The sequence below is a fragment of the Scyliorhinus canicula genome, chromosome 20 (genome assembly GCF_902713615.1).
Source record: "Scyliorhinus canicula chromosome 20, sScyCan1.1, whole genome shotgun sequence".
NCBI lineage: Eukaryota > Metazoa > Chordata > Chondrichthyes > Carcharhiniformes > Scyliorhinidae > Scyliorhinus > Scyliorhinus canicula.
The window spans coordinates 90,124,433-90,196,078 of record NC_052165.1 but is presented as its reverse complement, the minus strand read 5'-3'; the positions used below and the strand labels follow the sequence as shown (position 1 = coordinate 90,196,078).

Genomic DNA, 71,646 nt, shown 5'->3' with positions numbered 1-71,646 from the left:
CTCTGCCCCTTGTCCAAAATAATTACCCCACCGGGGCCAATCTTCCACAACGCCATCATGGGGCTGGAGTTTGCCAAATACCCCAATCCACGTGTGGCAAAGCTCTGATTGATTGATTGATATTTAGTGTCACATGTACCGAAGTAGAGTGAAAAGTATTTTTCTGCGGCCGAGGGAACCGATAAAAACACAGTACGTACATAGTAGACAAAGAGAGTAATCAACAGAGAACATTAACAAATGGTACATCGGCAAACAGTGATTGGTTACAGTGCGGAACAAGGGGCCAAACAAAGCAAATACATGAGCAAGAGCAGCATAGAGCGTTGTGAATAGTGTTCTTACAGGGAACAGATCAGTCCGAGGGGGAGTCGTTGAGGAATCTAGTAGCTGTGGGGAAGAAGCTGTTCCTACGTCTGGATGTGTGAGTCTTCAGACGTCTGTACCTTCTGCCTGATGGAAGGGTCTGGAAGAAGGCAATGCCTGGGTGGGAGAGGTCTCTGATAATGCTGTCTGCCTTCCTGAGGCAGCGGGAGGTGTAGGCAGAATCAATGTGGGGGTGGCAAGCTTGTGTGATGCATTGGGCTGAGTTCACCACACTCTGCAGTTTCTTGCGATATTGGGCCGAGTAGTAGCCATAACGAGCTGTGATGCAGCCGGATAGGATGCTCTCTGTCGCACATCAGTAGAGGTTTGTGAGAGTCTTTAGCTTCCGTAGGAAGTAGCGACGTTGTTCGGCTTTCCTGACTGTTGCATCAATGTGAGTGGACCAGGACAGACTGTGCAGAATCCCGTTCTTGCTCCTCGTCGCCAGTGTCGTGATCCAGGTGGCTCAGTGAAACCACTGCCGCAGTGTCCAACAATCGTGCCTCAGCCTGGGGCCACCAGATTAACCAGCCCAGGGCTGAGTAAACAAGTCCCAGCCGGGTGGGCCTCCACCGTTACCAGGGAAACCCGTACCCCACGAGCCCCATGGGAAGATCAATTATCGATCCCCACTGGTCCTCCCCGGGGGCTACTCCATTAATTAAACACACTAACAAATAATATTGAAAATTTATAACCTCATCGAGAATAAGCTAATTAAATTTTAAAATGTGGACATCGGCCGTCCTTTACATTGAGAAATGGGAGAATTTGTCAGATAGAATATGGAAATGGCAAAGCCATAACGCAACTATTTTGGCGGAGATCACACGATGTGAACAGGGCAGTGGAGGCAAACACAAATAATTTCCCAGAAATGCTGAGGAACCAAAGGTCAAGTGAGAAAGAGGAATTGAAGGAAGGAAGTATTACCGTCAAAATAGTGCTGGAGAAATGAATGGGACTGAAAACTCTTCAATTCCCAGGGCCTGGTTGTCCACTTCTGTGCACTAAAGGAGGTTGCCGTCGTTGCCTTTATCCTTTATGTCAACCACAAGCTGCTTCTTATATTGACCAAATGACTACACAACCAGTATATTAGCTCAAACATAGTTTATTAATAACAGAAGACTTGTATCTCTGTGCAATAATACACACGGTTCGTACTAAACTACACCTAACGACTAAGATGACCTTTACTTAACTTCGGGGTGACCGGCACTGTGCAAGATAAGGCCTTTATCCGGGTGCACGAGGTCGGTCAAAAGTTGGGTTCGTCTCAGATGGGGTCGCCCTTCAGGAATGGTCCCGTGTCCTTGAACTTGGTTGTTCTGCTGCAGTTGGTCGCGCACAGGCCAGTCCTAAAAGAGATCGATCCCTCATGCGCAGGGCTTTTTATCCTTCACCTCTTTCGCGCCCTTTTGGGAGGTCCTTACTCCAGGTCCAATGGATCGATAGGGTTTCGATCACTGATGCGACCATCAATTCACTCAAGGACATGAGTAGAACTGTGGCTTTAATCGACTTACAACTGAGCCTGCCTGCGACTAGCTGAACTGAAAGCAGGCTCGCAAGACCGCAGCACTTTATACTTCCGGTTGTGGGAGGAGCAATGGGCAGAGCTATGGGCGGAGCCAAGGGTGGAGCCCTGTACATGCTCCTCATCTCCCCCTGTGGGCAGAGCCGCGCAACGCCTCACAGATGGAGCCCACAGGGACACAGTGATACACAGTGTGAATTTATATTATACATTCACCACAATCACCCTCATCAATCTTAGCCAATTCGAGGGCGGATACCTCGATGGCTGGGCAGGTCCTAGCTATCATTGTACCAGGCACCTAGGCCTTTCCAAATAAGAGGGGGTGGCACCGGTTAGTCTGCTGTCGTTGATGGCCCTTAATGCGAATGCTATTGTCCTGGGGAAAATGGTAATTAATTCTTAATGGATGCAAGTTTCAGCCAAGTCTGGTTTCTTTGCGCAATACACAGAGCCTGTGTACCTGTCTGTGTCCCAAATTGACCATAATTCCCATGGTCCTTTGCAGGTGGCCATTTTACATAGCTACACCGTGGAAATAGTCAATGTGTAGATTCTCATCTTCCAAAGATCAGCAGATTCTGGAACAGTCCCGACAGATCAGAGTGGGGCAAATGGAACCCCAATCTTCAAAACAAGAGAGGGAGGGGTAAACCAGGGAGTTATTTGTTTTTTAGAAAATATTTTATTGAAGCATTTGTAATTTTCACAATTTAACATATTGACATTTCTACAACAACCGCACAGGTCGACGCACAAAATACCCCTAAAATAACATCAAACAATAGACCACGTTCCCCACGTCTCCCACCCTATCCCCAATTACCCGTATACTAAATTCCCTGTCCTTATTTAACATTACCATGCCTCTTATTTTCCTCCCCCCTTTTTCCCTTTCCCCCCTTACTGCTGACATTCAGTTTTTGTTAAAGAAATCGATGAACGACTGCCAACCAGGGCAAATCCCTGTTATTGATCCTCTTAGAGCGAACTTGATTTTCTCCAGACTGAGAATCTCTACCATATCGCTGACCCACACTCCTGACTTTGGGGACTCCGAGTCCCTCCATCTCAGCAAGATCCGTCTCCGGGCCACCAGGGAGAAGGCCAGAATATCGGCCTCCCTCCCCTCCTTTTCCCCCAGATCTTCCGACACCCCAAATATTGCCAATTCTGGACTCGGAGTTACTCTACCTTCCAGGACTTCCGACATAACATCCGCAAATCCCAGCCAGAATTCCCTCAGTTTTGGACATGCCCAAAACATATGAACATGGTTGGCCGGGCTACCCCCACACCGCCCACATAGAAATAGAAAAATCCAGCTGAGGGCAGTAGAGCGGAGCTGCTGATTGGCTGTTGCCAGGAAAATTTGCATCAGTGCACTGCGGTCACTGCATCCAGAACGTCTACCTGAGCAAGACATCCTCCGTGTTCAAGTGGAGGAAAGCATCCAGCAGAGGGCAGTAGAGCGGAGCTGCTGATTGGCTGTTGCCAGGAAAATTTGCATTAGTGCATTGCGGTCACCATATCTTGGTGGTTTGTGGAGGAGCTGTTGTCAAGTGACAGTTATGATTTTGTTTAACTTCTTAGAAATGTATTAAGAAATTGATAGGAGATACTTTAGGATCTTTCATGCTTCAGATGTCTCATTCTATTGAGAGAAGTTAGTGTGTTAGCAGATAACATAGGACTGTTAATGATTTTATATTATTAACAGATAACTATAGACTGTTAATCAATTTATATTTTTAAATCTGCAATTCTGTATGTATCTACTGGGAGTATTTTTACAATAAAAATATTTTGATTAAAATTATACTGTGTAAGAATTACTCTCAAAGTCTAAACTCCTAGACACTCATTTAGGAAGCCTTAAATGACTAGAACCCACGATCATAGATTAACATGGAATTTACAGTGCAGAAGGAGGCCATTCGGCCCATCGAGTCTGCACTGGCTCTTGGAAAGAGCACCCTACCCAAGCTCACACCTCCACTCTATCCCCAGTAACCCCATCCAATTTTGGACACTAAGGGCAATTTATCATGGCCAGTCCACCTAACCTGCACATCTTTGGACTGTGGGAGGAAACCGGAGTACCCGGAGGAAACTCACGCACACACGGGGAGAACGTGCAGACTCCGCACAGACAGTGACCCAGTGGGGAATCGAACCTGGGACCCTGGCGCTGTGAAGCAAATGTGCTAACCACTGTGCCACCGTGCTGCCCTTTTTCTAAAAATACAGCACAGAACAGGCCCTTTGGCCCACGATGTTGTGCCGAACCTTTGTCCTAGATTAATCATAGATGATAGAGGTAACGATTTAGATATGAGTGACGCATCTGAACTCTCCCCATAAAAAGTAACTGAGATCCTGTTTAACTGTCTGAGACCCGGAAAAGCCTTTTCCCTTCGTTTCTATTCTGAGTCTTGGCAGGAGAACCGGTTTCCCTCTTTTGATGGGTTAACCTGGGGCATAGATTATTAATAAAGTATTATCAGGTCTGGAATACCCTAAATCCGTTGCACTCTCATGAAATATACAAGGCTTTTCTCCAGAAAGATTTTGTAGTGGTTCCCTTCATTACAATGAATACCAGCTGGCGTGTAGCATGGTAAAACGTTGCAAGGTGCTTCCAGGGCATAATCAAACATAATTTGCCACCATGACACAGGTGACCAAAAGTGGTCAAAGAGGAAGGATTTAAGGGACGTGTCAAAGGTGAAGAGAGAGAGAGAGAGAGAGAGAGGGACGACGAGGCAGGAGGTTTAGAGATGGAATTCCAGAACTTCGGGCCTGGACAGTAGAAGGCATGGTCAATAGGGGGAGTTGACCAAATCAGACATAGCCTCAAGAGGCCAGACTTGGACAATTAAAAACTAAGGGATAGATACTGATTTTGTTTGAAAGTGTACAACACTTTGGGGCAGCACGGTAGCATTGTGGATAGCACAATCGCTTCACAGCTCCAGGGTCCCAGGTTCAATTCCGGCTCGGGTCACTGTCTGTGCGGAGTCTGCACATCCTCCCCGTGTGTGCGTGGGTTTCCTCCGGGTGCTCCGGTTTCTTCCCACAGTCCAAAGATGTGCAGGTTAGATGGATTGGCCATGATAAATTGCCCTTAGCGTCCAAAATTGCCCTTAGTGTTGGGTGGGGTAATATGGGGATAGGGTGGAGGTGTTGACCTTGGGTAGGGTGCTCTTTCCAAGAGCCGGTGCAGACTTGATGGGCCGAATGGCCTCCTTCTGCACTGTAAATTCTATGGAAAAAAACAGGCAAAAGCAAATAGATGGCTTATTTTCCATCTCTCACGTTGACTTCAATGGAAAGATATTGTGGGCAGAGATGGAACATGGACTGGCTTTGGCATCACCCACTTTACTATAATGACACAGGCTTCAAATCTGCCCCAATCAGTTACACAATGGTGTCATACTATAAATCCAGCACCAAATTGGTCTGGGAGAAACGTGGCAGCACAATGTCTAGTCTAGAAATTATTCACAGTGATATTAGTGTTTGAATATTTGTTACCGTGTGTCTGCTGTGTTCACCCACTGGAAATTAATAAATGATTGCCTCAGACTGAAGTGCAGATGTCATGAGGCTCGAAAGGGTTGTGCATTAAAATTGCCAACGTCGTTTTGAGACGAAGGGTGATGAACAAATTATCAGCACAAACAATCCAGCTGCGGCGAGATCGTTCCCCGCAACAGATACTGCGCCAGGACCCAGAATAACAGCTCAGCCTGTCACAGTGACCAGGAACTGAAGCGCCGACCAAGATCATAGTGCGCATTGAAATTAATTGCTGTTGCTCATGCTTTTTTGATTTCCCTGAGGATCTAATGCTGCAGCACGGTAGCATTATGGATAGCACAATTGCTTCACAGCTCCAGGGTCCCAGGTTCGATTCCGGTTTGGGTCACTGTCTGTGCGGAGTCTGTCCATCCTCCCCGTGTGTGCGTGGGTTTCCTCCGGGTGCTCCGGTTTCTTCCCACAGTCCAAAGACGTGCAGGTTAGGTGGATTGGCCATGATAAATTGCCCTTAGTGTCCAAAATTGCCCTTAGTGTTGGGTGGGGTTACTGGGTTATGGGGATAGGGTGGAGATGTAAACCTTGGGTAGCGTGCTCTTTACAAGAGCCGGTGCAGACTCGATGGGCCGAATGGCCTCCTTCTGCACTGCAAATTCTATGATAATCTCGAAGACCAGATGAGAAGAATTGTAGTTGAGCGGCAGTACATTACGAAACCGGCTCATGGTTATGGGAGTGGTATCAGCTGCCAACCTTTTTTTGGGTCAGCTTGGCTTGCTTGTGAATCAGGAAAAGCTGTGGGTTACATCCCAACATCTCCTGCCCCCACCCAACTCAACTGCAATACTCCAGGAGCATCACAGCTAGGCATCCATACGACTGTTGTAATGAGCCTTTGAGAGATATCAGCATGACATCACTAGAAGAGAAATTTGCCATGTGATCCTGATGTGTTGGGTAAGCTGGGTCTATGTGGACTGCGTTTGATGCAGTGTGGAGAGAGACAGGCTTCCATTACTTGAAGAGATGCAACACGATTTTATTGAACAACTAACTATAATACATGCTTAACTGTGGGTTGACACTATGCTGACTTGACTGGAGACCTGAGGCTAGCCTGACCAGACTATCTCACTACCACATGGTGTTTGCACTGACTACTGCTCACGAGCTCTGACTGTCTCAGAGGCTGGATCCCGAGAGAGCGGGAAAACTGGTGCCCTCTGGCTTTATAGTGGTCGTGTCCTGTCTGGTGATTGGCTGCTGTGTTCTGTGTGCTCTCTGGTCATCCTGTGTGTCAATCACTGCCTGTCTGCACTCTATCATATACATGGATGTATATTATGACATCCCCATTTTAAAAAAAAAATGTGTTCAGGTCAATAAATAATGAATATGTGTACAGGAACTTGACTATATACAGAACGTGCTAACTTAGATACATGGGAAGGTGTCTAGTGCAGATAGAGGGCAAATAACACATGTGAAAAAAACGATATGTACAGATGTATAAACGATGAGATTAGAAGGTAATGCAACATTCAGCCTATAAATTCAGTCTCTGTGGCGGGCGACAAATTCTGGTTGACCGCCTCAAGGGTGGGTCAGGGGCCGCCTGCACCTGAATGGGCGGAACTGCCTCCAATGTGGTGGTCGTAGAGGTCGGTAGAATAACGGGCAGATCGGTGGCCTTGTGGAAGGGCGCATCCTGAGGAAGCAGTGTGCGAGGAGGACATCACGGTCGAGTAGCGGTGTGGAAGTCTACGCAGTGCCCGCCTGTTACACCGGAGAAAGGAGCCATCAGGCATGCGAACGAGGAACAATCTCGGGGCCACTTACTTGACCACCACAGCCGTGGCGGACCAGCCACCGTCAGGCAGCTGAACACGAATTCGGTCAGCAGGGACCAGCTCGGGGAGATCTGTGGCGTGGGCGTCGTACACCGACTTGCATTGGGCCCGAGACTGCTGCATCCTCTGTATGACCGGGAAGTTGTCAAGGTCCGGAATGTGGATGGCCGGAACCGTCGTTCGCAGTGTGCGGTTCATGAGGAGCTGCGCTGGGGACAACCCAGTGGACAGAGGGGTCACTCTATAGGCCAACAGCGCCAGGTTGAAATCGGAGCCCGAGTCAGCAGCCTTACACAATAGTCTTTTAATGATATGGACCCCTTTTTCGGCCTTCCCATTCGACTGGGGGTAGTGGGGGCTGGATGTGACGTGCCGAAAGTTGTACAGCCGGGCAAAATCTGACCACTCCTGGCTGAAAAAACAGGGGCCATTGACACTCATCACCGTGAGTGGGATCCCATGTTGGGCAAAAGTTTCCTTGCGTGCCTTGATCACCGCCACCAACGTGAGGTCAGACAGTCTGACCACTTCGGGGTAGTTGGAAAAGTAGTCCGCTAGGAGGACTGAGTCACGCCCCTAGGCAAAGAACAGGTCAACACCAACTTTAGGCCATGGGGAGGTCACCATCTCATGCTCAATGGGCGTCATGGCTCTAGAGGCATATGCAACTGGGGCCCAGGAGGAGGAGTCATCCCGTTGGAGGAGCACTGCCCCAATGCCATCCTGGCTCGTGTCGGTGGATATTTTTGTTTCCTTGGCGGGGTCGAAAAACGGCAACACCGAGGCCTTGGTGAGTTTCGCCCTGAGATCACGCCACTCTTGCTCATGAGTGGGTAGCCACTGGAAGTCCGTCAGTTTTTTAACGAGATGGCGAAGGGCTGTGGTGTGTGTGACGCCAAGTTGGGGATGAACTTCTCAAGCAAGTTGACCACCCCTAGAAAGCGGAGGACCACCTTCTTGTCCTCTGGGTCTTCATGGCGTTGATCGCCGAAACCTTGTACGCATCTGGCTGCACACCGTGCTGCCAAATGTGGTCACCAAGGAATGAGTATTTGGCTCTGTTGAGTCGGAGGCCATGCTCGTGGATCCTGTGGAACACCTGCTTGAGGCTGATCGATGTGTTCTTGAATGTGGACGATTATGACATTGTCAACGTACACTCGCACCCCCTCGATGCCCTCCATCATCTGTTCCATTATGCGGTGGAACACCTCTGAGGCAGAGATGATGCCAAAGGGCATTCGGTTGTAACAGTAGCGACTGAACGGGGTATTGAATGTGCACAGCTTGCGACTGGAGGCGTCCAGCTACATGAAGAATTTGGCATGTGCCATCTCGCTGGTTAACTCTTCTCGTTTAAGGATTGGGTAGTGTCCCCTCATGCGGTTCAAATCTTTGGGGTTGATACAGAGTCGAAGTTCCCCTGATGGCTTTTTGACGCAAACCATGGAGCTAACCCAGTCCGTGGGTTCCATGACCTTTGAAATGACGCCCTGGTCCTGGAGGTCTTCCAGCTGCTGCTTGAGGCGGTCCTTGAGGGGCGCCGGTACCCGGCGCAGTGCGTGAACCACAGGGGTGGCATTTGGCTTCAATAGGATTTTGTATCGGTATGGGAGTGTGCCCATACCTTCGAACACGCTATGGTATTGCGCTATGATGTCATCGGGTTGAGTCTGGGTTATCATCTGGTGAGGTATTGACTGTACGGACGACATGGTGTGAACCCGCTGCACCAGGTTCAGGAGTTTGCAGGCCCGAGCACCGAGCAGGGAAGCTCTGTCAGGCCCGAGCACCCAGCAGGGAAGCTCTGTCAGGCCCGAGCACCGAGCAGGGAAGCTCTGTCAGGCCCGAGCACCCAGCAGGGAAGCTCTGTCAGGCCCGAGCACCGAGCAGGGAAGCTCTGTCAGGCCCGAGCACCCAGCAGGGAAGCTCTGTCAGGCCCGAGCACCGAGCAGGGAAGCTCTGTCAGGCCCGAGCACCGAGCAGGGAAGCTCTGTCGGTTCCTACAATTTCAAATCACAGCGTTGCTTTTAATGACCTATTGGACACCGCAAGCTGGCATGAGCCACTGGCAGCAATGGCATTGCCATTGTAGTCGAGGAGCTGGCAGGCCGATGGAAGAATGCTTGGTCTGACGCGGATGGTGTCAAGGTCAGACTTTGAAATGAGGTTTGCTGAAGCGCCGGTGTCCAGCTTGAAACGTATGCGAGCCTTGTTAACCGTAAGGGTGGCACACCACTCATCGTCCGGATCAATGCTCAGGATTGGGAGTTGTTTCACCATCGTTGAGAAAGGCAGCGTATGCTTGGTGATGATGCCCACCCGGAATGGGGATTTGAGGCCCTCAGCGTCAGGAACTGGTAGACTGTCGGGGTCGGAGTCTGTAATGGGTTTCTGTACTGACCGGATGCTCCTGCGCTGTGGCTGGGATCGCTGTGTGCTGGGCAGTGGAGCAGATCTGCAAAGGGCTGTGTAGTGGCCAGGCTTGCCACACTGGAGACAGCGTCGAGATTTCGCGGGACATTGCTGCTTTAAATGGGCGGAGCCACAATTGGAACATGTCATGATGCCGACATCAGGACGTTCCGTGCGCCACAGAGCATGCGCAGTGCGGTTGAATAACGTGCGCAATTGCGCGGGCTTGTCGTCGGTCTCGCCGTCCCCTCAGTCGTGGCGCGCATGCGCTGGAGCCCGGGAAAAGCGCGTAAAATGGCCGCCCTCATCCAGACTCAGGCCCTGTATTTGTTTGATGGCTTGCACCCGTTCTGCCTCGTGGGGGTTTAGCTTTGCAGTTTCTGCTGTCCTGATATGGGAGTACCGTTTGTTAACGTGCTCGTGGAGGATGCAGGTTTCGATGGCGATGGTGAGGGTGAGCTGCTTGACTTTCAGGAGCTGCTGGCGAAGGGAATCGGAGTGGACCCCGAAAACGATCTGATCCCAGATCATGGAATCAGTTGTCGAGTCATAGTTACATGACTGCGCGAGGATGCGGAGATGGGTTAAAAAGGACTGAAAAGGTTCATCCTTACCCTGAAGCCTCTGCTGGAAAACGTACCGTTCAAAGCTCTCATTCACCTCAATGTCGCAGTGGCTGTCGAACTTCAGCAGGACTGTTTTAAATTTCGTCTTGCCCACTGTTACCAGACTCCTAAATGACCCTCTTATGGACTGACCTCATTAACACTAACCCTGTATGCTTCATCCAAAGCCGGTGCTTATGTAGTTACATTGTGTACCTTGTGTTGCCCTATTCTGTATTTTCTTTTATTCCCTTTTCTTCCCATGTACTTAATGATCTGTTGAGCTGCTCGCAGAAAATTACTTTTCACTGTACCTCGGTACACGTGACAATAAACAAATCCACCCACCCATCCACACACAACTCTGATTTATTCAATTCCTATACCTATGTATAACTGTGCCCAGTCATAATAAATAAAACCATGAGGTGTTTATCCAATCCCTGATGAGCGATTGGTGTCTTTTGCCTTGTGCACTAAATAAGCCTTTGTCTCAAAGCGATGTTGGCAATTTTAATGCGCAACCCTTTTGAACATTCATGACATCAGCACTGGGGCTGGTTTAGCTCACTGGGCTAAATCGCTGGCTTTTAAAGCAGGCCAGCAGCACGGTTCGATTCCCGTACCAGCCTCCCCGGACAGGCGGCGGAATGTGGCGACTAGGGGCTTTTCACAGTAACTTCATTGAAGCCTACTCATGACAATAAGCGATTTTCATTTCATTTTTTATTTTCACTTCAGTCTGAGGCAATAATCTATTCTTTCATCTGCTGGGTGGGCACAGCAGATGGACCGTTACTAATATTCAAACACTAATATCACTGAGAGTAATTCCTGGACTTGAAATTGTGCTGTCAAGCTACCCCTATACTAATTTGGAACTGGATTTATTATAATAACATGACAACAACAATGTATTGTAATGCAGCACCTCTAACATAATGGAACATCTCACAGTACCTTGCAGTAGGTTATGAAGCACAGTTGGACACTTCGCTACATAGGGCAGGTGGCCGAATAAAAGAATGGTGGGATTTAGCAGCCACTTTTGCTCACCCCATCATGGCTGCTAAGTCATGCGAGAGGCCAAAAGTAGGATTCGCGTTGGCAAGATTTTCAATCGTGGTTTTTACCGATGATGCAATCAGGTGACGCCCAAGAAGGGTACAAATCTGAGTTGCATGAATGTGATCCATTAGCAGTTAGTGTGATTAACGTCACAACTTCAGCTCTCATGGAATCTTCCCTCTCATCAGGCATGACGTCACGCTGGCACGAAATACTACTGCTTTGTTAAACATGGGAACGAGGCACCATGTCCTCCAAGAGGGGGGAAAGGTGAGAACCACTGTCTCCACTGTGTACCAGGGGGACAGTGTCCACTGGCTAGCTCTGGAGAGTGGGTGGGGAGGGGGGGGGGGGGGGGGCGGGAATGTTAAGGTTGGTGGGGATTTTTTTTTAGAACATATAAGAACATAAGAACTAGGAGCAGGAGTAGGCCATCTGGCCCCTCGAGCCTGCTCCGCCATTCAATTAGATCATGGCTGATCTTTTGTGGCTCAGCTCCACTTTCCGGCCCGAACACCATAACCCTTAATCTCTTTATTCTTCAAAAAACTATCTATCTTTACCTTAAAAACATGTAATGAAGGAGCCTCAACTGCTTCACGGCAAGGAATTCCATAGATTCACAACCCTTTGGGTGAAGAAGTTCCTCCTAAACTCAGTCCTAAATCTACTTCCCCTTATTTTGAGGCTATGCCCCCTAGTTCTGCTGTCACCCGCCAGTGGAAACAACCTGCCCGCATCTATCCTATCTATTCCCTTCATAATTTTAAATGTTTCTATAAGATCCCCCCTCATCCTTCTATATTCCAACGAGTACAGTCCCAGTCTACTCAACCTCTCCTCATAATCCAACCCCTTCAGCTCTGGGATTAACCTAGTGAATCTCCTCTGCACACCCTCCAGCGCCAGTACGTCCTTTCTCAAGTAAGGAGACCAAAACTGAACACAATACTCCAGGTGTGGCCGCACCAACACCTTATACAATTGCAACATAACCTCCCTAGTCTTAAACTCCATCCCTCTAGCAATGAAGGACAAAATTCCATTTGCCTTCAAAATCACCTGTTGCACTTGTAAACCAACCTTCTGTGACTCATGCACTAGCACACCCAAGTCTCTCTGAACAGCGGCATGCTTTAATATTTTATCGTTTAAATAATAATCCCGTTTGCTGTTATTCCTACCAAAATGGATAACCTCACATTTGTCAACATTGTATTCCATCTGCCAGACCCGAGCCCATTCACTTAACCTATCCAAATCCCTCTGCAGACTTCCAGTATCCTCTGCACTTTTCGCTTTACCACTCATCTTAGTGCCATCTGCAAACTTGGACACATTGCCCTTGGTCCCCAACTCCAAATCATCAATGTAAATTGTGAACAATTGTGGGCCCAACACGGATCCCTGAGGGACACCACTAGCTACTGATTGCCAACCAGAGAAACACCCATTTATCCCAACTCTTTGCTTTCTATTAATTAACCAATCCTCTATCCATGCTACTACTTTACCCTTAATGCCATGCATCTTTATCTTATGCAGCAACCTTTTGTGTGGCACCTTGTCAAAGGCTTTCTGGAAATCCAGATATACCACATCCATCGGCTCCCCGTTATCTACTGCACTGGTAATGTCCTCAAAGAATTCCACTAAATTAGTTAGGCATGACCTGCCTTTAACGAACCCATGCTGCGTCTGCCCAATGGGACAATTTCTATCCAGATGCCTCGCAATTTCTTCCTTGATGATAGATTCCAGCATCTTCCCTATTACCGAAGTTAAACTCACTGGCCTATAATTTCCTGCTTTCTGCCTACCTCCTTTTTTAAATAGTGGCGTCACGTTTGCTAATTTCCAATCCACCCCAGAGTCTAGTGAATTTCGGTAAATTATCACTAGTGCATCTGCAATTTCCCTAGCCATCTCTTTTAGCACTCTGGGATGCATTCCATCAGGGCCAGGAGACTTGTCTATCTTTAGCCCCATTAGCTTTCCCATCACTCCCTCCTTAGTGATAACAATCCTCTCAAGGTCCTCACCTGTCATAGCCTCATTTCTATCAGTCGCTGGCATGTTATTTGTGTCTTCCACTGTGAAGACCGACCCAAAAAACCTGTTCAGTTCCTCAGCCATTTCCTCATTTCCCATTATTAAAACTCCCTTCTCATCCTCTAAAGGACCAATATTTACCTTAGCCACTCTTTTTTGTCTTATATATTTGTAAAAACTTTTACTGTCTGTTTTTATATTCTGAGCAAGTTTACTCTCATACTCTATCTTACTCTTCTTTATAGCTTTTTTAGTAGCTTTCTGTTGCCCCCTAAAGATTTCCCAGTCCTCTAATCTCCCAGCAATCTTTGCCGCTTTATATGCTTTTTCCTTCAATTTGATACTCTCCCTTATTTCCTTAGATATCCACGGTCGATTTTCCCTCTTTCTTCCGTCCTTCCTTTTTGTTGGTCTAAACCTTTGCTGAGCACTGTGAAAAATCGCTTGGAAGGTTCTCCACTGTTCCTCAACTGTTCCACCATAAAGTCTTAGCTCCCAGTCTACCTTAGCTAGTTCTTCTCTCATCCCCTTGTAATCTCCTTTGTTTAAACACAAAACACTAGTATTTGATTTTACTTTCTCACCCTCCATCTGTATTTTAAATTCCACCATATTGTGATCGCTCCTTCCGAGAGGATCCCTAACTATGAGATCATGAATCAATCCTGTCTCATTACACAGGACAAGATCTAGGACCGCTTGTTCCCTCGTAGGTTCCATTACATACTGTTCTAGGAAACTATCGCGGATACATTCTATAAAGTCCTCCTCACGGTTGCCTTGACCGACCTGGTTAAACCAATCGACATGTAGATTAAAATCCCCCATGATAACTGCTTTACCATTTCTACATGCATCAATTATTTCTTTGTTTATTGCCTGCCCCACCATCTCATTACTATTTGGTGGTCGATAGACTACTCCTATCAGTGACTTTTTCGCCTTACTATTCCTGATTTCCACCCAAATGGATTCAACCTTATCCTCCATAGCACCGATGTCATCCCTTACTATTGCCCGGATGTCATCCTTAAATAACAGAGCAACACCACCTCCCATCCACTCTGTCCTTCCGAATAGTTTGATACCCTCGGATATTTAACTCCCAGTCGTGACCATCCTTTAACCATGTTTCAGTAATGGCCACTAAATCATAGTCATTTACGATGATTTGTGCCACCAACTCATTTACTTTATTCCGAATACTACGAGCATTCAGGTAAAGTACACTTATGTTGGTTTTTTTACCTCTGTTTTGAATCTTAACATCTCCAGTTTTATTCCTTTTAGTATTACTGGGCCTATTCACTGTGCTCCCCTCAGTCACTGTACCTTGTACTGTCGCCCTTATGGATTTCTGACTATGTCTTCTCTGCCTTGCACTTTTCCCCTTACTTCCTTTTGTTTCTGTCCCTGTTTTACTACCTTCCAACTTCCAGCATTGGTTCCCATCCCCCTGCCACATTAGTTTAAACCCTCCCCAACAGCTCTAGAAAACACCCCCCCTAGGACATCGGTTCCAGTCCTGCCCAAGTGCAGACCGTCCGGTTTGTACTGGTCCCACGTCCCCCAGAACCGGTCCCAATGCCCCAGGAATTTGAATCCCTCCCTCTTGCACCATCTCTCAAGCCACGCATTCATCCTATCTATCCTGACATTCCTACTCTGACTAGCTCGTGGCACTGGTAGCAATCCTGAGATTACTACCTTTGAGGTCCTACTTTTTAGTTTAACTCCTAACTCCCTGAATTCCGCTTGTAGGACCTCATCCCGTTTTTTACCTATATCGTTGGTGCCTATGTGCACCACGACAGCTGGCTGTTCACCCTCCCCCCCCAGAATGTCCTGCAGCCGCTCCGAGACATCCTTGACCCTTGCACCAGGGAGGCAACGTACCATCCTGGAGTCTCGATTGCGTCCACAGAACCGCCTGTCTATTCCCCTTACGATCGAGTCCCCTATCACTATAGCCCTGCCATTTTTCTTCCTGCCCTGCTGTGCAGCAGAGCCAGCCACGTGCAGTGCAGAAGGAGGCCATTCAGCCCATCGAGTCTGCACCGACCAAATAAGCCCTCACTTCCACCCTATCCCCGTAACCCAATAACCCCTCCTAACCTTCTTTGGTCCCGAAGGGCAATTTATCGCGGCCAATCCACCTAACCTGCACGCCTTTGGACTGTGGGAAGAAACCGGAGCACCCGGAGGAAACCCACGCACACACGGGGAGAACGTGCAGGCTCCGCACAGACAGTGACCCAGCGGGGAATCGAACCTGGGACCCTGGCGCTGTGAAGCCACAGTGCTAGCCACTTGTGCTACCGTGCTGCCCGTGGGATGGTCCTGAAGTCTGATGTCTGTTGGTTAATAGTGCTTTTGCGGCTGTGGTGGGGGAGGGGGTGTGGTGCGGCTGCAGCCACATGAAGTGGGGGGGGGGGGGGGGGGGATGCGATGAGAGATCAGGAGTCGGGCCTAATTGGCTGGATATTTGAGACCCTGAAAGAGAAGGTAACATGGTTCCCAGCCTGGGCGGGGATGGGGTTGCTCTGAAGTGGCTGTCCAACAGCGGAATGAGGCAGCAGGAGTAAGGAGGGTGATTATTAGCCTTGCCTATCCCCGAAGTATCACATAATTACACATTCTTGAAACTCATGCTTGTCAAATTGATTGGCATCAAGGGTTAACCCTGAACAATGGCAGCGACCCACAGTTTAAAGTCAAGGAAACAGTACAGCCAAGACCTCCTAGGATGTCCTCTTCGGCTAACCTTGTAACTTTCTCAAAAAGTTATCATGGAAAAGATGGATTTAAACTTTTCCAGAAGCCATGTTAAATATCTCTAATAATATGTTGACTTACCAGTTGATTGTGGAGAGCATCCCACCTGATCACTTTAAGTGCCATACCGATAATTGGCATAAGACTCATTGCAGGAAAGTGGAGTTGAGGCCACAATCAGATCAGCCATGATCTTATTGAATGAAGGAGCAGACTCGATGGGCGAATGGCCTACACCCGCTCCTATTTCTAATTGATGCACTATCAATTACGATGAGATGAGAGTAGAATGTAATGGAGGCTTTATTACAGTCCAAAGATGTGCGGGTTAGGTGGATTGGCCATGCTAAATTGCCCGTAGTGTAAGGTTAATGGGGGGGGATTGTTGGGTTACGGGTATACGGGTTACGTGGGTTTAAGTAGGGTGATCATTGCTCGGCACAACATCGAGGGCCGAAGGGCCTGTTCTGTGCTGTACTGTTCTAAGTTCTAAGTTCTAAGTACACAGAGATGTGTGGCCTCCTGCAGCAGCTGACAAAATGGCTGCTGTATGGGGAACACACATATTTATACTCCGCCTAATGGGCGGAGCCAGCAGGCAGGCATCTATCCCCGATCATATAGTACAGGGGCCTTTCCGTAAAACCCATATATACAGTATATACATCAGTGGTAACTACCACATTCACTCCCTGTTAAAAATGAATCCAGTGGGGGTCGTGGAGAACTATATACGTACAAGTTGCTTTTACACAGAGAATATTACAAATTTAGGCAGTCCGGTGCCCTGATCTGTCGTCGAGAACGCCATAGTGCTGGTGGTGACTCAGGCGTCGGCTTGGTCTTCGGTAACTCCAGGAGCGTGTCGAAATCCTCTTCACCCGCGGGTGGAAGCAATGGGAAGACGGATTGTCCATGAGCGGGGGGGCTGCAGTGGGGTGCGCCAGGGGAAGGGAGGGTGGCGCCGGGGCAGGGGGGGGGGTGTGTGGAACCAGCTGGTGCTAGGTCCCTAAGGGAGACTGTGTCTTGGTGGTCGTCAAGGTACGCTACGTAAGCGTACTGCGGGTTGGCGTGGAGTAGCTGTACCCTCTCAGCCAACGAGTCCGCCTTGTGGAGTTGCACATGTCTACGGAGGAGAACGGGTCCTGGAGCTGCCAGCCACGTTGGGAGCAAAACCCCAGAGGTGGAATTCCTGGGAAAGGCAAAGAGATGTTCATGGGGGGGGGGGGGGGGGGGGGGGGTCCGTTAGTCACGATGCACAGGAGCGACCAAATGGAGTGAAGGGCGTCGGGGAGGACCTCCTGCCAGCGGGACCGTAGGGCCAGCTGGACGGCCCTCCATACCGTCCCATTCTCCCGCTCCACCTGCCCGTTTCCCCGGGGGTTGTAGCTGGTCGCCCTGCTCGAGGCGATGCCCCTGTTGAGCAGGAACTGGCGCAGCTCATCGCTCATGAATGAGGATCCCCGGTCGCTGTGGAGGTAGGCGGGGAAACCGAACAGAGCAAAGATGATGTTGAGGGCTTTGATGACGGTGGCAGGCGTAATGTCGGGACATGGGACGGCAAAGGGGAATCGGGAATATCCATCGACCACACTGAGGAAGAACGTGTTTCAGTTGGTGGAGGGAAGGGGGCCCTTTGAAGTCCACGCTGAGGCGTTCAAAGGGGCGGGAGGCGTTCACCAGGTGCGCTCGGGCTGGCCGGTAGAAGTGCAGTTTACACTCCACGCAGACCTGACAGTCTCTGGTTATAGCCCTGACTTCCTCGATGGAGTAGGGCAGATTGCGGGCCTTTATAAAGTGATAAAAGCGGGTGACCCCTGGGTGACAGATCGTCGTGCAGAGTGCGGAGGCAGTCAACTTGTGCGCTGGCACATGTACCTCGGGATAGGGCATCGGTGGGCTCGTTGAGCTTACCAGGGCGATACAAAATCTCGTAGTTGTAGGTGGAGAGCTCGATCCCCCACCTCAAGATTTTATCATTTTTGATCTTACCCCGCTGTGTGTTGTTGAACATGAAGGCTACCGACCGTTGGTCAGTGAGGAAAGTGAATCTCCTGCCGGCCAGGTAATGCTGCACAGCTTCAACGATGGCTTGGGCCTCCTTTTCGACGGAGGAGTGCCGAATTTCGGAGGCACGGAGGGTGCGGGAAAAGAATGCCACGGGTCTGCTTGCCTGGTTTAGGGTGGCGGCCAGAGCAACGTCTGATGCATCGCTCTCAACCTGGAAGGGGAGCGCTCGTCGACCGCGTGCATCGCGGCCTTGGCGACGTCGGCCTTTATACGGTTGAAGGCCTGGTGAGCCTCGACCGTCAGGGGGAAAACGGTGGATTGAATGAGTGGGCGGGCCTTGTCCGCATAGTTTGGGACCCACTGGGCGTAATACGAAAAGAACCCCAGGCAGCGTTTGAGGGCCTTGGGCCAGTGGGGGAGGGGGATTTCCATGAGGGAGCGCATGTGGTCAGGGTCGGGTCCCAGTTCTGGACCACATACCCAAGGATGGCTAAGCGGGTCATGCTGAATATGCTCTTCTCCTTGTTATACGTGAAGTTGAGGAGAATGGCGGTGTGGAGAAATTTGGAAAGGTTGGCGTCGTGGTCCTGCTGGTCGTGGCCACAGATGGTGACACTGTCCAGGTACGGGAAAGTGGCCAGCAGTCCATACCGGTCAACCATTCGGTCCATCTCCCGTTGGAAGACCGAGACCCCGTTGGTGACACCGAAGGGAACCCTAAGGAAATGGTAAAGGCAGCCGTCTGCCTCGAAGGCAGTGTATGGGCGGTCTGCCTTGCGGATGGGGAGCTGGTGGTAGGCAGATTTCAGATCCACTGTCGAGAAGACCTGGTATTGTGAAATCTGATTGACCATATCAGATATGCGTGGGAGGGGGTACGCGTCGAGCTGCCTGTACCGATTGATGGTCTGACTGTAGTGAACGACCATCCTGTTTTTCGCCCCAGTTTTGACCACTACCACTTGGGCTCTCCAGGGGCTGTTGCTGGCTCCGATGATGTCTTCCCGAAGCAGCCGCTGGACTTCAGACCTGATGAAGGTCTGTCCTGGGCGCTATACTGTCTGCTCCTGGTGACGACGGGTTTGCAATCCGGGGTTAGGTTTGCAAAAAGGGAAGGCGGGTCGACTGAAGGGTCGTGAGGCCGCACACGGTAAGGGGTAGTAGGGGCCCACCAGATTTCAGAGTTCAGGGAATGATGACAGCCCGCTCTGCGATGAGCCGTGAGCTCAGAATCGTTAGAGAGAGTCTGACCCATGGCAATAGCTGAACCATCCACCTTGGTGGCCGCTGAGTTCGTCACGGACACTCCATCACGTGCCCGCGTGGGCTAGCTGTGGGAGGGGGTGGGGGGAGGGGCAGGGACTGCACACCCGGCACCGAAGTTTCACCGCTCGTCAACTCCAGCGACACTCGGTCACCATCACGATTCCTGTGGCTGTGGAACAATCACACGGTATTAGAAGTAAGGTGGAACAGTGCGTTTAATGTGAACAAACATTTACAGGTGCCCTAGCCCCTACAACTAAACTGTGCCCTTCACCCGTGCCAACTTACTCTGTGTCTCACTTTGTTGCCTTACGGGCCCTACCACTACGTCTAAGTGATTCCCCAGATGATACAGCAGGAGTGGAGGAGGACTGCTGCGAATCGCCCCCTTCGACTCGTTTCTCCTTGGCCAAGTGTTTCCTGGGGCGACTCGGCCTTGATGGGCCACGCTTCTCTGCGGGCGTCTCGGGTGACGTTGTGCCACCCTGCTCTGCCTGCTGCCCACCCGATGCACCAGGGATGGGACGGGGGGAGGCCGAGATTTCCGGGACGTCCCGTGATGGAGTTAATGGGACGGGCCCCGAAACCTCCTCCTCCCTCGGGGAGCCCGGTTGCCCCCGGGCCTCACTTTGGGACAGAGGTGCGAGCGGGGAGGTGCCCCGTCGCGCCACCGACACCTGGCGCTGCCAGTCCTGGAGGCCTGCAACGGTATCCACCAGGATCCGAACGTTTGCAGACACGGAGTCCAAAGAGTTAGACATTCCCGCCAGGGACTGTGCGATCTCAACCTGTGAGTGCACGACACCATCCAGCACATGTGTCAGGCGGTTGATGCTCTCGGCGACTGACTGCTGCGACTGGGCCATGACCTGGTGAGACTGGGCCAAGGCCCGCAGGGCGCCGGCAATGGCGTTTTGGCTCTGGCACATTGCTGCCTGTGAGAGGGCAACCCTGTCCAGGGCCGAGGATGACGCGTGCACATTAACCCCAACGCCTTGCATAACCTGACCCATTGCCTCAACCGCGGATGCCACCCGTGCGGTGTCGGCCTGGGTCGCTGCCATGAGCGGCACCACTCCCTGCTCCTGGACGTGGTTTGACACCTCTAACAGCGTCTGCAGAGTCTGGAATGCAGCCCTCATCCCGTCATTGTTTCCCTGGGTTTCTTGAGGTATTGGCTGTGCGGGTGGGTTGAGAAACCCCAGGAACTCAGAAAACGTCTGGGAGCCAGCTGCATGCTGGGCCTGGCCTGCCCTCCGCCAGTCCGGGCCCTCGGCTGCTCCGACCTCCACCTGCTGTACCTGCTCAGCTGTGATGTGCGAACCAGACTGTGACCCAGGAGCCTCATCACTAAATAGGCCAGCCGGGGTGAGTGTCTCTGGGATGGTGGATGGTGTGGGGGATAGCAGTGCCGCAAGCACGAGGTCGTCATCGGTGCAAGCCTCCTCTATGTCATCGGCCCGCTGAGAGACCGCAGGGCGTTCGCGGGCCATTTCTCTCTCTTGTGGTGTCGCCGCCCTCTGTGCGTCCTGGTCCGCAGATTGGGTTGGGGAGGATGGAACTCCCCGCTGATCAGGCACCCTCTGTCGTGTGGCCCCGGGTGAGGTGGGGGAAGGTGCCTGTGTCCGCCTGGAGGCAGACGGCCCTGGTCGTTCGGCATCACGTCCTAGGGAAGAGAATGAAACGGCTTATTTAGATTCGCTCGGCCGGCTGCTGGACGGTCCCAGTGGGCAGAGTGTGAAGGGACAGAGGATGGGGGAGGTGTCCAAGTGGGCAGGGTGTGAAGGGACAGAGGATGGGGGAGGTGTCCAAGTGGGCAGGGTGTGTGAAGGGACAGAGGATGGGGGAGGGGGGGTGTTTGTCATGGAGGGTTGTCTCACTTGTTGCAGTTCCGCCAACCTCGCATAGCAACCTCCCGGGTGGCAGACCCCCCAACAAGGTCCAGTGCCCTCTGCTCAAATGTGGTGAGGGGGTGCAGGTTGGGCGAACCCCCTCCAGTCTGGTGCCGCTCACGGGTGTTGTGAGCGGTCTTGGCCTGTTGGGGGAGGGGATATAGGTAGATCATTACAAAACGGAAGGTATCAGCAGGCCGTTCAGATACTGGCACAGTTTGGGGGTCAAGTTGTCATAAGACCATTGCATCTCTCCACGGGGGCCAGAGCGCTGGGTCTGTGACAACTTTGTGAACCACCCTCAAATAACTCTGCCCCAATCCCCCTCCACCCCCCGTGCCAGGGGGGGAGGTGGGTGATTAAGTTAAAGGGGGAGGGATGGTTGTGACCAGGGGGCACCCTCTTGGCACTTACCCTGGCAGCCCTGGTGAGGTTGTGCAGCTTTTTTCTGCATTGCTCTGCTGAGCGAGGAGTCTGCCCCACAGCACTAATGGCAGCGGCCACCTCACGTCAGGCCTGGCGCACTGCGCTGGCAGGTTGGCGATGCCCTCTCCGCAGGCAGATGATGCCCCTCCTCTGCTTGACGGCATCGAGCAGCGTCTCCACATCGGCCTCAACAAACCGAGCTGCAGCTCTCCTGGGCTCCGACATCGTGGCCGACAGATTCTGTGCTCGCCCGCGCCTTTTTACGGCGTCGGGCGGCGTCACGTGGGCGTGGTCGTGTCTTCGTCATCGCGCACGTAATTGACGCGGCCGCGTTCCTAGCCCATTTCCCGGACGTGAATACGTCGGGAAATGGACCCTTCCCGACCGTCGTAAAACGCGCCCGTTTTTACCGCCGACTTCTCGATTTTTCGCGGGTGCGGAGAATCGCGCCCACAGTATATACATCAGTGGTGACAACCGCACTAATGATCTTATGGTCTGACTTGTCAAGCTTTTTAAAAAGCAGCAACATATGGAACAAGGCCAGACTCCATCAAACTATTAGCCATAAGAGGAGAGGTTTATAAATCGCAGGTTTTGGCTTATACACACGATCTGACAATGTCATGTGAAGTTTCAAACTCTTGACTTAAGCTGCCCTTGGACATCTTGGTCTGAAACTATGGTGAAAATCAAAACAGATTTGTCTGTCCTCAGGAAGAAAGTGGCCAAAATTAGTCATTCGCTCCAAATGGTCATTGTGTCTGAACCAGCTGTTTGGTTACCCCGAGTTATTGAGTAAGTGTCAGAGTAACCGTGCTACGGCAGTAGCTGATCGCTGCAGCTGCTCAACCTATCTTGGAGGCTCTTGTGGCTAAAAGGGGGAACATGCGGCCTCATTGTGAGGCCGTGGATCCAAACTCTGAACCAACAGTCAGGGCAAGGGGAACACGAGCTGTGCCTGCTGCCAGGGTCGGAGCCTTCAACTGCCTCGCCGCTAAACTCTGGAATTTGCTTCCTAAACCTTGTTCACTCTCCCCCTCTCTCTGCTCTTTTCAAAGACAATTTTTGTTTGTGGTGAGTTGCCTTCTTCTATCGCTGCCGTCCATTTAGTGTAGGTTCACCTGCAGAGCTGTGAGGGAGGGAGTTCCAGGATTTGACCCAGGGAAGGATATCTTTCCAGGTCAGCCTGGTGCGTGGCTTTGAGAGGAACTTGAATTTGACAATTCTTCCATGCGTCTGCTTCTTGGCATTCCAGGTGGCAAATACAGAGTATGGAGAATTTCTTTAATAGTGCCCGTGCCAAGAATACAACCGGTCCCTGGCACTGAGGCAACAGTGCTAACCACTATGCCACCGTCCCTCCCCCCCCCCCCCCCCCCACCTCCCCCCCCCCCCCCCCCCCCCATCCCTTCCTCACTCCTCTATGTATTTTTGTGCTTCCCCTTCGCGGGTGGGTGTTGCTGACATCGAACACTCTCTGTGGTGTCGACTTCCACATTCTCACACTCTCCGCAATATTTTTAACTCTTCCTTTTTAAAAATGTATTCTCGAGACGTGGGAGTCGCTGGTTCGCCCAGCTTGTATTGCCTTTCAGAAGATGCGGGTCAGCTGCCTTCTTGTTTTTCAAACCATGTTTTTATTGAGGCATTTATACGTCAAACACAACACAACCAAAGGGCAAACAAACAGGAAATCTCATCACAAATAAATAACCCAGCACCCCACCCTCCCTGTGTTACCTAACCCCCCCCCACCCACTCTGCTTCCTTATTTAACACCAACCCGCCCCCACCCCCCCCCCTCTCCCTACCCCTCCCTCTGCTGACTTCTCTATCCTGGAAGTGGTTAGCACTGCCGCTTCACAGCGCAATTTCGATTTGCGGCTTGGGTGACTGTCTGTGCGGAATCTGCACGTTCTCCCCGTGTCTGCGTGGGTTTCCTCCGGGTGCTCCGGTTTCCTCCCACAAGTCCCGAAAGACGTGCTGTTAGGGTGAATTAGACATTCTGAATTCTCCCTCTGTGTACCCAAACAGGCGATGGAATGTGGTGACGAGGGTTTTTTTTACAGTAACCTCATTGCAGTGTTAATGTAAGCCTACTTGTGACAATAAAAAGTATTAAATTAAATGGTTTCCATCTCTGGGCAAACCCCTCCACAGACCCTCTCGAGGTGAACTTGATATTTTTTCCAGCCTGCGGAATTCCGCGAGGTCCACACCCATACTCCCGGGTTCGGTGGCTCCGAGTCCCTCCATCCCAATAGGATCTGACTCCGGGCTACCAGGGAGGTAAAGGCCTAAAACGTCGGCCTCTCACCCCCTGGACTACGGGTTCTTTGACACTTCAAAAATCGCAACTTCTGGACTGGGGACCACCCTCACCCTCAGCACCCCCGGACATCGCGTCAGCAAACCCCCAGCAGAATCCCTCCAGCTTCGTACAGGAGCACAAGTCTTCAGTACTATTGCTGGGATATTTTCAGGGCCCAAGGCCTTTGCAGTATCCAGTGCCTTCAGCCGTTTCTTGATATCACCTGGAGTGAATGGTATTGGCTGAAGACTGACATCTGTGACACTGGGGACCTCTGGAGGAGACCGAGATGGATCATCCACTCGGCACTTCTGGCTGGAGATTGTTGCGAATGCCTCAATCTTGTCTTTTGCACAGATGTGCTGGGCTCCTCCATCATTGAGGATGGGGAGATTTGTGGAGCCTCCTCCTCCAGTGAGTTGTTTAATTGTCCACCACCATTCACAGCTGGATGTGGCAGGACTGTGGTAAACCACTGTTACACCCGTATTAGGTGAAGGTAGGCCCTGTACTACAGGTTCGCCGGTAGCCCCTGCCTGCTGGCTCCGCCCAGTAGTGGGAGTATAAATATGCGTGTCCTCTATTCAGCAGCCATTTCACCAGCTGCTGTGGGAGGCCACACATCTTAGAGCAATAAAGCCACAGTTGTATCCAACCTTAGTCTTTGTACAATTGATCGTGCATCAAGGACTGCAGAGCTTAGATCTGATGCGTTTGTTGTGGAATCGCTTGGCTCTGTTTATTACTCGCTGTTTATGCTGTTTGGAACAAGTAGTCCTGTGTTGTAGCTTTGCCAGGTTGACACCTCATTTTTTGGTGTGCCTGATGTTGCTCCTGGCATGTTCTCCTGCACTCTTCATTGAACCAGGGTTGACCCTCTGGCTGGGTGGGAATGGTAGAGTGGGGGATATGCTGGTGACAGATTGTGGTTGAATACAATTCTGCTGCTGCTGATGGCCCACAATGCCTCATGGATGCCCAGTCTGGAGTTGCTGGATCTGTTCGAAGTCCATCCCATTGAGCACGGTGGTAGTGCCACACAACACGATGGAGGGTATCCTCAATGTGAAGACTGGACTTTGTCTCCACAAGGACTGTGAGGTGGTCACTTTTACTGATACTGTCATGGACAGATACATCTGCGGCAGGCAGGTTGGTGAGGATGAGGTCAAGTATGTTTTCCCCTCTTGTTGGTTCCCTCACCACCTGCTGCAGTCCCAGTCTAGCAGCTATTGTCCTTTAGGACCCGGCCAGCTCGGTCTGTGGTGGTATTACTGAGCCTCTCTTGGTGATGGACATTGAAGCCCCACCCAGAGTATATTCTGAGCCCTTGCCACCCTCAATGCTTCCTCCAAGTGGTGTTCAACATGGAGGGGGACTGATTCATCAGCTGATGGTGGCCGGTACGTGGTAATCAGCGGGAGGTTTCCTTGCCCATGTTTAAACTGAAGCCAGGAGACGTCATGGGGTCCAGAGTCGATGTTGGGGACTCCCAGGGCAACCCCCAACCCACCCCCTCCCCCGACTGTGTACCACTGTGCCGCCACCTCTGCTGGTTCTGTCCTGCCGGTGAGACAGGACATAGCCAGGAATGGTGATGGTGGGATCTGGGATATTGTCTGTAAGGTGTGATTCTGTGAGTATGACTACGTCAGGCTGTTGTTGACTTGTCTGTGAGGCAGCTCGCCCAACTTTGGCACAAGCCCCCAGATGTTAGTAAGGAGGACTTTGCAGGGTCGGCAGGGCTGGGTTTCCGGTGCTTGGCTCGATTTGTGTTTCCGTAGCGGTTCAATACAACTGAGTGACTCACTCGGTCACTTCCGACTCAACCCCATCGCTGTGGGTCTGGAGTGACATGTAGGCCAGACCGGGTAAGGACGGCAGATTTCCTTCCCTAAAGGACATTAGTGAATAAGATGGGTTTTTACAACAATTGAGAAAGGTTTCATGGTCATCATTAAACTTTAAAATCCAGATTTGTATTGAGTTTAAATTCCATCACCTGCCAGGCTGGGATTTGAACCCGGGGCCGCAGAGCGTTGTCGTGGATTTCTGGGTCTCGCGACTTTACCGCCAGGCCATGGCCTCCCTGAGGAGCTTTACCTTCCTCCACTATCTATAAGAAATAGGAAGGGTGCAGTAACATTGTTGGGACTTTACTACAGGCCTCCCAAAAGCGAGCGTGAAGTAGAGGTACAAATATGCAGACAGATTATAGAAAAATGTAGGAGCAATAGGGTGGTTGTGATGGGAGATTTTAACTTCCCCAACATTGAATGGGACTCGTGTAGTGTTGGAGACGTAGATGGAGCAGAGTTTGTAAGGAGCATCCAGGAGAGTTTTTTAGAGCAGTATGTAAAAAGTCCAACTCGGGAAGGGGCCATACTGGACCTGGAATTGGGGGATGATCCCGGCCAGGTGGTTGAAGTTTCAGTCGGTGATTACTTTGGAAATAGCGATCACAATTCCGTAAGGTTTAGAATACTCATGGACAAGGACAAGAGTGGTCCTAAAGGAAGAGTACTAAATTGGGGACAGGCAGAGTATAACAAAATTCGGCAGGAGCTCGGGAATGTGGATTGGGAGCAGCTGTTTAAGGGTAAATCCACATTTGAAATGTGGGAGTCTTTTAAGGAAAGGTTGATTAGAGTGCAGGACAGACATGTTCCTGTGAAAGTGAGGGAGAGAAATGGCAAGATTAGGGAACCATGGATGATGGGTGGAATTGTGAGACTAACTAAAATGAAAAAGGAACCATACCGAAGATCGAGGCGACTCAAAACTGATGAAGCTTTGGAGGAATATCGGGAAAGTAGGACGAATCTGAAACGCGTAATAAAGAGGGCTAAAAGAAAGACAAAGACCCAACGGAATGTGGGTCATACAGACCCATATCTCTGCTGAACGCAGACGCCAAAATACTGGCCAAAATCCTAGCCAAAAGGCTAGAAGACTGTGTACCTGAGGTGGTCACAGAGGACCAGACGGGGTAGACAGCCCACCTCGAACATCAGGCGCCTGCTGAACGTGATAATGACCCCCTCCGGGGAGAGAACACAAGAGGTGATCGTCTCCCTGGACGCAGAAAAGGCCTTCGACAGTCGAATGGAAATACCTCATAGAGGTACTGGAGCGGTTCGGGCTTGGAACAGGATTCACCGCTTGGGTAAAGCTCCTCTACAACGCTCCCATGGCGAGTGTACGGACCAACAATACCAACTCCCAATACTTCCAGCTGCACAGGGGCAGCAGACAAGGATGCCCACTGTCCCCGCTGCTGTTCGCACTAGCAATCGAACCGCTAGCAATCGCGCTCAGGGCAGCAAAAAATTGGAGGGGGATCCGAAGGGGATGCAGAGAGCACAGAGTCTCACTCTATGCAGATGATCTGCTCCTCTACATCTCGGACCCACAAAGCAGCATGGACGGAATCATCGCGCTCCTGAAAGAGTTTGGAGCCTTCTCGGGCTACAAACTCAACATGAGCAAAAGTGAGATCTTCCCAGTACACCCGCAAGGGGGGGGGGGGGGGGGGGGGGGGGGGGGGGGGGGGCAGCACTAAAGGGGCTGCCGTTCAAACAAGCCCGACATAAATTCCGCTACCAGGGGATCCAAATAGCCCATGACTGGGAAGGGATCCACAAATGGAACCTCACCAGCCTGACGGAGGAAGTTAAAAAGGACCTGCAAAGATGGAACACACTCCCACTCTCCCTCGCGGGGAGAGTCCAGACGATCAAAATGAACGTATTGCCCAGGTTCCTCTTCCTGTTTAGATCCATTCCAATCTACATCCCCAAGGCCTTCTTCAAAGTGCTGGACAAACTTATCATGGCGTTCGTATGGGGGGGGGGGGTAAAAATGCTAGGATCCCAAAGAAGGTTCTACAAAAAACAAAATCCAGGGGGGGGCTAGCCCTCCCGAATCTACAATTCTACCACTGGGCGGCAACAGCCGAGCGAGTAAGGGGATGGATCCAGGAGCCAGAAGCCGAGTGGGTCCGTGCGGAGGAGGCCTCCTGCATGGGAACCTCCCTCCGGGCCCTCGCCACGGCAGCCCCACCCAAAAAACACTCCAGCAGCCCAGTGGTGACAGCCACCCTCCAATCCTTGAACCAACTGCGGCAGCAATTTGGCCTGAATAAAATGTCGGACAAGGCTCCCATCTGCAACAACCATAGGTTCAAACCAGCACTAACTGACGCCACCTTCAAAAGGTGGAGGCAGGACGGGGGGACACTGACAGTCAGGGACCTATACACGGACGACAGGATCGCAACACTGGACGAACTGACAGAGAAATTTCGGCTAGCTGGGGGAACGAGCTACGGTACCTGCAGCTCAAAAACTTCTTACGAAAGGAGACAAGGACGTACCCACAACCGCCACGACAGACACTACTGGAAGACCTACTGGACGCAAGTATCCTAGAGAAAGGGAACTGTAGCGACATGTATGACCGACTGGTAGAAAGGGACGACACCGTACTGGACGCAACAAGAAGGAAATGGGAGGACAACCTGGGGATTGAGATAGGGTGGGGACTCTAGAGCGAAGCACTGCATAGGGTCAACTCCACCTCCACGTGCGCAAGGCTCAGCCTGACGCAACTAAAAGTGGTACATAGAGCCCACTTAACGAGGAACCGTATGAGTAGGTTCTTCCCGGAGGTGGAGGACAGATGTGAACGGTGCCAAAGAGGCCCGGCCAACCACGCCCACATGTTCTGGTCTTGCCCCAGACTTGTGGAGTACTGGACAGCCTTCTTCGAGGCTATGTCCAAAGTGGTGGGGGTGAGGGTGGAGCCATGCCCGATAGTGGCGGTCTTCGGGGTTTCAGACCAGCCAGATCTATTCCTGGGGAGGAGGGCGGACGCCCTTGCCTTTGCCTCCCTGATCGCCCGCCGTAGAATCCTGTTTGGCTGGCGGTCAGCAGCACCGCCCAGAGCTGCAGACTGGCTGTCCGACCTCTCGGAATCTCTCCAAATGGAGAAAATCAAATTCGCCATCCGAGGGTCAGACGACGGCTTCCACAGAACGTGGGAGCCATTCATGCAACTGTTCCGGGACCTGTTTGTGGCCAACGTACAAGAGGAAGAATAGTCGGGTGGCCAAGAATCAGGGGAAAATGGACGGGAATCGGGGGAAGGTAGCCGGTGGGGGGGGGGGGGGGGGGGGGGGGGCTACGGGTTCGTTATGGGGGTTTGATGGCTAGCTAAGGCCCAAAACCAAACTAAATAAATGCCAATAAACATGTGCCTCGGCCATATTGGGGAATGTAAAATATGTATGCCGGTTAAAGGGGGGAGGCCACAGTTATTATTACGAAGATGCTTACCTGTAAATATATATGTTAATTATTGCGTGGTTTTTTTTCTCTCTCTCTAACAATTTGTAATTTGTTCAATATAAAACATGAAAACTGAATAAAAAACATTTATAAAAAAAAGGGCTAAAAGGGGTCATGAAATATCTTTTGCTAACAGGGTTAAGGAAAATCCCGATGCCCTCTTTTCGTATATAAGGAGCAAGAGGGTAACTGGAGAAAGGATTGGCCCACTCAAAGACAAAAAAGGGAATTTATGCGTGGAGTCAGAGGAAATGGGTGAGATTCTTAATGAGTACTTTGCATCGGTATTCACCAAGGAGAGGGACAGGACGGAGGGATGGATGTTTAAATACTCTAGGTCTAAAAGACATTAAGATGGACCCATGACCGGATGGGATCTACCCCAGGTTACTGAGGGAAGCGAGGGTCGAAATAGCTGGGGCCTTAACAGCTATCTTTGCAGCATCCTTGAGCACGGGTGAGGTCCCGGAGGACTGGTGAATTGCTAATGTCGTCCCTGTGTTTAAGAAGGGTAGCAGGGATAATCCAGGGAATTATAGACCTGTGAGCTTGACGTCAGTGGTAGGCAAACTGTTGGAGAAGATACTGAGGGATAGGATCTATTCACATTTGGAAGAAAATAGACTTATCAGTGATAGGCAGCATGGTTTTGTGCAGGGAAGGTCACGTCTTACAAACCTAATAGAATTCTTTGAGGAAGTGACAAAGTTAATTGATGAGGGAAGGGCTGTGGATGTCATATACATGGGGCGCGATTCTCCGCAAATGCGGAGAGTCGTAAAGGCTGCCGTGAAACTGGCCGTGTTTCATGGCAGCCTCCGCGCCCCCTCCCGAGATCCGATTCTCCTCCCCGGTCGGGGCTAGCAGCGGGGCCCTGTGAACCACGGCATTGCAGGCTTAGCGACCGTCGCTAAGCCCGCGCGCCAACGGTGACGGCGGCTGACGCGCACGATGACGTCAGCTGCGCATGAACGGATTGGACGGCTCCAACCCGCGCATGCGCGGATGACGTCATCACGCATATGCGTCAAACCCGCGCATGCGCGGGTCGTCATGCCCCTCAGCCGCCCCGCGGACTGATCCTGCGGCGCGGCGGAGGAACAAAGAGTGCGCGGGTTTCGGACCCGCTGCCCGCGATCGGTGCCCACTGATCGCGGGCCCATGCCACCCTTGGCACGGCTGTGGTGCGGCCGTGCCAATCGGTGCCATGGTTGTCGGGAACGGAACTTTGCGGCCGTTTTCACGAACGGTGAGAGCATGTGTGTTTGCGTTCGTGAAAACAGCCGTAAAGACCTGGGAACTCGGCCCATCGGATAGGGGAGAATCGCTGTTCGCCGTAAGAAAACGGCGAGCGGCGATTCGTGTCGTGGGGCGGCCGTGGAGGGGGAGGGGGGGGGAGAATAGCGGGAGGTCGGGAAAAATGTCGGGAAGGCCCTCCCGCTATTCTCCGACCCATCGTGGGGGGCGGAGAATCGCGCCCATGGACTTTAGTAAGGCGTTTGATAAAGTTTCCCATGGCAGGTTGATAGAAAAAGTGAAGTCGTATGGGGTTCCGGGTGTACTAGCTAGATGGATAAAGAACTGGCTGGGCAACAGGAGACAGAGAGTAGTGGTGGAAGGAAGTGTCTCAAAATGGAGAAGGGTGACTAGTGGTGAACCACAGGGATCCGTGCTCGGACCACTGTTGTTTGTGATATACTGATTAGCAAGTTTGCAGATGATACTAAGATTGGTGGAGTTGCAGATAGCGAGGAGGGCTGTCAGAGAATACAACAAAATATAGATAGATTGGAGAGTTGGGCAGAGAAATGGCGGATGGAGTTCAATCCAGGCAAATGCGAGGTGATGCATTTTGGAAGATCAAATTCAAGAGCTGACTATATGGTCAATGGAAGAGTCCTGGGGAAAATTGATGTACAGAGAGATCTGGGAGTTCAGGTCCATTGTACCCTGAAGGTGGCAACGCAGGTTGATAGAGTGGTCCAGAAGGCATACAGCATGCTTGCCTTCATCGGACGGGGTATTGAGTACAAGAGTTGGCAGGTCATGTTACAGTTGTATAGGACTTTGGTTAGGCCACATTTGGAATACTGCGTGCAGTTCTGGTCGCCACATTACCAGAAGGATGTGGATGCCTTGGAGAGGGTGCAGAGGAGGTTCACCAGGATGTTGCCTGGTATGGAGGGTGCTAGCTATGAAGAAAGGTTGAGTAGATTAGGATTGTTTTCGTTGGAAAGACGGAGGTTGAGGGGGGACCTGATTGAGGTTTACAAAATTATGAGAGGTATGGACAGGGTGGATAGCAACAAGCTGTTTCCAAGATTGGGGGTGTCAATTACAAGGGGTCACGATTTCAAGGTGAGAGGGGGAAGGTTTAAGGGAGATGTGCGTGGAAAGTTTTTTACGCAGAGGGTGGTGGGTGCCTGGAACGCTTTACCACGGAGGTGGTAGAGGCGGGCACGATAGCATCATTTAAGAAGCATCTAGACAGATATATGAACGGGCGGGGAACAGAGGGAAGTAGACCTTGGAAAATAGGAGACAGGTTTAGATAAATGATCTGGATCGGTGCAGGCTGGGAGGGCCGAAGGGCCTGTTCCTGTGCTGTAATTTTTTTTGTTCTTTGTTCTATCTAACCCTCAGAAAGGTCTTCATTTTCTGCAAATCACTGTGAGATGTCCTGGGGTTTTGACTAGCTCTGTATAAACTACGCTCTTTCTCTGCTCTGCCTTGCTGTTCTGTGGTTATTACACTCACTTCTTCCTCTACCCAACCTAACCTTCCGAGTACTCAATGGCCTCCCTATTCCCCCTGCTTTCCCTCTGTTGACCTTCCTTTGACAGTTATTTAGTCAATTCTGCAAGTTTACTGAGCCCTCCTAAAGTCTTTGTGGTCCTCTTCAGTAGCAACCCCTACCCCACACTAGTCTGGTAAATTTAGAAATTGCGTTTTCCAACACCCACATCATGTACGTGAATAATCACGTGACCTCTGATCATGTGCCACTCCACTCATGTGACGCCCAGACCACACACCACCTGATAATGTCAACTTAACCTTTATAGAGCTGCCCTTGAACAAAACCATACACCCCAGAGAGCTTCACGGGTCAACGACATGGCAGGGGTTCTCAAGCTAGAGAAGGCGAAATTTGCCCTAAGGGGATCAGTGCAGGGGTTTTTCAGGAGGTGGCAGCCATTCCTGGACTTCCTGGCAGAACGATAGAAACAGGCCAGCAGCAGCAGCAACCCGGGGGGGCGGGAGGGGGGGGGGGGGGGGGGGGGGAGAGGGAGGGAGCGGGGGGGAGAGAGGGAGGGGGGATGTCTTGTTGTTTTGTACTAAAGGGACGGGCATAGTTGTTCTGTGCCAATGTCGGGCATTAATTCATTTCCTCATCTGTGTATACGCGGGGGGGGGGGGGTGGGTTTCTGTCCTGTCGAAGGGACGGGCAGATGTTTTGGGGGAATGATGGGTGTTAGTTTATCTCTTCAGCTGTGTATGCGCGGGGGGGGGGGGGGGGGGCAGGGGGGGGGGACTGCTCTTTCTGTTCTTTGTAAAAAAAAAACATTTCTGTCTTTTTGTTGTTGATATTATGCAAAAATTTGAATAAAAATTATTATTTTTTAAAAATGAAGGACGAAGCCCTATCGCTGTGGACCAAGTTAGGGAAACTGAACAGGGTGAAGACGCTGTGCAGGGCTCTGATGACTGTGTGGGAGGTCATATCGGGGCATGGGATGGCAAACGGAAAATGGGAGAAATCATCTATAACTATGAGGAAATAAACATCTCGATAAGTTGAAGGGAGGGGCCCTTTGAAATCGATGCTCAGGTGTTCAAACGGCCGGGATGCCTTTACCAGGTGGGCCCTGTCTGGTCTATAGAAGTGCGGTTTACACTCCGCGCAGATCAAGCAATTCCTGGTGATGGCTTTAACCTCTTCCGTGGAGAAGGGCAGATTGCGGGCCTTGATGTAATGGGCGAGCCGGGTGACCCCCGGATGGCAGAGGTAATTGTGGATAGCCTGTAGTCGGTCGTCTTGCGTGCTGGCGCATGTGCCGCGGGGCAGGGCATCTGAGGGCTCGTTGAGCTTCCCAGGACGGTATACGATATCATAATTATAGGTGGAGAGTTCAATCCTCCACCGCAACATTTTGTCATTCTTGATTTTGCCCCACTGCGAGTTATCAAACATAAAGGCAACCGATCTCTGGTCGGTGATGAGGGTAAATCTCCTACCTGCGAGGTAGTACCTCCAGTGCCGTTCGGCTTCCACAATGGCTTGAGCTTCCTTTTCGACTGAGGAGTGTCGAAGTTCCGAAGCGGAGAGGGTTTGGGAAAAGAACGCTACTGGCCTGCCTGCCTGGCTCAGAGTGGCAGCGAGAGCGACCTCTGAGGCATCGCTCTCCACCTGGAATGGGACGGACTCATCTACAGCCCGCATGGCGGCTTTGGCGATGTCCTCCTTAATGCAGTTGAAGGACTGGCGGGCCTCGGCTGACAGTGGGAAGAGTGTGGCCTTAAATAGTGGGCGGGCTTTGTCCGCATACTGGGGGACCCACTGGGCGTAGTATGAAAAAGATCAAAGGCACCTCTTGAGGGCCTTGGGCCAGTGAGGGAGAGGGAGTTGTAAGAGGGGGCGTATATGGTCAGGGTCGGGTCCTAGGACCCCGTTTTCCATGACGTAGCCGAGGATGGCTAGTCTGGTTGTGCAGAAAATGCATTTCTCCTTATTATGTGTGAGATTGAGTTTTTGGGCGATTTGGAGAAATCGGTGGAGGTTGGCGTCGTGGTCCTGCTGGTCATGGCCGCAGATGGTGACGTTATCCAAATACGGGAACGTGGCCCGCAGCCCGTACTGGTCCACCATTCGGTCCATTGCTCGTTGGAACACCGAAACCCCGTTCGTGACACCAAAGGGAACCCGGAGGAAATGGAAAAGGCGGCTGTCTGCCTCGAATGCCGTGTAGTGGTGGTTCTCCGGGCGGATTGGGAGCTGGTGGTATGCAGACTTCAGATCCACCGTGGAGAATATGCGGTACTGGGCGATCTGATTTACTATGTCTGCAATCCTGGGGAGGGGGTACGCATCGAGGTGCGTGAACCGGTTAATGGTCTGGCTGTAATCAACCACCATCCGGAACTTTTCCCCGGTTTTGACGACCACCACCTGAGCTCTCCAGGAGCTGTTACTGGCCTCTATGACTCACACAAAAGACGCCAGACTTCAGATCTGATAAACACCCTGTCCTGCAGGCTATACTTCCTGCTGCGAGTTGCCACTGGTTTACAGTTGGCGGTGAGATTAGGGAAGAGTGGAGGGGGGTCGATTTTCAGAGTTGCTAGACTACATATAGTGAGTGGGGGAAGAGGTCCGCCGAAGCTGAGTGTTAAGCTCTTGAGGTTGCACTGGAAATCCAGTCCTAGGAGGAGGGGGGCGCAGAGGTCAGGGAGTAAATACAGTTGGAAGTTGGTGTAGTTGGCGCCCTGTATTGTTAACGTCGCAGTAGTGCGCCCTTGTATCTGAACAGAGTGCGACCCCGAGGCGAGGGAGATAGTTTGCTGTTTTGGAAATATCGGGAGCGAGCAGCGCCTTACCAGATCTGGGTGAACGAAGCTCTCGGTTCTCCCGGAGTCGAAGAGGCACGGTGTCTCGTATCCGTTGATCTGGACGGACATCATGGAGCTCTTGAGGTGCTTTGGCCGTGACTGGTCCAAAGTGACTGCACTGAGCTGCGGGTAATCGGTGGCGTGGTTGGCGGTGCTGGAGCGGCCCCGTGATGACTGTACGCGGAGGTCGTAATCGTCGAGTGGCGTAGCGGGTGATGGCCAAGATGGCCGCCCCCATGGATCACACGTGGCGAGCGGCGAGGAAGATGGCGCCCATGATGGCGGCCCCCATGAATCGCACATGGCCGGCCGTGTGGGGGAGGATTGCCAAGATGGCGGCCCCCGTGAGTCGCGCATGTTGCGCGGAGGCGGAGTCGGCAGACACGCTGCCACATTGCGGGGTCTGCGGGCCTGGGAGTCGGAGGAGCGAGTGTTCGGGTTAGGGTTCGGGTTAGAGTTTTTAGCTTTGGCCAGACAGACCTTTGCAAAGTGCCCTTTCTGCCCGCAGCTGCTGCAGCCCGCAGTGCGGGCCAGGCATTGCTGTCGGGGGTGTTGGGGCTGGCCGCAAAAGTGGCACGCTAGCCCTCCGTGGTGGGCGGGTGACCGCACAGCGCAGGCCTGGGTCAATCTCTGGTCGGGGGTCCATGATGGGGCCACGTGATCGGCTGGGAACGCAGTTAAGCTTTGGAAAGCGACCTCTAATAGGGTCGCTAGTTTTACCGTGTCCTCCAGGTCCTGGGCCCCTTTCTCGAGAAGACACTGCTGCACATAACTGGATCGGACCCCTGCAACATGCACGTCTCGGACGGCGAGTTCCATGTGCTGGGAGGCTGTCACGGCCTGGAAGTTACATTCGCGTGCTAGGGCTTTAAGGTCGCGCAGATAGTCTTCTAGCGACTCCCCAGGGTGCTGGCGACGAGTTGTGAAGATGTGTTGCCCGTAGGCTTCATTCACGGGCCACACGTACAGGCAGTCGAGTATCGCGAGGGCCTCAGTATAAGAGTCAGTTACATCAAGTTGAGTTGAAATACGATGGCTCACCCGTGCATGGAGAAGACTGCGTTTCTGTTCTTCTGTAACAGAGGAGGTAGTCGACGCAGCCAGGTAGGCCTTGAAGCACCGAAGCCAATGCAAAAAAATTTCCTTTGCTTCTGCGGCCTGTGGATTGGGTTCCAGTCTGTCAGGTTTGAGGGCTGATTCCATAGTAGTTCTTTAAGTCGATTAAATTGATGCGACCATCAATTCACTCTGAGACATGAGTTGGAGTTAACTGTGGCTTTAATCGGCTTACAACTGATCCTGCCTGCGACTATGCTGAACTGAGGGTGGACTCGCAGGACCGCAGCACTTATACTTCCTGCTGGGGGCGGAGCCAAGTGCGGAGCCCTGTACATGCTCCCCATCTCCCCCCGTGGGCAGAGCCGCGCAACGGCTCACAGATGGAGCCCACAGGGACACAGTAATGTACAGTGTGAATTTATAGTGGTTACACATTCACCACATTCACCCCCTGTTAAAAAAATCAAGTCCGGCAGGGGTGACGGGTCTACAAGTTCAATCGGTCTGGCGCCCGAATCGTGCGTTGAGACCAACGAAGCACTGGTGTTGTAGCCATTTCAGATGGCTGTGGAAGGATGTTCGGTGCGAGTCTGAGGGTGGACTCCGGGGGTGGTTCTTCCAGAGCTTCGTTCCTGCAGACCGGTGTGACGGGTGGAAGGGGGTGCGGGAAGAAAATAGGTGCAGGGGCGCAGGGCATGGGAGGTCAGGTGGGGTGTAGTGTGGGAGGTACGTTGGCGGTAATGGTAGTGGTAGTGGGGTGCCAGGTCCCGGAGGGAAACGGTGTCCTGTCGGCCATTGGGTTGTTCGGCAAACGCGTAGTGGGGGTTTGAGTGCAGGAGTTGGACCCTCTCTACCAGGGGATCGGTCTTATGTGTCTGAATGTGTTTTCGGAGGAGGACAGGGCCCGGTGTCATCAACCAGGGCGGCACACAACCACACAACTGTCCTGGCTTGAGACAATTCACATCTCTTTACTCTGGGGTTACCCCTATCTCTGGATCGGTAAAGACTTAATTACCTGCAAAGTATCGCCTTGCATCTTTGACTTTATCTATAGTTATGTTTCTGGAACATACCTCTTCATTCACCTGAGGAAGGAGCAGTGCTCCGAAGGCTAGTGATTCAAAACAAACCTGTTGGACTTTAACCAACCTGTGGGGCAGCACGGTAGCATTGTGGATAGCACAATCGCTTCGCAGCTCCAGGGTCCCAGGTTCGATTCCGGCTTGGGTCACTGTCTGTACGGAGTCTGCACATCCTCCCCGTGTGTGCGTGGGTTTCCTCCGGGTGCTCCGGTTTCCTCCCACAGTCCAAAGATGTGCAGGTTAGGTGGATTGGCCATGCTAAATTGCCCTTAGTGTCCAATATTGCCCTTGGTGTTGGGTGGGGTTACTGAGTTATGGGGATAGGGTGGAGGTGTTGACCTTGGGTGGGGTGCTCTTTCCAAGAGCCGGTGCAGACTCGATGGGCCGAATGGCCTCCTTCTGCACTGTAAATTCCATGTAAAAAAAAACCTGGTGTTGCAAGACTTCTTACTATATTAGGGACAGGCCGGTTGATGAGGCTGAAAGGGAATATTGAAGGCTACCACAGCCGAAAGTACATCCAACAGCACCTTAACATTCTAACGTGGGATGTTGGCATCACTGGCTAGGCCTGCATTTATTGCCCATCTCCAATGGCGTCTTGCTGGACCATTTCAGAGGTCTCGGGGTCTGGGTGCCTCAGCTGAGAACATAACGACCAGGAGCAGGAGTAGGTAATTCAGCCCCTCGAATCTGCTCCAACATTCACTCCCATCCTGGCCTCAACGCCTCTGTCCTGCCCGTCATCCATAACCCTTCAACCCATTACCAATTAAAAACCTGTCTAACTCCTCCTTAAATTTACTCACTGTCCCAGCATGCACGGCACTCTGGGGGAGCGAATTCCACAGATTCCCAACCCTTCGGGAGAAGTAGTTTCTCCTCAAATCTGTCTTAAATTTGCTGCCTTTTATTCGAAGATTATGACCTCTCGTTTTGGAATGCCCCACAAGAGGCAGCGTCCGCTCCACGTCTACTTTATCCAGACCTTTCAGCATCTTGTACACCTCAATTCGATCTCCCCTCATTCTTCTGAACTCGAGAGAGTATCGGTCTAAACTGTTCAATCTCTCCCCATACGACAAACCCCTTATCTCTGGAATCTAGTGAACCTCCTCTGAACTGCCTCAATCCCACAACATCCTTCCTCAAATCTAAAACTGTGCACAATACTCCAGGTGCAGTCTCACCAATGCCTTGTACAGTTGCAGCAACACTTCCTTACCTTTATACTCTATTCCGTTAGCGAGAAAGGCCGAAATTCCCATTGCCTTCCTGATTACCCGTTATACCTGCAGGCTGGTTTTCTGTGATTCATGCACAAGGATACCTCCGTATTGAACGGGCAGCACGGTGGCGCAGTGGTTAGCGCTGCCGCCTCATGGCGCCGAGGTCCAAAGTTCGATCTCGGCTCTGGGTCACTGTCCGTGCGGAGTTTGCACATTCTCCCCGTGTTTGCGTGGGTTTCGCCCCCCTGCAACCCAAAGATGTGCAGGGTAGGTGGATTGGCCACACGCTAAATTGCCCCTTTAAGTGGAAAAAATGAATTGGGTACTCTAAATTTAAAAAAAACCTCTGTACTGAAGTACAAAGAACAAAGAAAAGTACAGCACAGGAACAGGCCCTTCGGCTCTCCAAGCCTGTGCCGACCATGCTGCCCGTCTAAACTAAAATCTTCTCCACTTCCGGGGACCGTGTCCCTCTATTCCCATCCTATTCACTACTCTGAAGATTCACACAAATTGGGGACATCCAGTCCAACTCAGTTGTTGAACAAGTTAACTGAGCCACACAGAAGCCGATGTGTTAATCACAGCCAGACTGTTTAGCTTCCTCGTGACAGGACCGTCAAATTCATGCTTCTTAAAACCAGCTTCAAAACCCCTGAAAACCAGGGGCTGGTTTAGCTCACTGGGCTAAATCGCTGGCTTTTAAAGCAGACCAGCAGCACGGTTCGATTCCCGTACCAGCCTCCCCGGACAGGCGCCGGAATGTGGCGACTAGGGGCTTTTCACAGTAACTTCATTGAAGCCTACTCGTGACAATAAGCAATTTTCATTTCATTTCATTTCAAATCAGTTTTGATGGGCTAGACTCTGTCTGGATGGCTGATGACCATCTTCCCTCAATTCTCAAATGGCCGGCATTCCCGGGAAGGACAGAGAAAACCCTTGGAAGACTCTGAAGTGTTTGACCAAATGCTGCAGCGTTGACCTTATTGACTGGGAGGAGCTTGTTGTCAATCAGTCAGAATAACGACCCCTTATCCTCCTCACACTTTGCAGCTTGACCTTACTGATGAGGCAGAGCGGGGAGGGAGAACGGAAGGAAAGGAAGCCAACCCCGCTCTCCGGATCCCCCTGTGTTGTGGGGACGTGCCACCCCCACCTGCGGATTGAGAATCGGTCTGTTTAGTCACGCGATGACCTCATACAGGAACCCATCATCCTGTTTAGGCGTCAGCCTCGAATCAACGGGCAGCCAATGACAACAATGGTTCCCTGCGTTTAGCCAATGATTTTGACTCAATGTAAAAGAGCCGAGGCAATCAGAGCCTGGTGGTGGAAATGTGTGGTTTTGGAGGCTGCAGACTGAAGTTCAAAGGAAATTATTTTCAATTACTTCATGAGTAATAAAGTATTGTTTCTGGAAATGCGGGAGGATCGATTCCTCTCGATTGTAATTTCCATATTAGATTTGTTTCTCTGCTTCCCTCAACAGCTTCAGCTACTTGGGTCACGACTTTCTTTTTTAAAAATATATATTTAGAGTACCCAATTCATTTTCCAATTAAGGGGCAGTTTAGCATGGCCAATCCACCTACCCTGCACATCTTTTTGGGTTGTGGGGGCGAAACGCACGCAAACACGGGGAGAGTGTGCAAACTCCACACGGGCAGTGACCCAGAGCCGGGATCGAACCTGGGACCTCGGCGCCGTGAGGCAGCAGTGCTAACCCACTGCGCCACCGTGCTGCTCCTGGGTCATGCTTTCTAAAGGAACTAAGTGACAGCAGTAAACGCCTTTTGTGACGCAGTGAGTATAGATGTAGATACACAGTCTGAAGGATTGCAAGATAGTAGTGCGACAACTTAGAAAAGAAACTACAAATCCTGAACATAAAGTGTTAGAATATAAAGCCAGAAGATAAACCTTTCAAAAATACTGATCTACAAGGACAAGAGTTGGGTGTCACAGTGGTTAGCACTGCTGCCTCACAGCGCCCGGGACCTGGGTTCAATTCCCGGCTTGGGTGACTCTGTCCAGAGTCTGCACATTCCTGTCTTTCAGGGCTTGTAGGAGGAAACCGGAGCACCCGGAGGAAACCCACGCACATACGGGGAGATCGTGCAGACTCTGCACAGGCAGTGATCCAAGCCGGGAATCGAACCTGGGACCCCGGCGTTGTGAAGCAACTGGGCTAACTACTGTGCCACCATGCCAACCCGGGTCCCTGGCGCTGTGAGGCAGCAGTGCCACCTCGGCGCATCATGGGCAGGTTTCCGGTGGTTCCTGGATGCAGCCTGGTGCTCAGCGGGCACCCGTTATCCCCAAGAGCCAGACGGACATCCTGGGGCGGGGGTCCGCGAAGAGGTCGGGGAAGTCTGACTGCCCCAGGATGTATCTGTCGTGCACACTCCCCGGGAAACGTGCATGATCTCCATGTGGTGGTAGCACATGAGCTGGATGTTCAGGGAGTAGAAGGGCGTTCCCGGACTGCCCCCTGGTACACGCAAGATGACCCTATTACCCCCAGTGATGGTGGGACCCCTGACCCCTGAACCCAGGCACAGTAGGGTCCCTGGAACCTGACCCCAGACCCGCTGGGAAGGTTACCTGGACTGGGCGCTGGATCCCTCCCCGGCCCATACACCCACCCTCTGGTCGTGGGGATGTTCCCAGTGCTGTGGCCTAGGCCCTGGGTGTGGGAACGTGGCCAAGGCTAACGACCCCGGTGAATCAGTCTGGAGAGAGATAAAGAGAAATTTCCAAGAAGTTTGGAGCGAGCGGGAGAGAGGGAACTGGAAACCAGAACAGATTCTTATTTGGGAAAGTCACAGAGAGTTGAAGAGGCTTTGGATCGGGAATGGTCAGAAAGATATCCGCAGTGGTGTTTGTTACATTCTGCTGCTTGGCCGCCTGGAATAAATGCACGAATGAACATCTTGTTCTAGACAAGTTAAAGTTTTATTGTTGAACATTTGAGAGTGGGTAAGATAATCATCAGATTATCAAAAATGACTAACTAGAATAAATCAATCACGAGCTATTACAAATTGTGACTATCCACTATGAAGACTCTCTCCCAACTACCTGAGGTAACAGTGTCACGTGGTTGTTCTCTACTGCCACCTGCTGGTTGGAGGTCTATCACTATAAACATGACTGCTTCGCCATGAGGAGAGTTAATGCATCCTCGTCATGTGCAAGTCTCAGCCTGATACAATTTAAGGTGGTCCACAGGGTGCACAGTGTGGCCCGGATGAGCAGGTTTTTTTGAGGAGGCGGAGGAGAGATGTGGGTGGTGTGCGGGAGGGCCCGCCAATCATGTCCACATGTTTTGGGCATGTCCGAGGCTTAGGCATTTCTGGCAGGGATTTGCCGAAGTCATGTTGGAGGTGCTGAAGGTGAAGGTGCGGATGGTTCCGAGTCCAGAGATGGCGATTTTTGGTAGATCGGAAAACTCGGGGGTCCAGGGGGGCGAGAGAGGCCAATGTCTTGGCCTTTGCCTCCCTGGTTGCCCGGATTATTGGCGTGGAGGGACTCGGAGCCGCCGAAATCGGGGGTGTGGGTTAGCGACATGGCCGGGTTTCTCAGGCTTGAGAAGATCAAGTTCGCCCTGAGAGGATCGACGTTAGGGTTCGTCCGGAGATGGCAACCGGGGGGGCGAAGGTTGGCAGCCGGGGGGGGGGGGGGGGGGAAGGTTGGTGGGGGGTTGTGGTTGGGGTATTGTTTATCTGAACCACGTTGGCTGGTTCTGTTTTTCGTTTTGTGCGGGGTTGTTTATTCTGTTAATATAAATACCTCAATAAAATATTTCTCACCGAAAAACTATATACATGACCAACTATGCATATCCTCATGGTGTTAAGGGAGAAATGACTACAGTTTGAGAGCCATTATTTGAAATAATTGTGGAAATTGGTGGTTCGACCTCGGAGTTGTGTAAAAGTTTAAAGACAAAGGGACTCTGAAGAGGGAGAGCGGTGTAAAAACCTGAAGGTGAAACCTGGAGGGAGATGCGGAGGGAAAGCATCGTTTAAAAGAAGATTTGAAAGTGGAGTTTAAAATCACCCGTCGGAGTTTAGTGAGGCAAGGTGACTCACGGAATAATAATCATCTCAGGGGATCATAGAATACAGAACAATACAGCACAGGAACAGGCCCTTCGGCCCTCCAAGCCTGTACCGGTCATGATACCGACCTTTGCCAAAACCCTCAGCACTGCAAAGAACAAGGGATCGTGAGGGAAAAATGCACAGACAATGTCATGGGAATGTCACTTTAAGAAATGTTTGTCTGCTCGAGTGGCTGCAGTGATGTCAGAGTGTGGTGGAGCTGAGCTCTGGCTGTACTTTTTAGTTTCGCTTTGAGGAAAAGCTTGGGTGTGTGTGTTTTTCGGTTTCGTTTTAGTGTTGGAGATGCACTCAGCCAACTAAGGTGTAATTGCGATTTCTCTGCCATCTAAAGACTATCTACAGATCATTTGGTGAATTCAGAGTGATAACTGCTCTCAGTAGAGAATTTAAACCTGACGTGCTTCTGTAAAAAGGGTTTTTGTCTTATGGATGTTAAAAGGAAAGTTTAAGGATTACGTAGAGTGTTGTATTCTTTGGGGGTGTTATTTGAATTGATGGTCACTGTATGTTTTAAAAAAGGTTAACTGAGTTCATAGAATAAACATTGTTTTGCTTTAAAAAATAATTTACCATTTCTGCTGTACCACACCTGTAGAGTGGGCCGTGTGCTCCACATAACCACAATCTAGTAACTCCATGGTACACTTTGGGGTTCTCTAAACCCTGGCCCATAACAACTGAAACCTGGGTTCAGAGCGGGAGGGGGTGGGGGGGGGTTGTATTTGACCACAGGCAGCCTATGTGATTGAAGGGACTTTGTGTTAATGAGATCATTGTAGCTCAAAGGGTACTTTATAATTTGTGTTAAGCTAAGGAGGCAGTAAAGGGGTATTGTATCATAATCCATTTTTTTCATGTTTCATGAATATTTTTTGTTGGTAAAGCTAATTAGCCATCCTGTGACTCAGTTCCTCTGCCTTTTACACAAAAAGTGAAAGTTATGTGGCCTATTGAGTCAGGGTTCCATTCTGGGAACTTCCCGTCCAGTTCTAACACCAACTAGGATTGTGACAGATCATTGATTCCTTCACCAATCACCTTAACAATAAACAGAAAGTTCTGAAAAATGTCCTGCAGCTAACAGGGGAGAGTTGATGTGGACGGAAATAGCGGCCTGGGGGTCATTCCACAAGACCGCGACAAAGGGGATTTCGGCGGCCCGAGATCACGTTTTCTGATCCCCCCCCCCGGCCCCTTATCAGTGACATCACCAGGTTTCCGTGGGAACCTCACTTAAATTAATTTAAATAAAGTAATGTATGCCTGAGGGGCTTCCCCACCAGTTGTTTTCCACCCCTCGATAAAGAGCCCCCCATCTTTCGCAGACGTGACGTCGCGCCAACGAGATTTACAAAAACTTCCACAAAATATGAAGCGATTGAGGGGGACCCGCTGGCTGGGGGGGGGGGGGGGGCGCTCTGGAGGGGGGTGCTTTTGGGGGATCCGGGGTTGTGAGGGGAGGAGGGACATTCTCAGGAAATTCCCTGGCGTTTCTAACACAAATGGGGCAGCCCCTGAAATCTCGAAGCTGGATCTCTGTGGAGCCGGCGTTACTGGCCCAATCAGACCCCGTCCTGCCAGACAGCACAGACCAGGTTCCCCATTCTCTGTCAACACCCTCTCCCTGCCGCCCCAGCCAGCACTGCGCAAAACGCCCTCCGAGGATGGGATCCTCGTCACAATCTGTATGCTGAGGTTCTTCTTGTTAATTTTAAATCTGAGATCGAGGTTTTGTTAAGCAAAGGGATCTGGGCCAAAGGCAGGTTTATGGAGTTAGGCAACAGGTCGGCAATGTTCTCACTGACTGGTGGGACAGGCTCGAGGGGATGAATGGCCTCATCCTGCTCCAATGTACATCTTTTGGCTGCTTGTTGAGCCAATTGGAAGGGTTTTGCTCCACCAATTCTAGGGTGTTTTGAGCGGGTGAATTAAATGGGTGAGTTGAGAGAGTGAATTGAACGGGTGAACTGAGCGGGTTTTTGGGCGGGTGAATTGAGCGGGTGAATTTAATGGGTTTTTGGGCAGGTGAATTGAACAGGTGAATTGAATGGGTGAAATGAGTGGGTGAATTGAATGAGTTTTTGGGCAGGTGAATTAAACAGGTGAATTGAATGGGTGAAATGAGCGGGTGAATTGAATGGGTGAAAGAAACGGGAGAATTGAACGGGTTTTTGGGTGGGTGAATTGAGCAGGTGAAATGAGCGGGTGAATTGAACGGGTGAAATGAGTGGGTGAATTGGGCGGGTGAATTGAATGGGGTTTTGGGCGGGTGAATTGAGCGGGTTTTTGGGCGGGTGAATTGAGCGGGTGAATTGAGCGGGTGAATTTGGCGGGTGAATTGAATGGGTTTTTGGGCGGGTGAATTGAGCGGGTGAATTGAATGGGTTTTTGGGCAGGTGAATTGAACAGGTGAATTGAATGGGTGAAATGAGTGGGTGAATTGAATGAGTTTTTGGGCAGGTGAATTGAACGGGTGAAATGAGCGGGTGAATTGAATGAGTGAAATAAACGGGAGAATTGAACGGGTTTTTGGGTGGGTGAATTGAGCAGGTGAAATGAGCGGGTGAATTGAACGGGTGAAATAAGCGGGTGAATTGGGCGGGTGAATTGAATGGGGTTTTGGGCGGGTGAATTGAGCGGGTTTTTGGGCGGGTGAATTGAGCGGGTGAATTGGGCGGGTGAATTGAATGGGTTTTTGGGCGGGTGAATTGAGCGGGTGAATTGAGTGGGCAAATTGAGCGGGTGTTTTGAATCTCCTCAGTGGCCAAGGCACCAGTGCACATCCCAAGAAATAATTGTCAAGAGGTGACAAAGAGGGAGGAGCTTGAAACATTTACAATCGCCAGGGTAAGGGTAGTGAGAAAATGATTGGAACTCAAAGCTGACATCCCGCCCCCTCTATCCCCCTCCCTCCCCCCCCCCCTGGGGCTGATGCCAGCACCCCAGGGTGACTGCGGAGATAGTCAATGCATTGGGTGTAATGGAAGGTATGAAGGTTGGGCGGATTGGCCATGCTCATTCCCGTACCAGCCTCCCCGGACAGGCGCCGGAATGTGGCGACTAGGGGCTTTTCACAGTAACTTCATTGAAGCCTACTCGTGACAATAAGCGATTTTCATTTCATTTCATTTGTCCCTTAGTATCCAAAGCTAAGGTGGGTTTACGGGGATAGGTCGGGGATTGGGCCTGGGAAGGGTGTGCTGTTTAGGAGGGTTGGTGCAGACTCGATGGGCCGAATGGCTTCCTCCTGCTCTGCACAGATTCTATGAAGGGGGTCCTCCCGATGAAGACTGAAGAGAATTTCTTCCCTCAAGGGGATGGATGACGAGAGCGGTGGAGGCTGCTGTGCACAAATAAACGCAAGGCCGAGTTCGACAGAATTGTGATCGAGGACCATGGGGAGCGCGGGGAGGGCGGGGAGGAGGAACAGAGGGGGAGGAGTGTGGGTGGCGTGGGGCTGCGCAAGGAAGGCCACAACCAGATCACCATGACCTCATCGAATAGCAGAGCGTCCTCTGGGGCCGAATGGCCCACTCCTGCTCCAGATACTTGCGTTTTTGGTCGTGACGTGATGCGTTAAGGTGGAGATAACGATCGTTAGTTCAGACTTCCTGTTGAGTGCTTCAGTGAAACAGGAAAGGGACTGATTCTCGGAACTTGATTGAAACCTGCATTACTGCAAAACCCATCCTTAAACATCAAGCATAAAGCGTAGCTCAGGCAGAACTGCGACGTGACCAAGAGCTTCGGTAAGTCCACGCTATGTCAAGCTGTGAGGAGGTCAGAGAGGGACATCTGCTCCCCACTGCATTTGGAAATATATCTGCAGCCAGGGTGGTTACAGAGAGCGAGAACTGAGAGTACGGAATACAATGGGAGATAGGTAAAGAGTGTGAGAGAGAGAATGAGAGAGGGAGAGAAAGGCAGAAAACGAGAGGGACAGAGATAGAGCGAGTGAGCGACAGAGCGAGAAATAGAGATAGTGTGAGAGGCAGAGAGAGAGATAGAGATAGTGAGTGAGAGACGGAGAGAAAGAGAGCAAGAGACACAGATAGAGAACAAGAGAGAGACAGAATGGGAGACAGAGAACGAGAGGAAAAGAGACAGAGATTGAGAGGGTGATAAAGAGCTAGAGAGAGACAGTGAGAGAAAATGAGCAAAGAGAAAGAGAACAAGAAACAGTGAGAAAACAGGGGAAAGTGAAATGGAGAGATAGAAAGAGTGCGCCAGTGCTAAACAGCAGAGATTGAGAAACAGTGAGGGGTTTGGAGGGACAAGTGGGGGGGGGGGGGGGCGTGGGAGGGCGTGGTGCGGAGGAACTTTCACAGAGATTAGGAGAAAATAGAAAGGGTGAGAAAGAGGAAGAGATGGAGGTAGGGAACCGTTTGTGAGCCAGAGGCAGGCAAAGAGGAACAAATGGAGAGGAGAGATAGAGGGAGAGAGACGGAGAGAGAGTGGCAGAGCGAGACAGAGATAGAGAGATAGTGGCAGAAAGAGACAAAGGGAGAGATAGAGACAGAGAGAGAGATAGAGAGAGAGGGGCAGAGAGAGAGAGGGAGATAGAGGCAGAGAAAGAGGGAGAGAGAGCGGGAGCGATAGAGATAGAGTCAGAGAGGGAGAGATAGAGACAGAGAGGGAGAGGGAGAGACAGAGAGAGAGAGAGAGAGGGAGAGACAGATAGAGACCGAGAGAGAGAGAGAGAGAGACAGAGAGAGATAGACAGAGAGAGAGACCGAAAGGGAGTATCAGACTGTATCTCGGGCCATTGATTTTTTTGCACTAACAGGGCCGGATGTGGTTTAGTTATAATTTGAAGAATTGTTGTTCTCTGGGGTGTCACCCTTCACAAGGTTTTGTTTTGGGGTAGAAGGGGTTGGCGGGTTGGAGATGGGGTCTGATGTAAGCTGTGGGATATTTAAAAAAATTTTTTTTTTTTAAATTCTCCTCCTTTTTCACATTTTCTTCCAAATTTCCACCCAACAATAAACAATAATCAGTAACGAATGTAATGTCAATCCCCATATCAATAACAACGATCCCATCCTCCCACCAAACCCCCAGACATTGGGCCGCATGTTCACACAAACAAAGACAAAAAAGAATCAGGAATCACCCCTAGTCACCATTAACACACACAGCCCCCCTCCCCTCAACCCTCCCAGCCCCTCCCCGCTAATGTTCGACGTGATCCAATTCTCGAAAGTGCATGATGAATAATGCCCATGAATTGTAGAACCCCTCCATCCTTCCCCTCAGTTCAAACTTAACCTTCTCAAAAATCAAGAATTCCAGCAGGTCCTCCCGCCACGCCAGGGCACAGTGTGGAGAGGCTGCCCTCCACCCTAACAGGATCCGCCTTTGGGCATTAACTGTGTGGGATTGCAGGTTTGTTTGTGAAATTATTGCACCATAAACCTCTAGCCGTCGTGTTTGCAGCTCGCCCAGCCGAGAGAGGACAGCCTGTCACTCCTGACAGAGTGCAGAGGTTTGAGGGGGGAGGAGAATGTGGATGTGGGGCATGGGGGAGATAGAGAGAGAGAGACTGGGATAGAGAGAGAGTGTTGTGTTATGCTGCTTCGTGTAGCATAAGCTGCTTCCTTGACGTCTGCTTTGACAAAGGAAGCTCCAGACTATGAAATGAGTTCAACGTGTTTATTGAGCATGTGAGCCCTGTCCTTTTATATGGGTTGTGTAGTGCCCCCTTGTGGTAATGCCACCTCTGGGTGTCCTGATTACCCATTGGTTGGGTCCTGTTGTAATGACCCATTGACTGTATGTCTGCATGTCATGACATCTCTGGTGCTCCCTCTAGTGGTTACTTAGTTGTAATGTATTTACATTAACCCCTTGTGTATATACAGTGATGCATATCACCACATCCCCCCTTTTTTCATGTTACATATTTTCTATACTTGGTTAAAGAAAATTGAACAAAATAGATAGATAAGTGATGACATGTACAAGTCATCTTGACAGTGATGATTGTACAATACCAAATATTTATGAGTCCAAAGTTCATGAATTTATATGGTCGAGTGGCATACTTGTTTTGTTATTGAAGTGTCGATGTTGATGCTGTCATTTTCTTGTGAACGCCGTCAGTGTTCCTGTGATCATGAGGTGTCCGAATGGTCGATTCACTTTGTTGTTTGGTCTGGACTCTTCCTTTTTTCTATCTTTTTCTTGTGGTAGCGATTCTGTATGTCATCTTTCCTGAAAGCTTGTTTGCCTGTTTGTGGTGGAGCAAACGTGAATCGGTGAGATTTGGCGTCACGTCATGGTATGTCTGCACACTTGCCATTGACTTGAGCTGTGCTGTCACAGTGTCCCGCATTTGCAGAGTTGTACCATGTCGTACCAGTCGTTGTTCCAGTGTTGCTGGTTTTGTCGTGCTTGTTGTTTACGTTGGTGTCTTTGGTACGATTCTTGTTGTTGTCTGTGTTGTTGTTTTTGTAGGTTTTGTTGTTGTGTTTGTTGTGTTCAATGACCATTCCGAGTGGAGAATTTGAGTCCATCACAAAGTTACTTGTGGTCAGTGTACTTTGTGGCATCTGCTGTTATATTGAGCGTTTTGTCTTTGATTCCTCGGCGCTCCCCGTCTGGAGTCACGTCCGGTTCACTTGAATCATCTTTGGCTTGTTGATGCACCTCGTCTGGAGTCTGTTCTGGTTCACCTGAATCATCTTTGGTTTCTTGATGCTCCTCGTCTGGAGTCAAAATGTTCAAGATTTCATTTTCTTGTGAAGAGGCTCGAGTGGATGAGGTTTCAATTGACGTAGTCGCACTGGAGTCACGAGTAGTTTCACTCGGATTGTCGAGTGCCTCTGTACATACGAGCTGAGATCTGTCAGTCTCGCTGTGATGTTGCACATCTTGTATGGGAATTGTGATGCTTTCGTCACTTGTCTCACATACAGTGGGTAGACCTGCAGTGTCTTCTTGTTGGTTAGATGAGCTGGGTAGACTGTCAGAGTCTTCTTCTGGTGGCTCAAGTAATCTGGGTAGACTGTCATAGTCTTTCTGTTGTTCACGTGAGCGTGGCAGACTTGCATCGTCTGTTGCTGGTTGTTCAGATAAGGTAGATAGACCTTCATGGTCTTCTTCATGCAAGGACTGCGCACTGGACTCTTGCGTTGCTTCCATTGTGGAGTCTGTCAACGAGCTTGCTGTGGAGGCTTGTATCGCTCTCTCTGTGGAGTCTGGCATCGTTCCCTGTGTGGAGTTGTGCAGTGGTCTTGCTGTGGAGTCGATCTATGCGCTCTCAACTGAGTCGTGCAGTGGCTTCACTGTGGAGTCTTTCATCGCTCTCTGTGTGGAGTCGTGCAGTGGTCTTGCTGTGGAGTCGATCTATGCGCTCTCAACGGAGTCATGCAGTGGTCTCGCTGTGGAGTCTTTCATCGCTCTCTGTGTAGAGTCGTGCAGTGGTCTCGCTGTGGAGTCGATCTGTGCGCTCTCAACGGAGTCGTGCAGTGGTCTCGCTGTGGAATCTTTCATCGCGTCCTCTGTGGAGTCGTGCAGTGGTCTCGCTGTGGAGCCGATCTGTGCGCTCTCAATGGAGCCGTGCAGTGGTCTCGCTGTGGAGACTTTCATCACTCTCCGTGTGGAGTCGTGCAGTGGTCTCGCTGTGGAGTTGATCTGTGCGCTCTCAATGGAGTCGTGCAGTGGTCTCGCTGTGGAATCTTTCATCGCGTCCTCTGTGGAGTCGTGCAGTGGTCTCGCTGTGGAGTCTTTCATCGCTTCCTGTGTGGAGTCGTGCAGTAGTCTCGCTGTGGAGTCTGGCATCACTCCCTGTGTGGAGTCGTGCAGTGGTCTCTCTGTGGAGTCGATCTGTGCGCTCTCAACGGAGTCATGCAGTGGTCTCGCTGTGGAGTCTTTCACCGCTTCCTCTGTGGAGTCGTGCAGTGGTCTCTCTGTGGAGTCGATCTGTGCGCTCTCAACGGAGTTGTGCAGTGGTCTCGCTGTGGAGTCTTTCATCGCGTCCTCTGTGGAGTCTTTCATCACTCTCTCTGTGGAGTCGTGCAGTGGTCTCGCTGTGGAGTCTTTCATCGCGTCCTCTGTGTGGAGTCGTGTGCTCTCTGTATCCAATGATGAGATCATCGTCTGAGTCATAGTCTTCAAGGACCAAATCATCTCTTTGGGTGGTGCTAACTGCTTGATGTAGGGTTCTGCGGAGGTTGATTTCAACTCCTGGTAGAAGTTCAGGCATTGTTCTGTCTTTCGAGGTGAAAGAATGGTGTTTTGCAGCTTAAAAACTCTTCTTTTTAATTTTCGGGCATTTCCCCTTTAAGTGGGAGTGGTCCGGGGCCTCTGATGTCATGACACTCGTGACGTAAAGTATAGGAATGGATTGCGCATGCGCAAATCGCTTTTCCTTTACTGTGCGCTCTTTTCGCAACTGCGCATATGCGGTCTGAGCCTGCTGGATACGCGCAAGATGGCTGCCAATCAAAATTGCCGTTTGCAGCTGTTGCAACCTTACTTCTGCCCATTGGTGAGTATTGGCACCAGTTTTACTGACTTCTGTTGTGTTTACCTCGCAGTAGCTTTCAAATTTGTCCAGGGCTGTCTGGAATCGCGTTCTGTCCTGCCCTTTGGAGTATTTAAAGGAGCGGAAGATCTCTGTTGCATGTTCACCCGCAATGGTGAGTAGAAGAGCAATCTTCCCAGCATCGGCCACGTCATGTAGGTCGGATGCTTCCATGTTAAGCTGAAATTTTTGCTTGAATGAACGCCAGTTGGCACTGAGATTGTGGTGGTACCTGAGTGGATTAGGAACCGGAATCTCGATCATTGTGCCTGGGTTCGGTTGCTGGTTATCAGGGATCATGCTGAGTTGAACTAAATAGATGTAACAGGTACTCCTGGTACCATGTTATACTGCTCCATGTAGCATAAGCTGCTTCCTTGATGTATGCTTTGACAAAGGAAGCTCCAGACTATGAAATGAGTTCAATGTGTTTATTGAGCATGTGTGCCCTTCCTTTTATATGGATTGTGTAGTGCCCCCTTGTGGTAATGCCACCTCTGGGTGTCCTGATTACCCATTTGTTGTGTCCTGTTGTAATGACCCATTGGCTGTATGTCTGTGTCATGACATCTCTGGTGCTCCCTCTAGTGGTTATTTAGTTGTAGAGTATTTACATTTATCCCTTGTGTATTTACAGTGATGCATATCACTACATTTTGTGAAATTATTGCATCGTAAACCTTGTCGTTGTGTTTTAATCTGAAAAACTGCAGCTGGCCCAGCCGAGAGAGGACAGCCTGTCACTCCTGACAGAGTGCAGAGGTTTGAGGGACGAAGGGAGGAGGAGAATGTGGAGGTGGGGCATAGGGGAGATAGAGAGAGAGAGACTGGAATAGAGAGAGAGAGACTGGGATGGAGAGAAAGAGAGAGACTGGGATAGGGAGAGAGAGGCTGGGATAGAGAGAGAGACTGGGATAGAGAGAGTGAGAGAGAGGCTGGGATAGAGAGAGAAAGACTGGGATGGAGAGAAAGAGAGACTGGGATAGAGAGAGAGAGGCTGGGTTAGAGAGAGAGAGACTGGGATACAGAGAGAGAGAGAGGCTGGGATAGAGAGAGAGACTGGGATAGAGAGAGAGGGGGAGACTGGGATAGAGAGAGAGAGAGGGAGACTGGGATAGAAAGAGAAAGACTGGGATGGATAGAGAGACTGGGATAGAGAGAGAGAGAGAGAGACTGGGATAGAGAGAGAGTGACTGGGATAGAGAGAGACTGGGATAGAGAGAGAAAGACTGGGATAGAGAGAGCGAGGGGGAGACTGGGATAGAGAGCGAGAGACTGGGATGGAGAGAGACTAGGATAGAGAGAGAGAGAGAGAGACTGGGATGGAGAGAGAGAGAGACTGAAACGGAGAGAGAAAGAGACTGGGATGTACAGAGAGAGCGAGGAAGGGGCCAGGATGGAGAGAGGGAGAGAGACTGGATCAGGGGTGGGCAAACTTTTCCGTGCAAGGGCCACATTCAGAAATTCGCAATTTTAAAGGGCCGCAAAGTATATTAAGTATAATAATTATTTCACCCGGTTATGATTCTGGGCGCCTCATATAGAACATAGAACAGTACAGCACAGAACAGGCCCTTCGGCCCTCGATGTTGTGCCGAGCAATGATCACCCTACTCAAGTCAACGTATCCACCCTATACCAGTAAGTAACCCAACAGCCCCCCCCCCCATTAACCTTAAAAGAAATAATAAAAAAATCTAAAAATTTTTTTTTTTAATGACTTGGTGGGCCGCATAAAAACCTTTGGCGGGCCGCATGCGGCCCGCGGGCCGTAGTTTGCCCACCCCTGGACTGGATGGAGAGAGAGAGGGACTGAGATGGAGAGAGAGAGAGAGAGACTGGGATGGAGAGAGAGAGAGAGAGAGACTGGGATGGAGAGAGAGAGAGAGAGAGAGAGACTGGGATGGAGAGAGAGAGAGAGACTGGGATGGAGAGAGAGAGAGAGACTGGGATGGAGAGAGAGAAGGTAGCAATGGGAATCGGGGAGAAATGAAATAAAATGAAAATCGCTCATCTGCCATGCATATGCCCAGTCACTCAGCCTGGCCAAATCCCACTGAAGCCTCTCTGCATCATCCTCACAGCTCACCCTCCCACCCAACTGTGTATCATCGGCAAATTTGGAGATAATAAATTTAGTTCCCTCGTCCAAATCATGAATATATAATGTGAACAGTTGAGGTCCCAGCACTGATCCCTGCGATACCCCACTGGCCACTGCCTGCCAATCAGAAAAAGACCCGTTTATTCCAACTTTTTGCTTCCTGTCTGCTAACCAGTTTTCTATCCATCTCAAGACAGGACCTGTAATCACATGCGCTTTAACTGTACATATTAATCTATGTGAGACCTTGTCGAAGGCCTTCTGAAAGTCTAAATGAACCACATCCACTGGTTCTCCCTGGTCAACTCTCCCAGTTACATCTTCAAAGAATTCTAGTAGATTTGACAAGCATGACTTTGTCTGATTACACCACTGCTTTCCAAATGCTGTGCTAGGAAATCCTTGATAATGAACTCGAGCAACTTCCCTACTACCGACGTTAGGCTCACTGGTCTACAGTTCCCTGTTTTCTCTCTCTCCCTACATTCGCTACCCTCCAATCTGTAGGAACCATCCCAGAGTCCAAAGAATTTTGGAAAATGATCACCAGCGGATCTACTATTTCTAGGGCCACTTTCTTAAGGACTCTGGGATGAAGATTATCAGGCCCTGGAGATTTGTCTGCCTTCAATCCCATTAATTTCCCCCAAACCATCTGGACAGCAGGTTAGCACAGTGGTTAGCACAATTGCTTCACAGCTCCAGGGTCCCAAGTTTGATTCCCGGCTTGGGTCACTGTCTGTGCGGAGTCTGCATGTTCTCCCCATGTGTGCGTGGGTTTCCTCCGGGTGCTCCGGTTTCCTCCCACAGTCCAAAGATGTGCAGGTTAGGTGGACTTCCCATGTTAAATTGCCCTTAGTGTCCAAAATTGCCCTTAGTGTTGGGTGGGGTTACTGGGTTATGGGGATAGGGTGGGGGGGGGGGGTTTGGATAGGGTGCTCTTTCCAAGAGCCGGTGCAGACTCGATGGGCCTTATGGCCTCCTTCTGCACTGTAAATTCTATAAGATTTCTTTACTAATACTAATTTCCTTCAGCTCCTCAGTGAAACTTGTGACTCTCAGAACTTCCGGTACATTATTCATGGTCTTCCTTTGTGAAGACAGAAGCAACGTCCGAATTTAGTTCCTCAGCCATTTCTTTGTTCCCTGTTATGGATTCCCTCGTTTCTGACTGTACGGGGTCTACATCAATATTTTTCCCTTTACAAACCTGTAGAAAACTTTACAGTCAGTTTTTATGTTCCCTGCTAGTTTACTTTCAAATTGTATTTTCCCCTTCTTAATCAATCACTTGGTCCACCTTTGCTGAATTTTAAACTGCTCCCAATCCTCAGGTCTATTGCTTTTTCTTGCTAATTTGTATACCTTTTCTTTGAATCTAATACTATCTCCAATTTCCCTTGTGAGCCATGGTTTGGCCACAGTTCCCTTTCTACTCTTGCACCAAATAGGAATAACCAACTTTTGGAGTTCACGTTCCTTGAATGCTGCTATTGCCTGTCCACTGTCCTGCCTTTCAGTAATGTTTCCCAGTCTGTCATAGCCAGCTCATGCCTCACACCATCATAGTTACCTTTACTGAGGTTCAGGACCCTGGTCTCAGAATCAACTACCTCACTATTCACTATGATAAAGAATTCTACCATATTATGGTCACTCTTCCCCAAGGGCTCTGTCACAACTAGATTGGCAACTAATCCTTTCTCATTGCACAACACCTTGTCCAAGATGGCCTGTTCCCTATCTGAACTTGGACTCTGAAATCTCTCTGCACCTATCTCAGCTTCCACCGTTTCATATTGAATAAATCCCCCCCCCCCCCCCCCCCCCGTTCCTCACATTCTTCCAGAATTCTGGTGTGGCGGGACGGAGAATCCCGCCCAGTGTCACTTTCTCAATTGTCAAATATTTCTTTTGTTTTCTGGAAAAATAACCAACAGGTCTTTCTATCTTTTCATCGTCTTCTTGTAACAGCAATGCCCACATCACTCGCATCAATGCCACCTTCAAGTGCTTGGGATAATTCGGTGCCGCCAAATCTAGTGTGATCTAGTGTTAGCAGTCACATAGAAAGGCAGGGACTAGTCAGGGAGAGTCGGCATGAATTTGTTTTTTTTTTAAATAATTTTTATTGAGAAATTTTGATTTTATACAACAATAACGCACCTTAGTAAAATACCGAAAATAACATCCCCATGAACAACCCAGCATTTTAACAACAACGCAAATTAACACACTATAAAGTTACAGAATAAACACTACAATAATGCACCCCCCCCCCCCCCCCCCGGGTTGCTGCTGCTATTGACTCAGTTACCTATCTCTGAGCCAGGAAGTCCAGAAAAGGCTGCCATCGTTTATAGAACCCTTGTATTGATCCTCTCAGGGCAAATTTGACCTTTTCCAATTTTATAAATCTCGCCATGTCACTGATCCAGGTCTCCACGCTTGGGGGCCTTGCATCCTTCCATTGTAACAGAATCCTTCGACGGGCTACTAGGGACGCAAAGGCCAGGACACCGGCCTCTTTCGCCTCCTGCACTCCCGGCTCCACCCCAACCCCAAAAATCGCGAGTCCCAGCATGAATTTGTTAATGAAAGGTCTTGCCTCACAAATTTGATTGAATTCTTTGAGGAAGTGACAAGAAGGGTTGATGAAGGTAGTGCGGAGGATGTGGTGTACATGGATTTTCGCAAAGCGTTTGACAAAATCACACATGGCAGATTGGTGAAGAAAGTGAAGGCCCATGGGATACAGGGCAATGTGGCAAACTGGATAAAATGTTGGCTTAGTAACAGGAAACAGTGGGTAATGGTCGATGGCTGCTGTTGCAATTGGAGAGTTGTTTGAAGTGGTGTTCCACAGGGCCCGGTGTTGGGACCTTTACTGTGTGTGTTATATATTAACAATTTGGACGTGAACGTGGGGAGCATGATTGGGAAATTTGCAGATGACACAAAGATTGGCTGAGTGGTGGACAGTGTAGAGGATAGCTACAATCTCCAGAATGATATAGGTGGGTTGGTGGAGTGGGTGATAAAGTGGCAGATGGAATTTAACACCGAGAAGTGTGAGGTCAGCATTGAGGGGGATCGAACAGTTATCGGGAGTACACAATAAATGGGAATATACTCAGAGGGGGAGATGAAGTGAGAGATCTTGGCGTACAGGTACACAGGTCCCTAAAGGCAGCAGTACAAGTAGACAATGTTGTTAAGAAAGCAAATGGAATGCGCTCCTTCATTGACAGAGGAATAGAATATAAAAGTAAGGATATAATGTTAGAATTGTATAAAACATAGGTGAGGCCACAGTGGGGTATTGTGTGCAGTTCTGGTCACCACATTACAGGAAGGAGGTTATTGTTATGGAGAGAGTGCAGAGGAGGTTTACAATAATGTTGCCAAGGCTGGAAAAGTGTAGCTACGAGGAGGGGTTGGATCGTTTGGGGTTATTTTCCTCGAGACAAAGGAGGCTGAGGGCTGATTTAATTGAGGTGAACAAAATAATGAGGGGAAGAGATAGAGTGGACAGAATAAAATTGTTTCCCTTGGTGGAGAATTCTAGAAGCAGGGGACAGAGATTCAAGCTCAGAGGCAGAAGGTGTAGAGGGGACGCGAAGAACGTTTTGACGCAGAGGGTAGTGGGTGTCTGGAATTCGCTGCCAGAGTTGGTGGTGGAGGCGGAGACCCTAAACTCTTTTAAAAAGTACCTGGATCTGCACCTCAAGCTGCAGGGCGATGGACCGGGAGCAGGAAGGTGGGGTTAGAAAGGGCACCTGGGTGTCCTCGGGCTGACATGGACAAGATGGGCCGAATGGCCTCCTTCTGTGCTGTAATTTTTCTGTGGTTTTAGGCGTGACATGTACGGCAAACTTCAACGACATCCTTATGCAGTTCAGGCCAAAAGAAATGTTTTTGTGTTTCTGCTCCTTTTCCTTACTCCGAAATGACCCCCTCCTGGAACCTCATACACCACCCGATAAACCTCCTTTCTATAACCCACCGGTAATACCACGATGAATTTCTGCCCATTTCTCATCTGCCGGTATGTCCAATGGTCTCCACTTCTGACGGGCTCCAGAGAACAGAAGATGGGACTAAGAGCAGCCTTGGCAGGGTGTTCCCGCTGAGGCCTCGGAATCCAACAAAATTCTGATCACGTGGTGTTCCTCGGGCACTGGTTTTTCAACCACAGTAGGCTTCTCTCCCACCTATGACCCAGCTATATCATCACCCAGGATAAAATGCACCCCTGAAAAAGATAATTTCTCTATTTCCCCGACCTCCATTTCATCACTTTTCACAGGATTCTCCAACCCTACTTTACATAATGGAACACTACTCATTTCACCAGAAATCCCACTTATTAACACCTTTTCTGGTAATACTCCTTCTGAACTACATATCTACTTATCTCTCACCATTAAAGATTGACTTGCTCCTGTATCCCGTAAGATTTTAATCTCCCTACCTGCTCCGCCCTGTACCCGTGAGTAAATCTTACCATCAGAAATGGGCGGGATTCTCCGGGAATTGGCGGGGCGGGCAGAAACGGCGCAGTGGAGTGGCGGGAACCATTCCGGTGTCGGGCTGCCCCAAAGGTGTGGAATCCTCCGCACCTTCAGGTGCCGGGACAACGGCGGAGTGGTTTGCGCCCCGCCGGCTGGCGTGGAAGGCCTTTGGCGCCGTGCCAGCCAGGGCCGAAGGGACTCAGCCGGCCGGTGTGGGTCCGCGCACGCGCGGGAGCGTAAGTGTCTGCTGACGTCATCCCCGCGCATGCGCGGGGAGGGGGGGAGGTTCACCTTCGCACTGGCCATTGCGGAGGCTGACACGGCCTGCGCGTAGGAATAGAGTGCCCCCCCCGGCACAGGCCCGCCCGCGGATCGGTGGGCCCCGACCGCGGGCCAGGCCACCGTGGGGGCACTTTCTTGGGCCAGATCCCCCTTGATCCCCCTCGCCGCCCGCGCCGTCAGGTTCCACCGGTAAGGGATCAACTCCAATCTACACCGACGGGACCTGCATAGAATCGCCAGGGGGGTCGCTGCCAGCGGCCGCCGACCGGCGCGGCGCGATTCCTGCCCCGCCAATTCCCCGGTGCCGGAGAATTCAGCAGCCAGCGGGGACGGGATTCACGCCGACCCTCGGCGATTCTCCCACCCGGCCGGGGAGGGGGGTCGGAGAATCCCGCCTCAAATCTTTAAAATGATCTGATACCTTTCTATCAACCAATGTTTGAACCGCTACAATCATTCGCACCTTATCAGTTACAACATGGTTTCATTTCCCATTTTAATAAAATGGCGTATCCTGTTTATGAGTCTCTCTTCCCAGTATTTTTCTCAAACCACCTACACTGCGACCTTGTGTGCGTGTGTCCACCTGCATTACAATGAAAACCTTTGAGCTTTATTATTTCTCGCACACTACCGTAAGTTTCTTTTTGCAACTCTTTATTATTTCCAACGAAACCTCCTCTGCCTTGACCACCTGTGGATTTTTCATTCCTCCAGTTTCCATCCTTCTCCGATTGAAATTGATGTCAAAGGCCTAACCGTGATTTATGAACGAATCATCTGCCATTTCTGATGCCAGTTTATCAGCTTTAACCCTTTGCTCTTCCGCATGAGTTCTCACTGCTGCGGGAAGTGAATCTTTAAATTCCCCCCAAATAACCGTTTCCCCACGAGCGTCACACGTTTGGTCTATTTTTAATGCTCCAACCCACCTCTCAAAATAATTTTGTTTAATTCTTTCAAATTCTATATATGCCTGGCCTGCTTCTTTCCTCAGATTTCTAAACTTTTGTCTGTAGGCTTCATGCACTGGGCCATATACACTTAAAATGGCGGTTCTAACCTCATCATAATACCTTCTCTGGTAACGATGCAACTACTTCACCAGCTCTACCATAAGCTTCTATTGAACCAACCACACCCACATGTTTTTTGGCCAATTCAATTGTTTTGCCATAAAAACAATGGGCGGCATGGTAGCACAGGGGTTAGCACAGTTTCTTCACAGATCCAGGGGCCCAGGTTAGATTCCCAGCTTGGGTAACTGTGTGGAGTTTACACGTTCTCCCCGTGTCTCTGTGGGTTTCCTCCGGGTGATCCAGTTTCCTCCCACAGTCCAAAGATGTGCAGGTTAGGTGGTTTGGCCATGATAAATTGCCCTTAGTGTCCAAAGCAGGTTGGGTGGGGTATCTGCGTTACGGGGATAGGATGGAGGCGTGGGCTTAAGTAGGGTGCTCTTTCCAAGGGCCGGTGCAGACCCGATGGGCCGAATGGCCTCCTTCTGCACTGTAAATACTATGAGTCCATGAAAACACTTCCACGTCTTTCTCGTCAAACTTTGGCAGTACATGAATGCGTTTAAACATATCCCCACTAGGATTTTGACTCGGGAGGATTGGATTGGATTGGATATTGTTTATTGTCACGTGTACCAAGGTACCAACAGAACATTACATGCTTGAAAAGAAAAGGAAATAAAAGAAAATATATAATAGAGCAACACAAGGTCCACAATCTAATTACATAAACACCGGCATTGGGTGAAGCATACAGGGCTGTAGTATTAATCCTTCTCCTATACTGTTCTCAACTTCTGCATTTAACTCCAACCTTTTTAATTGATCATCCCTTTGCTGTTCTATTTTCCAAAGTTCAAATTCTGTCTCTTTTTCTTTTGCTTCGACCATTGTCAATTTCTCCCTTTCCTTCTCTTCTGCCATTGTCACTCTATTTCTATCTTTTCCTTTTAATTCCAACTCAGGTGGCCTCGTTTCTTTATCACATTGCAGCTATTTCATTTGCAATTGAATTTTAGCTAATTCCAAAGATTCGGACTGTGTCTCTGGCAAAGTTAAATGCTGAGCTATTGCTTCAATTACCTTCAGAGAGAGACAGACAGAGAGAGAGACACAGAGAGAGACAGAGATACAGAGAGAGAGACAGAGAGAGAGAGACAGAGAGAGACAGAGAGACAGAGAGAGTGAGACAGAGAGAGAGCGAGAGAGACAGAGAAAGAGAGAGACAGAGAGAGAGAGAGAGAGACAGAGACAGAGACAGAGAGATAGACAGAGAGAGAGAGGGACAGAGAGAGTGAGAGAGAGTGAGACAGAGAGAGAGAGACACAGAGAGAGACAGAGAGTGAGACAGACAGAGAGAGAAAGAGAGAGAGAGACAGAGAGAGACACAGAGAGAGATACAGAGAGACAGAGAGACAGAGAGAGACAGAGAGAGACAGAGAGAGTGAGACAGAGACAGAGAGAGTGAGACAGAGAGAGAGCGAGAGAGACAGAGAAAGAGAGAGAGAGACAGAGAGAGAAAGATAGACAGAGAGAGAGAGGGACAGAGAGAATGAGAGAGAGTGAGACAGAGACAGAGAGAGAGAGTGAGACAGCGAGAGAGTGAGACAGCGAGAAAGTGAGACAGAAAGAGAGTGAGACAGAAAGAGAATGAGACAGAGAGAGACAGACAGAGAGAGAGACAGAGAGAGAAACAGAGAGAGAGAGACAGAGATAGAAACAGAGATAGAGAGAGACAGAGATAGAGAGAGACAGAGATAGAGAGAGACAGAGAGAGACAGAGTGAGAGCCAGAGAGACACAGAGAGAGAGACAGAGAGACAGAGAGAGAGACCGAGAGAGAGAGACAGAGAGAGAGAGAGAGAGACAGAGAGACAGAGATAGAGAGAGAGAGACCGAGAAAGACAGAGAGAGAGACAGAGAGAGACAGAAAGACAGAGATAGAGACCAATTCAGGGAGAACCCAAAATCCTTCTGTCTGCAAAGACCCTTCTGCCCAACCGAACAGCATTTGGCAAACCTGCCACCCCACCAGACAGAGAGACGCAAACGCAACAGGCTCAGACTCTGAGACAGACACCGAGACACCAGTGGCTCGAGTAGATTTACCACCAACATTCACTCATTCATTGGCCCCCCTCTGCGCGCCCTCCCGCCCGTGCCCCCACAACCCCGTGCCCCTCACAACCCCGTGCCCCTCCCAACCCCATGCCCCCCCCCAACCCCGCATCCCTTCTCCCCCACACAGCTCCCTGTCAGTAAATCTCGATTTATAGCGAAATGTACACCTTTAGCAAAGGCTCTTCTTTTAATATCCGGCCAATCTGAGGCCTGTTGCTTTGTCCATTCTGGTGACCTGCTGAAGGGGCTGGAGGAGGGGCTGGATAGAGAGAGACAGATGTCACTGTGGTAGTCTGTGTAGAGGTATTACGGTACCCAGTAATGCTGGAACACCATTGGTAGAGAATGTGTTTTCTATTGTTCGAGACTGTATGGTAGCTCCGCCCTGTAAGGCGGGGTATAAGAGCCCGTGCAGCCCCAGCAGCTCCCTTTCTGTACCTGAGCTGCTGGGGGAAACATCTAGCTTATGAAAACCGTCAGTTGTACCCTCGCTTTAGCAGTCATTGATTGTGCATCAGTCACGTTTTAATCTGTCTCACCCAGTGAGTGGTCCGGTGGCTGGGATTTCCGCCAGGAAGTGTGGTGGAGGGAGTTTCAATCGAGGAGGTCAGGAGGCCGTGAGGTGATTATTTGAGTGGAGACAGTGTGCAGGTGTGAGGGGAGCAGCACTGAGTCAAGATGCTCGTCTGGAGAATCAGTGCAGACTCGATGGGCTGAATGGACCCTTTGTGCACCGTAACAATTCTGTGATTCTGAGGTTGCCAAACGGAGGCAGAGATTGATCTCGAGGGAGAAGAACACTTGAATTCTTGCCTCTGCGGTTGTGACGGGTTTTCAGTCTAACCACTGCCCACATCTGCCAGTCACAGAGGAGCAACGTCCTGTTCCTGAGAGACAGAATGTGCAGTCACACAGCCCAGTTCCCACTCAACCGGCTGCACACACAGTCCTGCTGAACACATCTGCAAAACGAACAGCAAACATACAACAGGAAGAGAGAGAAACGCCCAGAGAGAGAGAGAGAGAGACCAGCAGAGAGAGAGAGAGAGAGGGACCAAGAGAGAGAGAGAGAGAGAAACACCCAGAGAGAGAGAGAGAGACCTGCAGAGAGAGAGAGAGGGACCAAGAGAGAGAGAGAGAGAAACGCCCAGAGAGAGCGAGACCTGCAGAGAGAGAGAGGGACCAAGAGAGAGAAAGAGAGTCCCAGAGAGAGAGAGAGAGACCTGCAGAGAGAGACAGAGGGACCAAGAGAGAGAGAGAGAGAAACGCCCAGAGAGAGCGAGACCTGCAGAGAGAGGGACCAAGAGAGAGAAAGAGAGTCCCAGAGAGAGAGAGAGAGAAAACGCCCAGAGGGAGAGAGAGAGAGAGACCTGCAGAGAGAGAGAGAGAGAGAGGGACCAAGAGAGAGAGAGAGAGAAACACCCAGAGAGAGAGAGAGACCTGCAGAGAGAGAGAGAGAGGGACCAAGAGAGAGAGAGAGAGAAACACCCAGAGAGAGAGAGAGACCTGCAGAGAGAGAGAGAGGGACCAAGAGAGAGAAAGAGAGTCCCAGAGAGAGAGAGAGAGAGAGAGAAACGCCCAGAGAGAGAGAGAGAGACCTGTAGAGAGAGAGGGACCAAGAGAGAGAGTCCCAGAGAGAGAGAGAGAGAGAGAAACGCCCAGAGGGAGAGAGAGAGAGAGACCTGCAGAGAGAGAGAGAGGGACCAAGAGAGAGAGAGAGAAAAACACCCAGAGAGAGAGAGAGTCTCAGAGAGAGAGAGAGAGAAACGCCCAGAGAGAGAGAGAGAGAGAGACCTGCAAAGAGAGAGAGAGAGGGACCAAGAGAGAGACAGAGAGTCCCAGAGAGAGAGAGAGAGAAATGCCCAGAGAGAGAGAGAGACCTGCAGAGAGAGGGAGATGGACCAAGAGAGAGACAGAGCGTCCCAGAGAGAGAGAGAGAGAGAAACGCCCAGAGAGAGAGAGACATGCAGAGAGAGGGAGAGGGACCAAGAGAGAGAGAGAGAGTCCCAGAGAGAGAGAGAAAAACGCCCAGAGAGAGAGAGAGAGACCTGCAGAGAGAGAGAGCGGGAGCAAGAGAGAGAGAGAAAAACACCCAGAGAGAGAGTCTCAGAGAGAGTCAGAGAGAGAGAGGGAGATCAGGAGAGAGAGAGTGACCCAGGGAGAGAGAGAAACGCCCAGAGAGAGAGAGAGAGACCTGCAGAGAAAGAGAGAGGGACTAAGAGACAGAGAGAGAGAGAGAGAGTAAAATATCCAGAGAGAGAGAGAGAGAGAAAAATATCCAGAGTGAGAGAGAGTCCCAGAGAGTCAGAGAGAGAGAGCGGGAGATCAGGAGAGAGAGAGACACAAGGAGAGAGAGAGAGAAAAAAAAACACCCAGAAAGTCCCAGAGAGAGAGAAAAACAACCCAGAGAGAGAGAGAGAGAGAGTGTGTCCCAGAGAGAGTCCGAGAGAGAGAGAGGGAGATCAGTTGAGAGAGAGAGACCGAGGGAGAGAGAGAGAGAGAGAGGATAAAACACCCAGAGAGAGAGACAGACAGAGTGACAGAGAGACAGGGAGAGATGAGACGCGCAGAGAGAGAGAGATAGAGAGAGAAACAGAGAGAGAGAGAGTGAGAGAAACACAACAGAGAGAGAGAGAGAGAGAGAGACCTAGAGCGAGAGAGGGAGAAAGAAACACCCGGAGAGAGAGAGAGAGAAAGAGAGAGAGAGAGAGAGACCCGCAGAGAGAGAGAGAGTGGTGTGGGATATGTCAGAGTGTTACAGTGAGGGGTGTGGGGTATATCAGAGTGTTACAGTGAGGGGTGTGGGATATATCAGAGTGTTACTGTGAGGGGTGTGGGATATATCAGAGTTTTATAGTGAGAGGTGTGGGGTATATCAGAGTGTTACAGTGAGGGGTGTGGGGTATATCAGAGTGTTACAGTGAGGGGTGTGGGATATATCAGAGTGTTACAGTGAGGGGTGTGGGGTATATCGGTGATACAGTGAGGGATGTGGGTTATATTAGTGATACAGTGAGGGGTGTGGGGTATATCAGAGTGTTACAGTGAGGGATGTGGGGTATATCAGAGTGTGACTGTGAGGGGTCTGGGGTATATCAGAGTGTTACAGTGAGGGGTGTGGGATATATCAGTGATACAGTGAGGGGTGTGGGGGTATATTAGTGATACAGTGAGGGGTGTGGGGTATATCTGAGTGTTACAGTGAGGGGTGTGGGGTATATCAGAGTGTTACAGTAAGGGGTGTGGGATATATCAGTGTTACAGTGAGGAGTGCGGGGTATATCAGTGATACAGTGAGGGGTGTGGGATATATCAGTGCTACAGTGAAGAGTTTGGGGTATATCAGAGTGTTACAGTGAGGGTGTGGGATATATCAGTGCTACACTGAGGAGTGTGGAGTATATCAGTGTTACAGTGAGGAGTGTGGAGTATATCAGTGATACAGTGAGGGGTGTGGGGTATATCAGTGCTACAGTGAGGAGTTTGGGGTATATCAGAGTGTTACAGTGAGGGTGTGGGATATATCAGTGCTACACTGAGGAGTGTGGAGTATATCAGTGTTACAGTGAGGGGTGTGGGGTAGATCAGTGTTACAGTGAGGGGTGTGGGGTATATCAGAGTGTTACAGTGAGGGGAGTGGGGTATATCAGAGTGTTACAGTAAGGGGTGTGGGATATATCAGTGTTACAGTGAGGAGTGCGGGGTATATCAGTGTTGCAGTGAGGGTGTGGGATATATCAGAGTGTTACCGTGAGGGGTGTGGGGTATATCGGTGATACAGTGAGGGGTGTGGGGTATATCAGTGTTACAGTGAGGGGTGTGGGGTATATCAGAGTGTTCCAGTGAGGGGTGTGGGGTATAACAGAGTCTAACAGTGAGGGTGTGGGATATATCAGTGTTACAGTGAGGGATGTGGGATATATCAGAGTGTTACAGTGAGGCGTATATCAGTATTACAGTGAGGGCTGTGGGGTATATCAGTGTTACAGTGAGGGGTACATCAGAGTGTTACAGTGAGGGGTGTGGGGTATATCAGAGTGTTACAGTGAGAGGTGTGGTGTATATCAGTGTTACAGTGAGGGCTGTGGGGTATATCAGAGTGTTACAGTGAGGGGTGTGGGGTATATCAGAGTATTACAGTGAGGGGTGTGGGATATATCAGAATGTTACAGTGAGGAGTGTGGGGTATATCAGTGTTACAGTGAGGGGTGTGGGGTATATCGGTGATACAGTGAGGGATGTGGGTTATATTAGTGATACAGTGAGGGGTGTGGGGTATATCAGAGTGTTACAGTGAGGGATGTGGGGTATATCAGAGTGTGACTGTGAGGGGTCTGGGGTATATCAGAGTGTTACAGTGAGGGGTGTGGGATATATCAGTGATACAGTGAGGGGTGTGGGGTATATTAGTGATACAGTGAGGGGTGTGGGGTATATCTGAGTGTTACAGTGAGGGGTGTGGGGTATATCAGAATGTTACAGTAAGGGGTGTGGGATATATCAGTGTTACAGTGAGGAGTGCGGGGTATATCAGTGATACAGTGAGGGGTGTGGGATATATCAGTGCTACAGTGAAGAGTTTGGGGTATATCAGAGTGTTACAGTGAGGGTGTGGGATATATCAGTGCTACACTGAGGAGTGTGGAGTATATCAGTGTTACAGTGAGGAGTGTGGAGTATATCAGTGATACAGTGAGGGGTGTGGGGTATATCAGTGCTACAGTGAGGAGTTTGGGGTATATCAGAGTGTTACAGTGAGGGTGTGGGATATATCAGTGCTACACTGAGGAGTGTGGAGTATATCAGTGTTACAGTGAGGGGTGTGGGGTAGATCAGTGTTACAGTGAGGGGTGTGGGGTATATCAGAGTGTTACAGTGAGGGGAGTGGGGTATATCAGAGTGTTACAGTAAGGGGTGTGGGATATATCAGTGTTACAGTGAGGAGTGCGGGGTATATCAGTGTTGCAGTGAGGGTGTGGGATATATCAGAGTGTTACCGTGAGGGGTGTGGGGTATATCGGTGATACAGTGAGGGGTGTGGGGTATATCAGTGTTACAGTGAGGGGTGTGGGGTATATCAGAGTGTTCCAGTGAGGGGTGTGGGGTATAACAGAGTCTAACAGTGAGGGTGTGGGATATATCAGTGTTACAGTGAGGGATGTGGGATATATCAGAGTGTTACAGTGAGGCGTATATCAGTATTACAGTGAGGGCTGTGGGGTATATCAGAGTGTTACAGTGAGGGGTACATCAGAGTGTTACAGTGAGGGGTGTGGGGTATATCAGAGTGTTACAGTGAGAGGTGTGGTGTATATCAGTGTTACAGTGAGGGCTGTGGGGTATATCAGAGTGTTACAGTGAGGGGTGTGGGGTATATCAGAGTATTACAGTGAGGGGTGTGGGATATATCAGAATGTTACAGTGAGGAGTGTGGGGTATATCAGTGTTACAGTGAGGGGTGTGGTGTATATCAGAGTGTTACAGTGAGGGGTGTGGGGTATATCGGAGTGTTACAGTGAGGGGTGTGGGGTATATCGGAGTGTTACAGTGAGGGGTGTGGGGTACATCAGAGTGTTACAGTGAGGGGTGTGGGGTATATCAGTGCTACAGTGAGGGGTGTGGGGTATATCAGTGTGTAATAGTGAGGGGTGTGGGTTATATCAGAGTGTTGCTGTGAGGGGTGTGGGGTATATCAGAGTGTTACAGTGAGAGGTGTGGTGTATATCAGTGTTACAGTGAGGGCTGTGGGGTATCTCAGAGTGTGACAGTGAGGGGTGTGGGATATATCAGAGTGTTACAGTGAGGGGTGTGGGATATATCAGAGTGTTACAGTGAGGCGTATATCAGAGTATTACAGTGAGGGCTGTGGGGTATCTCAGAGTGTGATAGTGAGGGGTGTGGGATATATCAGTGTTACAGTGAGGGGTGTGGGGTATATCAGTGTTACAGTGAGGGGTGTGGGCTATATCAGAGTGTTACAGTGATTGGTGTGATGTATATCAGAGTGTTACAGTGAGGTGTGTGGGGTATATCAGTGTGTAATAGTGAGGGGTGTGGGGTGTATCGGAGTGTTACAGTGAGGGGTGTGGGTATATCAGAGTATTACAGTGAGGGGTGTGGGGTATATCAGTGTTACAGTGAGGGGTGTGGTGAATATCAGAGTGTTACAGTGAGGGGTGTGGGGTATATCAGAGTGTTACAGTGAGTGGTGTGGGGTATATCAGAGTATTACAGTGATTGGTGTGGTGTATATCAGAGTGTTACTGTGAGGGGTGTGGGGTATATCAGTGTTACAGTGAGGGGTGTGGGGTATATCGGAGTGTTACAGTGAGGGGTGTGGGGTATATCAGAGTGTTACAGTGAGGGGTGTGGGGTATATCGGTGATACAGTGAGGGATGTGGGGTATATTAGTGATACAGTGAGGGGTGTGGGGTATATCAGAGTGTTACAATGAGGGCTGTGGGGTATATCAGAGTGGTACAGTGAGGTGTGTGGGGTATATCAGAGTGTTACAGTGAGGGGTGTGGTGTATATCAGTGTTACAGTGAGGGCTGTGGGGTATATCAGAGTATTACAGTGAGGGGTGTGGGATATATCAGAGTGTTACAGTGAGGAGTGTGGGATATATCAGTGTTACAGTGTGGGGTGTGGTGTATATCAGTGTTACAGTGAGGGCTGTGGGGTATATCAGAGTGTTACAGTGAGGGGTGTGGTGTATATCAGAGTGTTACAGTGAGGGCTGTGGGGTATATCAGAGTGGTACAGTGAGGGGTGTGGGGTATATCGGAGTGTTACAGTGAGGGCTGTGGGGTATATCAGAGTGTTACAGTGAGGTGTGTGGAGTATATGTGTGTAATAGTGAGGGGTGTGGGGTATATCGGAGTGTTACAGTGAGGGGTGTGGGGTATATCAGTGTGTAATAGTGAGGGGTGTGGGGTATATCAGAGTGTTACAATGAGGACTGTGGGGTATATCAGAGCGGTACAGTGAGGTGTGTGGAGTATATCAGTGTGTAATAGTGAGGGGTGTGGGGTATATCAGAGTGGTACAGTGAGGGGTGTGGTGTATATCAGAGTGTTACAGTGAAGGCTGTGGGGTATATCAGAGTGGTACAGTGAGGTGTGTGGAGTATATCAGTGTGTAATAGTGAGGGGTGTGGGGTATATCGGAGTGTTACAGTGAGGGGTGTGGGGTATATCAGTGTGTAATAGTGAGGGGTGTGGGGTATATCAGAGTGTTACAATGAGGGCTGTGGGGTATATCAGAGTGGTACAGTGAGGTGTGTGGAGTATATCAGTGTGTAATAGTGAGGGGTGTGGGGTATATCAGAGTGTTGCTGTGAGGGGTGTGGGGTATATCAGAGTGTTACAATGAGGGCTGTGGGGTATATCAGAGTGGTACAGTGAGGTCTGTGGAGTATATCAGTGTGTAATAGTGAGGGGTGTGGGGTATATCAGAGTGTTGCTGTGAGGTGTGTGGGGTATATCAGAGTGTTACAGTGAGGGGTGTGGAGTATATCAGTGTGTAACAGTGAGGGGTGTGGGGTTTATCAGAGTGTTACAGCAGTGAGGGGTGTGGTGTATATCAGTGTTACAGTGAGGGCTGTGGGGTATATCAGAGTATTACAGTGAGGGGTGTGGGATATATCAGAGTGTTACATTGAGGGGTATGGGGTATATCAGAGTGTTACAGTGAGGGGTGTGGGTTATATCAGTGTTACAGTGGGGGGTGTGGGATATATCAGAGTGTTACAGTGAGGGGTGTGGGGTATATCGGTGATACAGTGAGGGGTGTGGGGTATATCAGTGTTACAGTGAGGGGTGTGGGATATATCAGAGTGTTACAGTGAGGGGTGTGGGTGATATCAGAGTGTTACAGTGAGGGGTGTGGGTCATATCAGAGTGTTACAGTGGGGGGTGTGGGGTATATCAGAGTGTTACAGTGAGGGGTGTGGGGTATATCGGTGATACAGTGAGGGTTGTGGGGTATATCAGTGTTACAGTGAGGGGTGTGGGATATATCAGAGTGTTACAGTGAGGGGTGTGGGTTATATCAGAGTGTTACAGTGAGGGGTGTGGGTCATATCAGAGTGTTACAGTGAGGGGTGTGGGTTATATCAGAGTGTTACAGTGAGGGGTGCGGGATATATCAGAGTATTACAGTGAGTGGTGTGGGTTATATCAGAGTATTACAGTGAGGGCTGTGAGGTATATCAGAGAGTTACAGTGAGGGGTGTGGGTTATATCAGAGTATTACAGTGAGTGGTGTGGGTTATATCAGAGTATTACAGTGAGGGCTGTGGGGTATATCAGAGTGGTATAGTGAGGGGTTTGTGTTATCTGTAATTGTTCCTCGTTAATCCCTGTCTCTCTTCCTAGTTTCAGGAGGAATTTGTTTATTGGTCAGCTTTGCAGCGATCTCATCCTCCTGGAATCTGACTACTCGATGCACCATCATGCTCTGCTCCTGGACGCTGCTGTTGATTGGACTGGTCGCTGGTGTTGTTGAGCTCCAGGTGACTGAATCGGAGAGAACGACAGCTCCCGATGACACCTCTGCTGAATCTGTCACGTCCGTGATCAACGAGATATCGACACATTCTTCCAGTCTCTCTCCTGGAAGCTCCAGTCTTCTCCCACGGCAGGTTTCCAATAGTTTACCCTCATGGTCACCCTCTGAGAGCTCCCCAGATGCAGGGAGCTCCATCCAAACCACGTACACTATCTCCACCAGCCTGGGAGCAGAATCTTCGACCAGCGATGCACCCATGTTGCGAGGGACCAGCACAACATGGAGCTCTTCGTCAACCAACACTGCGGCCATCAGGTCAACCAGTCAACTGGTTCAGTCAACAACCACAACTAAACCATCCACAACATTCGAATCTTCAACCGCAACCAAATCATCCACAATCTTCGAATCTTCAACCGCAACTAAACCATCCACAATCTTCGAATCCTCAACCGCAACGAAACCATCCACAATCTTCGAATCTTCAACCGCAACCAAATCATCCACAATCTTTGAATCTTCAACCGCAACCAAATCATCCACGATCTTTGAATCTTCAACCGCAACCAAATCATCCACAATCTTCGAATCTTCAACCGCAACCAAATCATCCACAATCTCCGAATCTTCAACCACCTCCATCCCACCCACTATTTTTGAATCTTTATCCACCTCCGAGCCGGCCAGTACTTCTGCTGCCCCTCCCCTGAGTGGGAACTTCAGCCCAATCGTGATCATTATCGTGATACTGATCATCACGGTCACCCTCGTGGTACTGATCGTCTTGTGCATGGTCAGGAGGAAGCGGAGCCACTCGCAAACCTTTGCCCCCATGAGCAAGAAAAAGGGCAAATTGCAGGATTCCTGGGCAGGACCGGTGGCCCTTCCCGAGGATGGGGGGCCGGCAGAAGGGGCAGAGGAGAAGAAAGAGGAGGACCTGGCCTCCAAACGCATGTCTCTGCCCCTCTCCACTTTCTTCGGAAAGAGGAAGTCGCGTGTTAACTCGGTGCTGCTTGAGGAGGTCAATTTGGATGTTCAAGACCCTCTCCTGTCTACGCAGCCCAATGGAACGGCCATTGGCACACAGTCTTCAGGAAAGACCCAAGACGCCAGCACTGAACCCAGCAACGGAGATTCCACCGTCCAGAAACCCACTGAGCAAGAGCCTAATGGACTTGTACCAGAACCCAATAATCAACCTGACACTGTGGAGATATGGCCAAACGACATCCCGCCACCTCCTCCCTCTGATGACACGGTGCTCTCGATACCGGAGGCCGAGAACCATGAGGGACAGATACCAGACTCATTCTCAGTTAAAACTTCCTTATGAGACATACACCCTTCAGTTCAATCCCGCTCCATGCTTCCCCCATTCGCGCTACCCTCCCAGTTTCCACCTGGCTTGGCAGAGCAGGGTGTGCTTCCTGTACAACAACTTTTAACCGCTGCTCCATAACTAGCTCGAGAGGGGCTGAATGGGCTCCCCCTGTTCCTGTGTAACTGGCTGGAGAGGGGCTGAATGGGCTCCTCCTTTTCCTGTGTAACAGGCTGGAGAGGGGCTGAATGGCCTCCTCCTGTTCCTGTGTAACAGGCTGGAGAGAGGGGCTGAATGGCCTCCTCCTGTTCCTGTGTAACAGGCTGGAGAGGGGCTGAATGGGCCTCATCCTGATCCTGTGTGACAGGCTGGAGAGGGGCTGAATGGCCTCTTCCTGTCCTTTTCCATTCTGCTTTCTAGTTTCATCTCATTCTCATTTATTTGGATATCTTTGTGATCTGGAAAGTGAATGCTTCACCATTTCATTCGGGGACTTTTCCGGTCATTTGTGATGAACCCTCAACACATGGGCCTAAGGATCAGGGATATTTACAGTACCCAGCGGATCAGTGCCCAGGGACCCGTACCCCGGGGAGAGTCGGTGCCCGTGGGGGAGACCAGTACCCGGGGAAAGACAGTGTCCCTAGGGTGGGGGGGAGGGGTGGGGATC

At 50.4% G+C, this 71,646-nt stretch overlaps 1 protein-coding gene across 1 annotated transcript; it reads left to right on the top strand.

Annotated features, from left to right (window-relative positions):
* The first annotated feature begins 46,189 nt into the window (after positions 1-46,189).
* On the top strand, positions 46,190-71,183 carry LOC119955243 (leukosialin-like). Its single transcript, XM_038781282.1, has 2 exons — positions 46,190-46,332; positions 69,526-71,183. The coding sequence occupies exon 2, from the start codon at positions 69,603-69,605 to the stop codon at positions 70,989-70,991; it is 1,389 nt and encodes a 462-aa protein (XP_038637210.1). The 5' UTR covers positions 46,190-46,332; positions 69,526-69,602; the 3' UTR covers positions 70,992-71,183.
* The last annotated feature ends 463 nt before the right edge of the window (positions 71,184-71,646 follow it).

Bases quoted from the DNA above. Each gene is read 5' to 3' on its own strand.
- LOC119955243 (XM_038781282.1), top strand. From the start codon at position 69,603: ATGCTCTGCTCCTGGACGCTGCTGTTGATTGGACTGGTCGCTGGTGTT.